This window comes from Hevea brasiliensis, chromosome 8, assembly GCF_030052815.1.
Source record: "Hevea brasiliensis isolate MT/VB/25A 57/8 chromosome 8, ASM3005281v1, whole genome shotgun sequence".
Lineage (NCBI taxonomy): Eukaryota > Viridiplantae > Streptophyta > Magnoliopsida > Malpighiales > Euphorbiaceae > Hevea > Hevea brasiliensis.
Window position 1 is genome coordinate 22469640 of NC_079500.1, and position 72089 is coordinate 22541728.

General features: G+C 33.0%; 2 protein-coding genes and 1 pseudogene across 2 annotated transcripts in view; 2 read left to right on the plus strand and 1 right to left on the minus strand.

Annotated features, from left to right (window-relative positions):
* The window catches only part of LOC110638702 (transcription factor bHLH113), a 3264-nt gene extending 1961 nt beyond the window's left edge, over positions 1-1303 (plus strand). The window contains exon 5 of the mRNA XM_021789323.2: positions 885-1303. Within this exon, the coding sequence (XP_021645015.2) occupies positions 885-1055 (171 nt within the window). The 3' untranslated portion in view covers positions 1056-1303. The remainder of the gene's footprint in view (positions 1-884) is intronic.
* Positions 1304-16427: 15124 nt separating this feature from the next.
* Positions 16428-16539, plus strand: LOC131182610 (U6 spliceosomal RNA; annotated as a pseudogene).
* Positions 16540-28857: 12318 nt separating this feature from the next.
* LOC110638686 (F-box protein At3g07870) lies at positions 28858-30546 on the minus strand. The gene is given in 2 exon segments (XM_021789306.2): positions 28858-29209; positions 29211-30546. Coding segments are annotated over 2 exon segments (1209 nt in total). The 5' UTR covers positions 30372-30546; the 3' UTR covers positions 28858-29161.
* Positions 30547-72089: the final 41543 nt, after the last annotated feature.

The following is a 72089-nucleotide window of genomic DNA, read 5'->3' on the forward strand; positions in this document are numbered from 1 at the left end:
TTAAAAAATTCTTCAATTTGATTTGGTTCTTTGATTTGATTTGTTTTGTTTTGATATTTTTAAGTCAAATTGAATTATTTTTATTAATAAAATAAAATATGTACAACTATTATTGCAGTAAAGGAAATTCACAATAGTGAAAAAGGTGAGTAAATTATATCAATTATCTTTAATTATTTATTTTAATTTATTAAAATAAAATTTCTCAACTTTAATTTTATTTAGAAAATATCTTTTTAACTTGCTATTCTAGGTTATTTTTTTAAATTAACACTAAATTAATATTTAATTAATATAAATCTATAAATTATTGTTTATTATTTATTTTTTATTTAAATATTAAAATATTGATAAAATATCATATATGAATAAGATATTATTTTAAAATTTAAATTTTTTTATTATTATTGGTATTTTTTTCATGGGGTTACAAATCAAATTTAATTAATTATAAATAAAATATATATAATTAATAATTTTATTATAATAAATTTAATTAAAAAAATAATTTGATGGTAATAATTATTAATTTTAATCTTAAAAGTAAGAAAAAGAAAAATAAGACAAAGAGAGCAAAAGGGTAAGTTATGAGATTTCTTTTTAAAATAAAATTAAAGTGAAGAGATTTAATTTTAATAAATTTAAGTTAATTGATTGAAATGAAATAACAAGAAAGATGGTTTGAATATTTTATCTAAAAAAAGGTGTTGATTAATTTTTTTATTAATTATTATAATTGGTATACCAATTCGAAACTTTTTAATAAAGACATAGTACTTGGCCATTGGTGGTGTTACTTTGATATATTGTGATCTCATGTGGAAATGAGATGGGTTTGGCCTGTTTTTTTTTAAATTTTTTTTACTGTGGTAAATAATGAACAGAAGAGCGAAGAAAATGGAGAAGAATCAAGAAAGGACATGAGTAGCAGGGGATTGTGTCTGGTACCAGTGGAATGGACCCTACAAGTAGCAAGCAGCAATGGTGCAGATTACTGGTCACCTGCAATGTGCAACAATTTTTCACCTCCATTAACAACCAAGCACTATCAGTGAATCCATCCACCTGTCCATCAACTCATAATTTTTTACAATTGAGGATCAACAAGTTAAAAATAGGGGAAGCTTTTGACTGCTATTTTTGGTGTAGATTAGGTGACAAAGTAGGAAAGGAAAGGAAGGATCTTTCCTTGGTAGTTTATGGTAAGAAAATACAAGTGGGTTTTAGGGTGGGAAGTGTGTTTTTGGCGAAAATATTCATTTTGCTCCTGTACTTATTATTAGGTGAGTTTAATTTAATTTATTTTAATTTTTTATTTAAATTAATTTAAAAGTTTTAATTTAAATTTAATTTATCTTAATAATAAAAAATTTATGATTAAATTTTTTATTTTTTAATCAAATTTGATTTATTTTTTTTGTTAATTTTTTTAATTTTTTTTATTTAAGTTAAAAATTAAGATGTTCATATTTTTTATTTTCTTAATATTTAGATAATTGAGATTAAATTGAAATGTTTAGACTAATTTAGATAAAAACTTGAAAATGGATAAAATTAAACTTTCAAATTGAACGGTCGAATATTTTCACCCAATTATTAATGCCATTTTGAGTAGAGGCGACCTAAAGAGGTTATAATGAGCTTTTTTATTTTTTTCTTGTTAAAAAAAAAAAAAAAGGAGGGTTCGTTTCCTATTGCAGTCATGTTATGCAATTCAATACTTTTCAAAGTATTCCAAGTCATGTTATGCAATTCAATGCTTTTCAAAGTACTCCAAGGTAGATGGACTTTTATAGTTTAATTTTTATTTTTAATTTTTTTTATAGTATTTTTGTAGAACTCTCCAAGAACTTTTAAAGATGCATATTTCTGGAATTTTTGGCTGTCAAATCTTTTCAATCTTTTCATTTTGTATTTGGGTGAATAGATGAATAATATTTTTTAATTTAGTGATTTTATTGTTTAAGGTGTAAATCAAGTTATTTGCTAACATGCACACACATAATTTTAGGGAAGAGATATGTAATTTAGTAAAATCATAATAATTTTGTCAAGGTACGCTTTACACTAATTTTTATAAGTTCACATATACTTATCTACAATCGATGTGGGATTCTGAATGACCAGTCTATTGATAGATGGGCTCGCTCTTAATTTTTCTTCACAAACACACACACACCGGTTCATCCCTCTGTATTTTACTTTCTTTTTTTTTTTGAAGATAAAAACGTGCACACAAATGTTTAGGAAAAGAATACACTCTTTAGTAAAATCGTGGCAAATTTACTAAGGCGCATTAACCTTTATAACCCATATATACGCCCATTCACAATTAATGTGAAATCTCGAAAAACCTATTTGATTGTTTATTAAAATATATAATTTTTGTTGTAATAGTTTAATATTATAAAGCGAGTTAAATTAATTCATCTTAAGTTTATTAACTAAAATTTCGTTAGCTTATTACATATAAGAAAACTATATGAGTGCGAGGGCACTGAAACTAAAGGGATAGGAGTTTTTTTTTCTCTAGGGTTTAGCCCTTCCTAAAGTCAAAACCTATAGTCAGTCTTTTCTTTCTGATTAAAAACATCGTCTTTCCACCCCTTTGAGCCATTTTGTTTGTGTTCTACCTTGGAGAAACGCAACCTTCTGATTGATGCACTCATTACCAAAGCCCAACAGTTGCAATGTGCAGATACCACTCTTCAGCTAACCACAGACAACCATAAAAATTAAACTCAACAAGTGGTTGTTGGAAAAATCTTTACCTAAAACAGGTTCAGTGCCAACACAGTGAAAACAATACTTACCAACCTTGCAACATCCACAGAATCTTTACAGTTCATGCCAAAAAACTAAACACCTTTTATTTTACTTGGACCACGAAATAGACAAGAAGAATGTCTTGGAGAATCACCCTTGGTCCATCTATAATCAACTCATTGCAATCCAAGACTGACCACCTGACCAAACCTTTGATGAAATCCCTTTCTCACATTCCCCTTTTTGGGTACAAGCACATGGTATCCCACCTAACCAGATGAACTTAAGCAATGCCAAATTTATTGGAGACATAATGGGAGAATTTATTGAAGATGGCCTGACTCAAGATGGTTTAATAGGGTTCTCTAACTACCTTCATATTAGAGTTAATATCCCACTGGGTTAACACCAGCAACAACCAATGCAGCCCATCCTCACCAAAAAACCTTTCCTCCTCCCAAAACCTCTTGGAATTGGTTCCAACCACTTGTCCTAAATCCACAATACCAGATGCCTTAGTAAACATTCCTATAGTAAATGCTTAAAATCCTTGCTCTTAACTTACCCTATTGTAACATAGGAAAATACTTTGTCCCCAACGAGTCATTCACTGGAACTAATAACACAAAAGCATCTCTGAAAGAAATTTCTTCAAACCTAAATTCTTTAACCTTGAACCCTCCATCATAAAAATGCAACAGCAAGTTTTCCACACCTTAGGCATTGATAATCCAGCACCGAAATTTCAATCGAAGATGTTTTTGCAATTAGAATCAATTTTTGCAAACAAAAAGGGGAAGTCAACGGTAGGATTAGAGATGGGAATACAACCTTTCCTTTTTGATGAATCCTTATTTCTTGTGCCTTCATTAGAATGCCCAAATCTGAGCAAAGTCAAACTCTATTCCCTAACATATTTCAATATTATCTTTCCACTTTTAACTTTCCCCAGGTTGATGTAGAGAACTTCTTCAAAAAGTTTCCTTATCTCATACCCCATTTCCAAACCACCACACTCAACCTTCCATGCTTCCAAAATCTTAACCAAGCAACGGATAAAGATTTTGCCTCAGATGTTGACTTTCCTAACCCTAACCTTGCTGAAACTTTTCTGAACACACATATACCACCATATAGCAAGCCTATGTCCAAGCCCAATCCATCTATCCTGCAGAAAAAGAACCCACTCTTTTTGGACGTAAAACCAAATGGACCCCTAAAAAGCAACAAATCATGATAAAATTGAATCCCATCTAAATTCCCTCTCAAGAAAATGGGCCGGAACACTTGCTACCTCTGGACCAACTAGTTCATATCATAGTGGAACTACTGTACCCAAAGGACTTTGACTAGAAATCCCAGCCCTCAAATCCAAAGGCTTCAAAACAAAATTCCTCTTCTTCAGCACTGTGATCCTCAACCCGGTGAATGATGATAAGGAAAATCTACCACAAGGGAAGGTCAAATGGAAACGTCTTGCCAGGGATAAACAATAAAAAAGTTTCGAGGATCATGATAGGAAAATTCACAATGAGGAAGAAATTGATCAACCTATGCAAAGAGAAAGGATGAAGAACAACATTTGGAGTAGCTTAGCAAGAAAATGTGCAATAAGGATTCCAATTTTATAGCAGTGGAGGCAGCCAACCGCAAATGGCCCCACCTAGATGAATGAGGATTCTAAGTTGAAATTATCAAGGTGTGGGGAACCCCTGACAATCCACCATTTAAAAGGGATTTCTAAGTCCCATTCCTCGAAAGTTGGTTTTCCTCATGGAAACAAAGAATAAAGCAAGAATGGTTAGGAAGAAAGTTAATTGATGTGGTTTCTTCAATATGATCTTGGTTGAACTAGTTGGTGTAGTAGAGGGCCTACATTTTGTAGGGAAGGACTTTTGTAATGTGACTGTCATTCATTTAGAATGTTTTTTCATCCATGTACGCATTTTTGATAGTAGTAATCAAATGGAATGGGAAGCCCTCTTTTTGTACTTGAGTTATGATGATGTTACTAAACAATTTCAATTCAATCAAATTCTCCATTACAAACAGTAGCTTGGCACAATTTTTGTTTTATAGGGGACTTCAACTCTTTATTATCACCATTGGAAAAAATTAAATGAAAATCTCCAACTTGGTAAAAAATTCAACCATTCCAGGATTTCATTCGTAAAATGGCTGTCATTGACTTAGGTTTCTTAGGTCCAAAAACAACATGGAATAATAAGCGCAATGGACTAGTTAACATCAGGGAGAGAATTGACCGCATCCTTGCAAGTACAAATTGGTTATCCTTATATCAGCATGCTTCTGTGCATCATCTCCAAGAGAAAGGTTTAGATTACCAGCCTTTACTATTGTCCCTAAACCATTAAATGTTGCTTCCAAAGAGATGCTTTCATTTTGATATGAGATGGAGCAAAAATCCAAAAGTTAAAAATATTATTTCTTTTACATGGCAATAAGATCAGGTAGGTGCCAACTTATTCTCTCTATACTTTAAACTGAAACTTTGCATGCATGCTCTAGTTAATTAGAACCGGCAAAACCAACTCAATTCCAATATCAATATCTAAAACCTGGAAGAATAATTAGAAGCTACCCAAAATAGTCAGGAACCTTGGGATGGAGACAGAATCAAAAATATTGAAAAATCTCTTTCATCTGAACTGTAGAAGGAAGAAAAATTCTGGCCCAAAAAGGCCCATCAAGCTTGGTTGCGCGAAGGAGATCAAAATACTCAATTTTTTCATGTCAAAGTAATGCAACGACGAAGAAGGAATCATATTTCAAGTCTTCAAAATGCCATAGGTGCTTGGAAACATTCTTTGGAAGACATTAAACAAATTACCATAGACTATTTTCAAGACATCTACCAGACTACAAATCCAAGAGAAATAACATCCTTCACGGATGGTATTCCAAAGAAGATCACAACTCATATGAATGAATACCTAACAGGCCCCATCACTAATGAGGAAATTAGAAAGCTGTATTCTCAATGCATCCAACGAAGGCGCCAGTAGATGATGGACTAACAACTCTTTTCTATCAAAATTATTGGACCATCATTGGTGATCAAGTTAGCTTAGCAGTTCAGAATTTCTTTAATGAAGGGCGCATGCTTCGAAATTTCAACCACACAATCCTTACACTTATTCAAAAAGTGAATCAGGTGCAATCCATGAAAGACTTTAAACCCATTGGCCTTTGCATTGTGTTTTAGAAAAATCATTGCCAAGATACTGATAAATCACCTGCAGTCTTTTTATGTCTAAAATTATCAGCCTAGAGCAACATGCTTTTACTAAAGGTAGGCTCATTAGTAATAACATCCTCATAGGGCATGAATTGATGCACATTTTGAAACTCTGAAAAACAGGCAAACATGTAGGTTTTGTATTAAAGCTTGATATAAGCAAGGCTTATGAATGTGTTGAGTGGTGTTATCTGCAGCATATGAAGGAGCAACTGGGCTTTAACAATAAATGGATTGGCTGGATCATGGCATGTATTTCTATAGTGACTTACTCCTTAAAATTGAATGGGAATAGGGTAGGCTTCATCCAACCCTCTAAAGGTCTTTTTCTACCATGTGCAGAAGCTCTTTCCCATAAGATATCCAACAAGCACCACCATGGCATTAAAATTGCTAAAAGAGCACCTCAAGTTACATATTTGCTCTTTGCAGATGATCATTTTTTCCAAGGCAACAACTGATGATGCTAAGATCATTCAAAGTATTCTTGAGGAGTATGCGATAGCTAGTGGTTAAACCATTAATTTTGCTAAATCTTCTCTCTTCTTCAGTAAAAACACGTCAGAAAGTACCAAAGTAGAAATCTCCAGAATTCTCCAAGTTCGAAACACTTAAGGGCAAGACAAATTTCTAGGACTTCATTCCATGATTTCCAATTCCAAAGCCCAAGCTTTTGGAGCAATCAAGGAGAAAATTAGAAATAAGCTGGCAGGTTGGAAAGAACACTTGTTATCACAAGGGGATGAGGAAACACTCATTAAAGTAATGGCAACATCCATCCCAGTTTATGCTATGGCCTACTTCAGACTGTCTGACACTCTTTGTAAGAGTATTAATTCCCTAATAGCTAATTTCTGGTGGGGAAAAAGGCAAGAGGAAAAGAAAATTCACTGGGTCTCTTGAAGTGATATGTGTCTAAACAATTCTTTTGGTGGGCTTCGATTCAAAGAACGAGCATGTAACACCCCTCACCCGTCTACAGTGTAGCCGAGCAAGGCGTGTCACACGGAGTGCCGGAGCACTTGATCTTATCTGATTTCATTATAGTTCTAGATTTTCTTATTCAAAAACTTTATCTGAGGTTTAGGCTATTTTTACTGTTTATCAAAATCTGACTAATTTGGAAAATTCAAAAATTTTAATAACTATCTAGCAGAGTGCCAGCAGTAATTTGGACTAATAGTTCTTTTGAACTTGTCAAAAATAATTTCAATATATACTCAAATTCATAACTTAGATTGTCTCAAAGAATTCTCAACAGTTTTTCAAACTCAGATTCAGTCTCAAAATTTCTCAAACTCAATCTCATTCAGAATCATTATGATTACATAATCAACTCAGATATCAGAATTTTTATATTTCATTAACGTATATAATTTGCCAATTAAGTACATAAATTTGTCAAGTACAGGATATACAAATGAAATTACAGTTACTAATTCACATTATAATATAAGCAATAATTATAATGTATAGATTAGAAAACATGTTTAAAATGAGCCCTATCTACATGCATTGCTGAGGAGGTGACAACCTTGTACTCTTTTGACACTTCTGCAGATCTGGACTCCAAAATCAAGTCAAAGTACCTGCGCGAGGAAAATAATTCCATCACACTAAGCATTTCTGCTTAGTGGTGCAATAGTATAACAAGAAATAATATATACAAATAAAGAAAGAAATAAATCATAATTCGGATACTCATAAGTCAATTTGATTTGGTATGGTATTTCTAGTATTAACGATCTTATATACTAGTTTGTTCCTCTTTGGAAGTGCTTAGTTTATAACTTTTTAGTAATACTACCCAGTATACAAATTATTGTAACTATATTGTATTTCAAGTCTCTACGGTTCTGCAATTTATATTTTTGTTATGTTTCTTTTGCTAATCTCTTTTACTCATTCATTCAATACTTAATTTAATTGTACTGAAATTTCATTGCACTTAACTTAACTTAATTACCTGAATTGAATAATGTTTTAATTGACTGCCCATATAGCCTATACACTGACTGGACTGGATTAACGGATATACTAGCACTGGGTACCTAGTACCTCTGGCCGTCACACCATCAGTCACAAAGTATCTCCCGGTGTGCAAACAGTGTGGCTAAAAAGCCATATAATCAATCAGGCATTAAGCCGAGTATAATAACACAATCTGTATAGCCATAGGCCATTAAAATCATAGTATAGCATAATAAGCCATAAAATACAATATGACGTAAAATCATTTACAGAACAGCTATCAGAATCCTATTGGCATGCCAACCTATCCAAACTAGTCAACTAGGCAAACTAGGGTATATTACAAGATTAAATATTTATTTTTAGGGTTTACTGGTCATTATACAATTCACTGGTCAATGAAAATATTGACCTTTTCATACATCATGCATGAGTTGATTCTAGTATCAACATGTCATAATTTATATTTCAATATGTTGTCAGTATAGTGTAATTTACCATTTTTACAAGTTGGCATTCATTTCCAAATTACTTCAAGCATCATTGTATGTAAATGTCAAATTCTCAATTTTAGTGTGCTAGATTTGTTTAGCTTAAAGTCCTATTTCTCTTAGTTTTTAGCTTCTGGTCAAAGAAGAAAAATTGTAGCTCTATGTCTTATTGCACTCTGGGAAAAATTTCAGGTCATTCTGAGTTGTATAAACCAAGATATGGTCAATTTACTAAAACTGGATAGATTGCACCTTTAGTGCAAAATTTAATCAATTTTAGGTCACTTTTAGTTCTAGCAGTTTTGGTACCCGAATTTATGCAAGTTATTTGACTTGTTTCTGGTCATTTATGGGCTTTGGTGTCTTCATAAGAATTGTAGCTCTATGTCTTATTGCACTCTGGGTAAAATTTCAGGTCATTCTGAGTTGTATAGACTAAGATATGGTTAATTTACTAAAGCTGGACAGATTGCACATTTAGTGCAAAATTTGATCAATTTTAGGTCACTTTTAGTTCTGGCAGTTTTGGTACCCAAACTTGTGCAAGCTATTTGACTTGGTTCTGGTCATTTCTGGGATTTGGTGTCTTCATAAGAATTGTAGCTCTATGTCTTATTGCACTCTGGGCAAAATTTCAGGTCAATTGGACCTGTTTTGAGTGAGTTATGGTCATCCTAATGACTACTGTTCATATGGTCAAAAATCTGGGTTGCAAGGTTGCCATTTCGGATTTAGTCATTTTTAAGATCAGTTTCTAGGCAGAATTTTGACAATATTTCTCCATGAAAGTTGGCCTATTTGGTGTCTAGTTTCACCCTCCATTGGCCTCATACCAATTGGGTTCACAGTTTTGCACTTATGACCTAATTTAGGTGCTACCAACATACACAACCTGCATTTGAACATCACACTTCCAATTTTGACAATCCTCCTCCTCCCAATACTTCAACATTTAATCATGGCACTTCTATATATATTGTACACAATTCTAGCAAGCATTTTGAGCATAACACTCAAGTGCTCAATGCATACAATACACTATTCAAGTTCAACATTCACTTCCACCAAAATTCAACATACCTCAATATCAATATTACACATACACTTCCATATACTCATACCTCAATATCAACTACACATGCTGCCCACAATTTAACACTATCATATTTCATTAATAAACTTTATATTAACACACACAAATTCATGATATTATGGGCTGCCAAATATGGTAGTTTGCCAAAACATCAAGGTCCCATTTCAAACCTTTAATTCAAGCACTAACATACACATACATGGGAATTAATTGGCTAGCACTTCAATTTAACTCCATCAACACTAATTCCCATCAATTTAATGTAAGAAAAATTCAAAGAACATGAGCTCCCATGGCTACCAAAAATTATACACATCAATAACTCATCAAAACCTTCAAATTTCTTCACCATTCAACTCATCTCCACCTTAATACAAACTTTAATGAAGCAAGGAATGAAAAACTAGCACTAACCTCAACTTGAGCTTGAAAAATCCTTGGAATTTCCTCTCCTTTTGGCTGGCTATATGTTGCCCATGGTGCAAGGATCATTTTTCATGAAGGGAGTTTGAAGAAATATGGCTTGAAAGTGGATGGGTGGAGCTTGAACATGGGACATCAATGGTGGAATTTGGGAGGTGGTTTCATTCGGCCAAGAAGAAGATTAAGGAAGAAGAAGATGTAATGGACATACACTTATCCACTTAACGAGTTTACATACTCCTCCATAGTGCTCCACTAACTTAGGTTTAAATATTATTATTATTATTAAACTTTTAATTATCCCATATTATATCCCTTTATTTTTTTAATTATACTACACATGAAATTTCATTTTTCATGGCATTTTCAAAATTTAATACTATTTATTTTTAAAGGACATTTAGGTCAAAAGTCAATTATAGGTGTCAAATGACCAAAATGCCCCTCTTTGGGTTGTATTTCGAATTTTTCGGTATTACAGATTTACTCCTTGTACTGCCGATTTCTTTAATTTTCGTTTTCCGTTTATATTGACTTACTAATTTTTCTTTGACATTTCCAATGCCAATTACACCTCAGTAGACCTTTAATTATGTTCCGAAAATATTTTTCACGGGTTCCCCTCAGTCCAGGGCTAGTCAATGGTTATCGCCGTAACTTCCCGGTGCGGTCACCCATCGCTACGGGTTTGGCTCATTTAATTTAGTCACATTTTATCTCTTTTACTTTTTCTTAATTTTTCTCATCACATATTTCATTATTTTATGCCTCCTTACTATTAATAAAGTTTAGTTCCAGACATTTCGACTTTTCGGGACAGACATTAGTCATCAGAACAGTGGGACATACAGACTACGTAAAGTGAGGATGTTACAGAGCATCTTTTAACAGAGCTCTAGCTAAGCAAGGATGGAGAATCCTGTCTAACCTAAGATCCTCATTTGCTAGAATCGTTAAAGGGAAGTATTTTCCTCATTCTTTTTTTCTCAAAGCAAAAACAGGTTCGACTCCTTCATAGGGGTAGCAAAGCTTAATGTGGGTCAAAGAAATTCTTAAGCATGGAACTAAATGGCAAGTCAACAATGGGGAGTCGATTTTATGTAAAGAAGATGCCTGGATCCCCAATTCCTTCCCTTGCAAACCGTTTATCAAAAAAATGCTGATTAGAACATTCATTAGGTGGCATAGCTGATGGATAAAGATCTTAAATGATGGAATATCCAGAGACTACACTCCATCTCTGAAGATTCTGATGTTGAAAACATTTTAACCATTCTAATTTCTTGGGAAGATAGAGAAGATCATCGAAATTGGCATTACACCAGAAGTGGCAGCTATAAGGTAAAATCTGGATATCATATCACCTACCTCCTGAAAGCTATAACTAGTATTAAAACTTTAGCAGGTCCAAGCCCGACATCCCAAAGAAATATCTAGGCCATATGGAATGATCCTTGCAAGTTACTAATCCCTCTGAAGCTTCGAATTTTCTTATGGAAACCATTCAAAGAATGTCTACCCACCAAATAAAAAATCCAGAAGCATATCCCTCACTTTCCAGATAACTATTCCTTTTATGGAGAAGTGGAAAAAAATTAATCATCTGTTCTTTAAATGCCCAAAGGCTATACAAGTATGGATACATTCTCCATTCAAACTCAAATCATCAATCCTACAAGGCACTTCATTTTTAGATTGCTGAGAGGAAATTAAAAGAGGGGTGAATCAAAGTGAAGAAGGGACTCAAATGTTGCCATTAGTTGTGTTCATTCTATGGCAGATATGGAAGAACCGAAATTTAGTCTCCTTTCAAAATTAAAGTTTATCTTTTCAACAAGTGTTAGCAGTTGCAGCCTATTATCAAGAAGACTTTTTGTCAGCCCAAGAAGAAAGACCCCTAATCCACAATATGAGATTGCAATAGCAACATTGGTCTCTTCCTCCTATAGGTATGATCAAGCTTAACTTTGATGCAGTGGTTTAGAATCAAAGTAAAACATGTACAAACCAGTGTGATTGCTAGAGACCACTTAAGGAATTTAAGGGGATGGCACAACACATCATTTCCGAGAATCTCCAACCCTCTGGTGGAGGAAAGTCTTACTTGCAGGAATGCAATTCAGTTGGCAGCTTCATATAATTTCAGAAAAATAATCATTGAAGGGGATTCTTAAATCGTCATCAACAGCTGTCTTCAGACTACTTGTCCTTGGGAAATTCTAGGTATTATTAAGAACATATTGAGCATTAAATCCACTTTGGAGGAAGTTAATTTTAATTTTATTCATAGAATTTGCAATGGGGTGGCTCATGTTGTAGCTAGAAAAGCTCTTTTAGACAAATCTTTTCTTTATAACCATATCCTGCAATCTCAATTTGTAATGTCCCTTTTGCCTTCTTGGGCTTTCAATGAATTTGATTATCTTTGTTAAATATATATATATATATATATATATATATATATATATATATATATATATATATATATATATATATATATAATACAATGAACAAAATTTTATAATGATGAAAATTATAAATTTAGGAATTTTAAAATTCTTAAAAGAAATAATAAAAAGAGTTTTAAATAATAATAATAATAACAATTTTTTTTTGCATGAAATAAGATTTTGTTAGTCGAAACTTGAAAATATTTATATAAAGAGTTTATATTTAATATAATAATTAATTTTTTATATTATTAAATATAAAAATAAAGATAAAAAAATAGGGTATGCCACATAATAACTTTTAAACACTTTCATTAAGTTAGTGTTAGAATTATGACTCAAAATCCTAATGGGATTTGGAGAGAGATCTTTTTCTAATTTGAGTGGGAGAAATATTTTTCAATAGGATGGAGGAATATTTCTTATAATGAGTAGAATTCTTGTTTTAGTGTTATTCCTAAATTGAGTAGGACTCCTAATTAGATAAGGATTGGGGGAATTAACACTATAAATAGGAGAATGATAGAAAATGTTATTTGGCTTTTACCTATTGAAGAGAGTGGCTTTCAGCCTATGAAGTGAAGCTATCACCCATTGTAGAGAGGGGTTTTGCCAATTGCTGAGGATTTGGCTCTACCCATTGATAAGAGGCATTTGCCCATTGTAGTGGAGAGAAGTTTCGGCCTAAGGTGGAGTAAGGACATAGAACTCAAGAGGAAGGATTCTTGTCTATTGGTGAGAGGGCTCTTGCCCATATAGTTAAAGGCACCCTTTTGGAGTGTAGTGTTGTAATAGTAAATATATTGGGTTATGTCTAGAGGAGACTAAGAGAGACTAACTAATATATTTACTATGAGCAGTTTAATATTGTATGAGTTCTCTTGGGTGTAATTGGTTTGATGGGTAGTGTAGCTTTGAGCTTGTAATGATGATTTATTACTATTGATAGTGGAAGATGGCATGCCCGTGGATGTAACCCTATATTGAGAGGGTGAACCATGTAAATATTGGTGTTTTGTATATTTACTTTATTTCTTTGCAGTTTAAACGCTTTCACAGTGCACAACAGTTAGGTGGCGTATCCTCATGAATTTATTTTTAAGACTTGATATATATATATATATATATATATATATATATATATATATATATATATTGAAATTGAAAATTCAGTTTCAAATCATTAAAAATCAGTTTCTAATTATAATTAGAACTGATTTGAAATCAAAATATTCGATTTATAATTCATGCATTCCAATTCAATTAAAAACGGAACATGACATTCATTTCAGATTTTGCAACTGTTTTGAAATGAAAACTTTGGTTTCAATATTTGAATCTAAACAAATTCGGTTTTTAAATCAGTTTCAAATTAGAAATCAATACTTTTCGGTTTTTACTAACCTGAAACCGATTTCGGTTTCTAATCGATTTCCAACTTGACAAAATAAATAAGATAAAAATTTAGTTTCTAAATAGAAACAGAATTTCCATTTTAAATCCATTTCTAAACATCATTCCTTTCTATTTTGAAATGGAATTTCTATTTCTAATCCATTTCAAATTATTGTAATAATTTTTATTTTTTATTAATTTAATACATTATTTCCTAAAGCATATAATATATTTTTAATTTTAAGTGTTCAATATATATCATAACATTTATGATATCAGGCTATCAAATATCAATCAATATTATATATACATATCACAGTAAAGGGTTAGGACAATAATGTATTCTATGGAACAATATAATATCATAAGAACAAAACAACAAACTAATCATCCTCAACAACATCATCACCACCATCGGTATCTCTAGTATCATCTTGATGAGTAGCATTCGGAGCTTAGGCTGTAGATTGTGTACCATGCATCATTTGTACCATTATGTTCTACATCATTTGTTGCATGCAGTCCTCCAGCATCTGCTCACGTTGTCGGTTTCTCTCTTCCACTGTAGCAAGACTCTCCTTTAGAGTCGCAATAGTCTGATGCAATTATCGAATCTCTTCCTCCATTGCCTTCGATTGAGCGCGATGGAATGTAGTAGAAGATGATCCATGCGATGAGTCAGGGTAGAAAATTGATGCTTGGGATCCAATGCTACTTCTTCCCACACCCCCCCCCCAAAAAAAAAAAAAAAAAAAACCCAAACAACTTGATAATATAATGTCACTTCATCCACTGTAGGAGGGTCGCTGCAACCCTCTTGTGGTTGAGACAAGAGCTCCTTAAGTGCTAAAAATGCATCCTGCATAAAGTCAATGCACATGTTTTAAATACATTTGTCATGACGATTGAATAAATAAATTCAATTATTTACTTTTTTCTACAATTGAAAGACAAATATTTATACTTGTTCCCGTATCTTAATTGATTGTGCTCATGCATCAACCATGTCAGAAGTGCCCTTTCTAGTGCAGGTCTTATGGAAAAGCTCATAGGGAAGAGGTCTTTGTCCAAGCTAGGCTTCCTGAAAAGATAAATTGATTTTAGTGATGTTTAAAATAATGTTCGATTAAATGCTACTAATATGCAAACAGACACTAACAAAACTATTAAACGTGAAATTATTACCATTCTATCAGCGTGAATAGCATGTGAAATTGAGCCCCTAGTATTTTGAGAAATGCCTGCCCTAGCTCCTCCTATCTCACTGAGGTGGTCAGCAGTAAACTAATGGCTCTTGGCTGTGAACTCTAGGCTACTCCATGCCTCATTCCATTTTTGCCTTGTACTATCAGGCACGACAACTTTGGCTTTTCCTTTCCTGACATTACACATTAGTGCCTTATAGTGCTCTACAGCCTTATGCCTCCAAGCTTCCTTTACAAATGCAGTCACCTCTTGCCAATCGAAGTATTTTTGTAGTAAAACAAATAAAAATAATACAATTGCATTATTATGTTAATATCTTTTTTGAACAAAAAATAGGACAACATTTCCCCTTAATTTTAGACAATTCAGCATATTTATTAGGCATTAATTACACCTGTTAAAAATACTTCATATATTCTCAATATAAACAACATCCACCCCAACTACATCAGCTCAAAATAATATATATATTTTCAACATTCTCAACACACAAGCTGTACATATAACTTTTAAGCATTAATATACTTTAATTGCATTCTTTTACATTAATCGCAAATTCTCACAACTTCAACATTATTTGTTCGCAACATTCTTTTTTGAGGTTTCATAACCTATGCAAATCAATTATCAGATAAGTAATTATTTTTAAATATTTATTTTATTACCTGAAATTCATCTCAGTAAAACTCCTTTGTCTCAGGCATGATAATCTTCCAACAGTGCCCCTCCTGGTCCATCCTCTCCATAAAGATATTCTTCATCTTCTTGGCACATTACTCAGATGGATGTAACCTATACACAAGTAGATAACAAACATATTGGTTTTATGCAAATGTATCCTTTAGTACTTAAATTGTAAATGCCAAGTAATAACAATCATAAACAAAGCTAATTAATATTTAATACATATATGCCATTAGCAATCTTTATTCGTTTCATCCTTCTAGAGGTAGTAAGTGATAGGGCATCCATCGATGATATTGGTATTACCCTAACTAATTGACCTCCATGATCAGAGGTTGATCCAACTGCAGGCTCAGTAGATGGGGTAGCAGGCAGTGGAGGTGGAGGTAGAGGTGGAGGTTGTGACGCCCCTTACCCGTCTATTATATAGCCAAGCAAGAAGTGCCACATTCGGTGCCGGAGCACCCTATCTTGTCTTGTCATGTTTATTGTAAATTTAATGTCATTTAAATAAGGTAATTTATGTGTAGAATTTTTTTTTTTTTATATCTTATTTCTGTGGAGACCCGGACAGATCCTCCTCTGTTTTATTAGCATCTGGCAGGTTTCACTATCACCTGTTAACATATTCATAGTCATCTCACATATTTCCATATGAATGCAATAGATGACACTTCCTTTTGAAATCTCATAAATAGTTGTGAATGATATGATAAAAGAGAATATGAACGATACAGAGAAGATTAGCATGGCCCCTGCGCAAGGATGACACGCACAAATCGAGAAATGGCCCAAATTTTTTCAAATGTAATGGCCCGGCCCACTAGTGATATTGTCCGCTCTGAGCCGAAGCCCTCACGGTTTTAAAACGCGTCACTAGGGATTACGAACCACCAACTTATAAACCCAGCATCTCTCCCGTGTTTTGCCGATGTGGGATTTGCCTAGGGTGTTACAATCCACCCCCCTTATCGGACTCAGCGTCCTCGCTAAGGTTTGCCCCACCATTGTTCAAGGTTGCACGCGGAGCGGCTCTGATACCACAAATGTAACGGCCCGACCCACTAGTGATATTGTCCGCTCTGAGCCGAAGCCCTCACGATTTTAAAAAGTGTCACTAGGGGTTACGAACCACCAACTTATAAACCCAGTATCTCTCCCGTGTTTTGCAGATGTAGGATTTGCCTAGGGTGTTATAGAGGTTGATGCTGTGTTGAAGCATTAAAACCCCTCTAGATCTGGCACTGACCTCCCAGTGGATGGTGAAGGAACCTGAGGTTGACCTTGTGCAGACTGGTCCTGCTGATCATCCAGCTCAACCTATGGAAGTAATTGCCTTGTTTGTGAATGGGCCAATGAACCTCCCCTGCGACTGTTGCCTCGCATCTACATAAAAAATTAGATTAATTAGTTATATTCGTTCAACTCATTGTATATAATATATATGAAGTTTTCCAACAATCAGAATTCATACTTCAAGTTTATGAATATAAATTCATTAAGAGAAATACCTAAATCTAATAAGTATCACTATCATATTCATTATTATCTTCCTCATCACTTTCTGAGTCTAATTCAAGCTTCTGTTCTTCATCAACGTCCTCTTCATCAATTTCAATTAGTATTTCACTTGGATCATTCAAATATTATTGTTGATCATCATCGTTGACAATTTGTATCAAAGGGACTTCCATTTCATCTTCTTGAAATGGTTCTTCCCATTTGAAGCTTGCTTTGATTTTGCATAAGGAACCTTTCACTTTGGCTTTATTTTTAACATTGTTTTTTAACTTCCTGAGGTACCTATACCACTAACTATTTAGTCATAACAAGGTTTTTAGTTCTTCATATATTAATAGTATACAACAATATATTAAACTGGCTACCTCTCAAATGGATACATCCACTGATAATGCATTGGACCTGCAATCCATGCTTCATAAGCCAAATGCACCAGGAGATCTTCTATGGAGTCAAAGAAGCTTGGAGGGAATATATGCTCTAGTTTACATAATATCAAAGGAATCACTTCATTAAGCCTAACATATCTTCTTCTTTGAGTGTTGTTGAAGTTAACTCTCTGAAGAAATTGCTCAATTCAATCAATAAATGCCACATATTTATGGAAGCAATTCTTTGAATGCTATTAGGAGTAATCTCTGCATAAAGACATGACAGTCATGGCTTTTCATCCCAAACAACTTCCATGTCTATGCACCTACCCATGTTTGACACATAACCATCTAGGAATCTACATTCGCATAACATCATTTTTTATTGTTTTTCCAATGTGTAACATGCTTTAGGATACTTTCCTATTGCCACATTCCTCTCCAACTCAAGTCAGTGACAAAACACTTTCAAACTTCCCTTGATTTTGCATTGTCCTTCATCTTCTCTTCAACATTCGTTGCATTGTTAAAAGTATTTTCAAAAACATTTTTATCTATATGCATCACATTTAGGTTGTGGCGGAGCATGTTAGTACTCCAATATGGCAACTCCCAAAAAATGCTTCATTTCTTCCAACCCTTATTTTTTGCTTTGCGGCTGTTATTCTCATCTGCACCTGTCTTTATGACTAACATTAATCCTAAATGTTCTATTTGTTCTAAAATCTTCACACCAGATAGAATAGGGGGAGCACTTTTTTTTACCATTTTGTTCTTTCTAAAAGTAGTTTTGTTTCTTCTGAAAGAATGGTTAGTTGGTAAGACTTTACGATGATTGTCAAACCACGACTGCTGAACACCCTTTGTCGATGTGAATGCATCTGAATCTTTCCTACAAGATGGATAAGCAGTTTTGCCGGCTATGCTCCAATCAGGCAACATTGAATATGCAGTGAAATCGCTTATTGTCCATAATAATGCAGCCCCCATATTAAAATTATTCTTCTTTGATGCATCATATGTCTCAACTCCAACTTTCCACAATTGTTTTAACTCTATAATAAGGGGCTGCTAGTAGACATCCAATTTGTCCTTCGGGTTTTTCGAACTAGGGACTATTATAGTTAGGAACATATACTTATCCTTCATACATAACCAAGGAGGAAAATTGTAAGGAGTGACAATGACTGGCCAAGATGAATATTGTTGTCCTGATAGACCGAATGGTTGAAACCCATCAGTGCATAATTCTAGTATTACATTTCAAACCTCTGTAGCAAATGAAGGATAAATCTCATTAAAATGCTTTGAAAAATTATTTTCATTAGTATTAATAATAATAATCAGTGTTGGCTATTGATAAAAAAATGATATTAAAATTCTAAAAAGTTGATTTTTACTTTCAAAATTAAAAATTGCAAAAGCCACCATTTAAATTCAAAACTCAAATATTTACAATATTTTTTTTTAATTTTTTGATAATAATAATAGCTTATTTTTTATTTTAATATATAACACATTTAGAAACCGACAAGTATTGGTTTCAAATATGACCTTCATATTTAATAACACTTCTTTAGTTTTTGAAACCGATAATAATCGGTTTCTAATTATTGCAATTAGAAACCCAAAAATATTTGTTTCTAATATGTTCTCAATATTTAATAACATTACCAAAATATTTAAAATCGATGACATTCAGTTTCTAATAATTGAAATTAGAAACCAAAAAACATCAGTTTCTAATGTCTTCTTCACACCTTATAACACTACCTTAAGTTTTGAAATCGAATGAAATCGATTTCTAATTAATGACATTAGAAACTGAAAAGCATAAGTTCTAATATATCCTACACAATTAACACTACCATAAGGTTTGAAACTAATTAAATTCAGTTTCTAATATGTCCACTACAAATACATTTAAAACCGACTACATTCATTTTCTAATTCATGGCATTTGAAATCGAATATATTGGTTTCTAATATGTCCTCAAATTAAAAAATACACCTTACATTTCGAAACCGATGATATTCGGTTTCTAATTATTGGAATTGGAAATCGAAAAAGCGTCGGTTTCTAATATTCCTACACTGCTACCTCACTTTTGAAACCAATTATAATCGGTTTCTAATTCTTGGTTTTTGAAAATGAACTTATTGGTTTCTAATATGTCCTCACAATTAACAATACTCTTTAGATGTTGAAACCAATGAAAATCGGTTTCTAATATGTCTTCACACTTTATAACACTACTTAGCTTTTGAAACCGATAGTAATCGGTTTCTAATATGTCCTCTACATTCAATAACACAACCTTAGCTTTTGAAACCGAATGAAATCGGTTTCTAATGAATGGAATTAGAAATCAAAACAAATCGATTTCTAATATATGCTCATTTTTATAACATTATCTTAGTTTTTTGAAACTGACTGTAATTAATTTCTAATGGTAGGAATTTGAAACCAATAGTAATTGGTTTCTAATATGTTCCTAACTTTTTTATTATACTACAGAATAGTTTGAAACCAACAAAAGTCGATTTCTAATTTCTTGAATATAAAACTGAATAAAATTCCATTTTAGAATTCGGTTTATGATTAGTTAGTAATTTGATACTAAAGTTGTTGCCAAATTTTGGCGCGTACTTTGGAAACGATGTATTTCTTATAGTGTGTGTGTATATATATATATTATAATGTTTTAGTCCTTAAGATTGTATTTTGAATAACATTTTAGTCATATTTTTAAAATATATTAGTTTTTAAACGTGTATACATATTTGAAATTTAATTTTTTTATGTAATTTTTTTATTAAATTTTATATATCACGTCATATTACCACTTAATTAATAAATAAAAGGTCCATTAGATATGAAAAATTTTAAAAATTATAGTATTTTAATAAATATTAAATTTTAAAAAAGTTTAAAATAAAAAATAATTTAAATTTCTAATCATTTGCTTTCAAGAAAAAAAAAAAAAAAAACAATAGCTAACATAATCTATTAGATAATCAGTGTAAATTAGTTTTCAAGTTTTCAGTTAATCTTTGACAAAAAAATGTAAATTTAGTTAGAAATAAAATACAATGCTCTCTACTTATTACTTTAGAATTTCTTTATTTTTTTAATTTTATAATATTTTCATTTTACTTTAAATATATTAAAATTTTCAATACTCAATTAAATTTTATTTTAAATATTTAAAAAATATTAATTTTTTCTATGACATGCATCGTATGTTATTGTACTTGTTGTATAGACTTGTGACTTAATTTTTTTATATATCATTCTTTATTAATTTTTTTATATATGTTATAATATTATTATTGTATTATAAATAATATATTTAATTATTTAAATTAAATATTAATTTTAATGTTATTTTTATAAATTATATAAATAAAAAATTTATTAATTTAAGAACTATTTTTTTATTTGATCACAATTTTGTGAAAGTTATGTGTTATTTTATTAAAATTCAATAACATACAATATTAACTTAATTATAAACTTAAATATAATATAATAAAAAATATAATAATAAGTTTTAAAAATATAAATAGGAGAAAATGTTTAAAAATTAATAATAAATTAATAAAAATTGCAAGTTAGCTTATTGATTGTATTCGTTCGAACTCTGAATTTTACATTTTTAAGAAACATGCATGTTTCATTTGCCTATATTTATTTTTTATAATTAAAAATAATAGCTAGATTAATATGAAAGAAAATTATTCATAAAATTAAAAAAATGATAATTTTTAAAAAATATTTTATAGTTTAGTGCATTAGTATTATAAAATTTTCATTTTCATTACATTAGTATCTTAAAATTTTATATTGTAATATTGTTTAATACAAATAATTTTAAAACTTATTTAATATATTATTTAATAATCATTTTTATTTTTTAAATTATAAAGTATATTATATATGTTATAAATATATTATAGATTAAAATATAAATATAAATATAAATATAAATTTAATTGTACATTTTTAATTATTTCATAATAATTATATAATTAATACTCTCAAGTAGTGAAATTGTTTTTCTTTCTCCTTTTCGTTAGTGAAAAAAGAAAACAAATCACATTATATGTCAATATTAATTAGGCTTGGGTCCTATTGCATAAAAATAAAGTGTTTAACTTTAAACCATTACTAATATTTAAAAAAAAAAATAACTACAAATTTATAATAAATAAAATATTTGTCATTAAATATGATTAGAATTTCATATCTATTGATATAAATAAAAATTTTATTTAATTAAATAATTAATTTGTGATAATAATTTTATAATTATGTTAATTAAATAGTTAATTTTTTAATAGTAATTTTATAATTTTATATTATACGTTTGTAAATATTTAGAAAAATTAAAGAAAATAAATTAGTAAAAGCGAGATTCGAGGTTATGGGTGTTTATTAATTTAATTAGAATAATAATTTTTAATGAATTAATGATATTTATAGAATTAAGAATATATAATTGTAATATAATTCTTGGTACAAGTAGGATTACTATTAACATAAATTTAAATTTTTAATTTATATGAATTATAGTAATTTTAGCAAATTGAAATTATTTATATAGAATTTGTATAAAATAACTTCTCGTTGCTGAAAGTATTAGCAGTAATATGTTGTTGCTAAAGATAATTAACCACGGATTGATTTGAATAGCGACACTGGCCGTAATGAACGATCATTGTTGTTCGAGAACAAAACAATCAGACTAGGGTTTTGATATTACTCTTCACCTAAAGTCGTAACTTCGTTGCGAAACCTTTGCTATCTCAAGAATAGCGACTGAACACGCTCAGCTATTTCGCGTATTATAAAAGAAATTTTGCATTGCTATTTATATTATTAGCGACAAATACATACATTTGTCGCTATAGATACATTTTTATTGATATTTTCATGATAAATCATAAAGAGTATTTTGGACAATTCTAATGCCTTTCTTTCTTACATTAACAAAATAATATAGATAGCTTTCTTATTAAGTATGGATAATTGTCTTTCTTTTTACATTAACAAAATAATATATTCAATCTTAAATTATCATTTAGCACATTTTATATTAAAAATTATTTATATATTAAATTAAAGTTTAGAGTTTTTTGTAATACAAATTAAAGTTGAGGGATATTTGTGGAACATCATAATAGGCATTTTGGGCAATGCCAATGCCTTTCTTTCTCACATTAACAAAATAATATAGTTAGCTTTCTAATTAAGTATGGATGATTGTCTTTCTTACAATACAAAAAATAATATATTCAATCTTAAGTTATTATTTAGCATATTTTGTATTAAAAATTATTTATATATTAAATTGAAGTTTAGGATTTTTTGTGATACAAATTAAAGTTGAAAGATGTTTGTGGTACATCTATTTAAGTTGAGAGATAAGTGAACCATAAGTTAACTTGCAGATCGGTAATAGTAGGTTATGGGGATTTTAGTGATATTCAAATTAAAGTTTATAAATTTTTATGATACAAATTAAAATTGAAAAATACCATTGATATAACTTCTTTAGTTGAGGAACACTGAATGAAACTAACCTAGCTTTTTACTCAATTACTATTTTAGATTGCTAAGCATGAGTTCTATTTATGGGTTTTGCCATTAAAAAATGATTCTCTTTGTTGACTCTTTTTAGGTCATGGGTTTTGTTTATGGGTTCCTTTATAAAATATTTATTCTCTTTGTTGACTCTTTTTAGGTCTTTGTTTCTGTTATACTCCTTGCTCTATTTAATTTGCTGACTCCAACGTGTAAGTGATGTTGGGTTGGTCTATAGAGGTAGAGCATTAGAGTTAAAATGGAAGATTATGAACATTTAGCGAAGTTGAGATTTCAAAACAACTTTTTCAATAATCCAATCTCTTGCTAAGAATAGGGTATGCAGTTTTTTATTAAACCAAAAAATCGAACCAAACCAATTTGGTTCAATTGATTTAGGTTTTGGGTTTAAACTCTTTGGTTCAGTTTTTAATTTTTGATAAATTTAATTTTCGAATTGGTTCAGTTATTTTTATCAAAAATCAAAGAAAAACCAAACTGAATTGAAAGTCCTAAACTATGTAGTTTTGAACACCTATATATACCGTATATCAATAATCTTTACCTTAATCACTCATAGTCCCTATCTTTGTTAGCTATCCTCCTTCTTCTTAATTACTTCTTTCTTCTTATTTGTTCTTTCTAATCTCTCTACATGAAGGCAAAGCTGCATATTTGAGGTCTCATATGAGTCATCTCTAGTTTGAGGTCTTAATGTTGACTATCAATGGATACTGGGTTGCTCAAGAGAGGAGTTTCAATTGACGGCTCTTGTGTTTCAATTGATGGTTCTTGGGTTGCTGCTAACTATGAATATCTCTAGATTTGTGGCTTATCGATTACTAAGGTGAAGGGTTCCATCAACGGATGATAACTACCAGGTGCCATTTGGGAGACTGGGACCTCCTCTACAATCACTCTCTGCCTCTTCTTTTTTCTTTTACCATTGCTAGCCTCTGTGCTTGTTTGATATTTGATATTGTTTTAGGATCTTTGATGTTTAATCTTTCATGTTTATTTTTGATATTGTTTTGGGATTATTTAAGCATATACAAATTGCAATTGATAAATCATTTTGTACTTTTTGTGCATTTTGTGATTCTGTGATTTTTCTGGACTCTTGTGAGAGAATCAAAATCGATGCAACTAAATCAAACTATCAAATCAGTTTGATTCAGTTTTTGTCTCTATTCAGTTCAATTTTGATTGATAAAATTTCTTATTTTGGTTTTGCTACTTCAGTACAATTCAAAACAGAATTGATTGTTTGCTCTCCCCTAGCTAAGAATGTTTATCATAAATTGAAGAGAGGGTTGTTGAAATAAGATTCCTACTATAATTTGGGCTTCTAGTTTTTCATTTTAAGGATTGAATTTGCATTACTGATAAAATTTTCTTCTCTTTTGTTCATTAGGAAAATCAACCCATATTTAATAAACCAATAAAAGATTTTTTTTTTTTGATATTTTATTTTTTTAATGTCTAATATGTGCATGTATTTCACTCCATTAAATTTGTTAGAAATTGTACCTAAATGGGCTTAAATGAAAAGTTATGAACTTATTGAGCCAAAAAGTTCGTTTGGGATGTATTTAGACATTGATAAAAAAGTACAATGACTCATTTGAGCTTTTTTTTTTCTTGTTACATTCTAAGAAAAGAATTCAGGAGCAAAGGAATTCAAAGAAGAACACGGGTTAGCCATGTTCTATCTAAACTTACATAATCAAACCGTGTCATAAAGAGTTGAAGGAATCTCGAGATCTTAGATGTTACACGGTGGTACCTGTGTTATGCTACACTGCCATGCTTTTGGCCATGTTAATCACACTCGGCCGTGTTTCATGGAAATTAAATTCAGTGTACAACATAGCCTGGCTGTGTTATATGGCCATATTAGACGCCTACTTCTTTTTGGAAAGCTTGTTTTCCTGTTTAGAATAGGATTGCTCTTTTTAATTGAACTCTTTACTTCCAAATTAATTTTTATTTGTAATTTTTCTTAGTGTAGGACTACAAAACTCTATAAATGCCTCTCCATAAACATTTTTTGTACACTTTTGAATTAGATTTCCTAATTTCTCCATAAAATATTCTTGCTTTATATTATTTTTTTGTGTTTAAGGTTGTATTATACCTTATTTCTTTTTGGAGGATTCATTCATGTGATAATATCTTTGACACTACATGCTACATCATAATGGATTTGGGATTCCTTCTTTTATGTTTCAAGTTGATTGGTAGCTTGCATCAAATAACTATGACATTAGAAGCATCAACGGGCTTTTTTTTTTTTCCAAAAAATTGCATCTTAGACAACCTTAGTTGTAATTTTACTTAGTTTAGGACCACAAAACTGTATAAATACCTCTCCATAAGTATTATTTGTAGACTTTTGAATCATATTTCCTAATTTCTCCATAAAGCATATATATATGTGTGTGTGTGTGTGTGTGTGTGTGTGTTAAACCTTATTTCTTTTTGAAAGATTCATTCACGTGACAATATCATTCACGCAACACTTTGTGTCATAATAGATGTGGGATTCTTTTTTTTTTTTTTCTCTTAAGTTTCAAGTTGATTTGTCGCTTGCATCAAATAGCTCTAATGTTAGTGGCATCTAAGAGCTATTTTTACAAAAATTGTATCTTCAAAAATCACCATTTAAGGGTGACTTTGAATAATATTTACTATAAAGGGGTGAACTTTGTTGAGTTAGAAGAGAGAGGAAGCTAACCACCGGTCATAAAAGCATCCAACTAATAAAAAATAATAATAAAAAAAAGTAGAATCATTGAAAGTGAAAAAAGAAAACATTAAAAAAGTAGCTGGATGCTACTAAGAATAGTGTCTAGTTGTTGGATGCTATCCTAAGTAGCATCCAATTACTTTGATAATTTTTCTTGTCACTTTCTTACTTGTACTCACACCCAGATAACACAATTCTCTCACTTTTATTCACACCTATACAGTAAAATTATTGAACAACTCACAACATGATATAAAAAAATAATTATAGAATATTAAAAAAATTTAAAAATACGAATATTATTTATAAGTAAAAGTTTATTAACATTAGCATAGAAAATTAAAAAATCACTATAGTGAGTGAATAATATTAAATATTTTATAAATATTTAAAAGTTGTTATTATTTTCTATTTATTAATTTAATAAAATATAAGACAATGATAATTGTTATTTGAATTTGCATAAATGAATAAAAAAATATTAATAAATAAATTTTGAAATAAAGTTATTAAAAATAAATGAGATGAGTTATAAAAATTAAATTAATATTTATGAAATATGAAATTAAATAATTAGTTGATAATAGTTAGCGTCTATTAAGTATTAATCAACGAATCATATTGGAGACAAAAACGTGATAATGAGATAATAAAATATAAATAAAATAAATAAATAAATAAATAATTCCATTAATTATTTTGATATATATTGAGATTTAATCAATTTATTTAGTACAAAGACAACAATCATCGAAAATTTTGAATAAAAATATGAAGAATTAGACAAATGTATTATACAAACAAAATACATGTAATTAGTAACAATACAAAAAAAAAAAAAAAGAATAATGTTAAAAAATATCAAGTGCCACAACCTTCTTTGTATTGCATGACGCAAAACATTAACCAACCTACTTTGTTTGTGATGTTCTGTGTGATGTTGCAAGCCAAGAGCATCATGCGTCGATATTAGCTGAAGTTCAGGTCTGTTTGTTTTATGCTTAATTACTAATGCCAAACATCTCAAATACAGTAGGTGGTACAATCCTTTGCGTCCTGGAATACAAAGGAGGCGATTAGGCCGTGTCACTCGATTATTATTTTTTATATTCAATTTATTTTTTGTTTATATCGTTATTAGTTACATGCGCGTATTTTGTCTGTATAATATATTTGTCTAATTCTTCATGTATTTATTTTAATTTTTTGATGGCTAAAAAAATTGTTTAAAACTTAATTAATTCAATTATTTATTTATTTTGTTTTTCCTCCATGTAATTCATTCATTATTATTTAATAAAAACTAGCTATTATAAAGTAATAATCAAAATCATATATTATTAAATATTGAGACTATATTTAACAATTTTTATGCATTACTTTATTATTTTATTTATTAAAATTACAGATTAATTTTATTTTCATTTATTTTTATTTAATTTATTTCAGCAATTATTTATTAATATCTTTTTATGTTCATTTTTATTAAATACAAATCTAAATAACGATTATCAAAATTTAATATTTTGTTAAATTAATAAATAATAAATTATAATAATTTTCAAATATTTATACAATATTTAATATAATTCATTTACTATACTGATTTTATTACTTTGCTACAATAAATATTAATCAATTTTTACATTTAAATAATATTTGTATTTTTATATTATATTTATATTTTGTAAGTATTAATTTTTTTTTATATCAGATAATCATTTGAATAATAATTGCTTGGTGTATATGAGTGTTTGAAAAAAAAAAATATAAAAGTAGGTAAACATTATTTTGAATAACGTTGCATCTATATGCGTCCTAAGGTAGCGTTCGGCAGCTATACGCTTTCTAAGGTTGCCTCCAACAATTAGAAGCTGTCCTGAGTAGTGTTTAATTACTTTTTAATTAATTTTTTTCACTTCATCAATTCTTTTTTTTTTTTTTCTAATTTTTCGTGTGTTGGACACTAACACGATTAGTCACTAGCTCCTTTCTCCTCCAACTCAGCGAACCTCACCCCTCCTCCTTAACCTACGCTTGGTTGTGCCTGGACTGGAGGTAATTAGGATTTTCCAATGCTTATCTTGAACTTTTGCAGGCAAGCTAGTTATGAGGAAACATCTGCATCACATCCATTAAGCATCAACGCAATAACAGATCAAAAGTAATTAAGCAGGAACATAACTAAAGAATGGGCTACTTCTTTTGTTGTAATCAGCATTTATAATTCTGCATAGGTAGGCTGGAAACCTACAAACCTTAGTAGGTGACAACCTTCCTGCAAATGGATTTTCGATTTCCAGTCCATCCGTAGCAAACCTAAGTTGACAAAGAGGCAGGAGAGAGTTATTTATCCTACATAATATTTCCTTTCTTTTTGTATCGGGTGCATGTATATCGGGTGCACTCAATAAGCTCTCTAGGTTGTCTTCACCAAAATAGCTTAAGCCAATTAAGTTTGGCTTCCCTTACTTTCTCTTTTAACTTTTTGTAGGACTCTTAACAGTTTTAATTCGGACTCAAACTCGTGACTGCAAAACTTTGAAGACCAGTAGAACATCCCAGTACCATTGAAGTTTTTTCAAGAGAGTGAGAGAGTGATAGACTGTTTTCAAAGGAGCACTTGGCCTCCAACTTAACCATTATAACTGATCAAGTAGGAGGAAAAATTACATTTCTTGATTTATCAGAAGTAAAACTATCAGGCAAATACTGTGCAACAGCATTAATTTCTTTGTTTCTTCTCATCATATACATCTATAATCTATACATGCTAGAATTTGAATTGGATGTGTAATCAACTTTTCTTTCTTTCCTTACTTTTTTTCCCTTCCGTTTTGAAGAATGAAATCTTAATAGCAAACCCGAATTGTCAAAATGCTCAATAAATATAACAACAAGCTAATTAACCTCAAATTATGATGTCAAAAGCAAATTAATCAAAGACCAGTCCCCTACACAAGCAGCTATGCCATTAATGTTTAAAGGGTAACAGGACAAACATCAACCCACCTTAATTCTTTTATATGATAAAATGAAGCTCTTGTTCCAACAATAATATAATAAACTAGCATAAAAAAAATTAAATAACAACCTGTAAACATAAGAAACCTGATTTTGAAAGGATTGTGGAAGGGTAATGTACCATATGCAGCCTTCATTTAACCTTCAAGAGGCTCTCTCAACTCTATACTTTCAAGGTTCAACTTCATGTGAATCACTGCAATTTGCAGGAACTTGTCTGTCCTAAGATCTCATTGATGCCATCAAGCAAAACCAGAGTCTCAGAATAAGCCTCCAAATGAAAAGAATTCGCAATGCCTTTGATCCCCAGATGGCTAATTTTCTGATTTTCGATGCCGTATGAAACCAGCTCTCCACTACTCGCCACCAGTAGCATTTCAGCATTATTTCCAAGGCCTAGTGCCTTCCCAATACCTCCTTGTAGATCAATGGTGAATTGTTTAGTCCAAGACTCAACCTTGCCATAATCTTTCATCACCCAGATGGAGCAGCTGCCATATTGTACCCACTGGCTGCGAGCATGGCGATTGTATTGTATCAAAGAAAGCAACTTACCAGAAGCAAAAATGGACAAATCTAGTACAGACAACCCAGTTAAACTATCTGGCAGCTTCATTTCTTTGAACACTTCGTTGCTCATATCGAACAACACTAAGCTCAAATTGCGAAAATCGCTATCTGCTTCACTTGGAATGTATCCAATCCAATGGACAGAACCATTGAGAAAAACCCGCATCGATAGTTCAGATATTACATACTGAGGAGCAGCACTGATTCTGATGCTTCTCCAAGCATCCAGGCTTAGCTCATACACTTCAACCTGAGGTCTAATATCTACTTTACACTTGTCATCCATTACACGATATACAATTCTCACGACTTTGTATTCATTGCTTTTATCATCACATCCAAATCCAAGAACAAACATATAGATTTGGTGAAAAGATATGCATGGCAGTGGCAAAGTAGTTGATTTTCTAATTGTGGGATTCCATAAAATGATAGTGTGAGAATTGACACGATAAGTATCAGAAAGACAAAGAATCCCATTACAAGAACCAACAATCTCAAAGTACTGACAGTAGCTCTTGAAGGGGAAAACAAGTTCTTGATACTGATCAAATGAGCTCATGCCGCTGCTCTGTATTGTGTATATCTCCTTCTTGTGAGTCCAAGAATAGTGCCTAAGCATCAATTTATCAGTACAAGTAGTGCTTCTTGTACTGTGCTCTAGGGTAAATTTAGAGTGTATGGAAATGAAAGAAGGATTGGTGATTAAGGAGTACCATGATTTGGATACACACCTTAGCTGCACAAGAAATTTTGCAGGTAATCTTTTGAGGATCTCTGTCAAGATTTCTTGATCAATATGGCTTGACATTATCGTTGCCTCCTTTCTTCTTTCTTGTTTCTTGTTTCTTCTTTCTTGCTAGCATTATTGATGAAGGAAATATTTGACAAAATTTTTGGTACTATATAGATATTCTAAGCATATACTTGGAGGATTCTGTGTTGCTGTTCTTGTATATTGTATTTATTGTACTGTTTTCTTCCTTGATTGAGCAAAGGTTAAAAAAGAGGGAATAGGTTAGGCAGTGCTAAAGTCATAGAAAATGTGCTGGATGATCTGTTCGCCAATCCAAAAATGAGAAAAGTATATTAAATTATTAGGTTTAGACTTATATTATGTCCCATTCACACTTTATTTCATTCGCAGAATATTCCATTATTCCTAAATGAGGTTCCATATAAATGTGAAGTGGGTTCGGTATACTTCTTCCGTCCAACCGGTTTGAATCAAGCATCTATATGTTATAATAAAAACAACTAAAATAAAAATTAAATTTGTTCAACTCTTTTTTCAAGAATTATATATATATATATATATATATATTTAATTAATATATATAATATAAAGCTTATTGTACAAGTACACATATCTAGCTAATTGCTGACTGAACGGTACCCTTGCAACACTTATACACACACTCAAAATAATCTCACCGATGAAGCCTTACATAATCAGTGTAAGAGCTTATTGTACTACTAAACACATATCAATTTTTTTTTAATATATATAGTATAAGACTTACTGTACAAACACACTGAATTATACTATATTTAAAAACTAATTAGAAATAACTTAATTATTTTTTTATTTTATCTTAAAAAATATATATAGAGTAGAGATATGTTGAATTTAAGTTTTTATTTATTTATTTTTAAATTTATTATTTTATAGTGAGAATTATTAAAAAGAGATAACTAAATGCGAGAGGTCTGAAGAGTTTGAGATTTATCATTTTATGGTGAGAGTTGTTAAAAGGAAATAACTAAATTAGTGTAATAATAAAAGTTGTTAAAAGGAAATAACTAAATTAGTGTAATAATAAAAATTGAGACCACGTGAGTGTCGCATCAAATATATAATTACATTTTCTTTTTCTTTAGAATGTAGGTTTTAAGTATAAAAAAAACTCTATCGAAATTTTAACATGTACACAACCTTATGACGTGTTTTTGATTCCATTAATTTGTTCACTATAATTACTTTATAATTATGGATAGGTAATCTAAACCGGCAATATTTTTGCTATGCAAGTAAGACCAATAGCACTTTGGATTGTTTAGTCAGTGAGTGGACATTGAATTCGCATTTAGCATCAATATTATTTATAATTTGCTATGCTCATGCATTATTTTATAATTATATAATATATACATATTTTAGGACACAATTTGTTATGCATTAGTTATGTTGTTATTATGCTATGGGTGAAATGCCTTGAAATTGTGACATCTGGAATATCTTAAGGCATGGTACTATTTTCACAATGGAATATAGGGGCAGATTTTTTGAGGTTTAGTGGTGGTTTTAATTTATGGAGAATCTAGAAAAAATATATTTGATGCATTAAAAAAATAGCACATTTAATACTCATATAAAAATAATAAAATCTTAAATTTAAAAATATAAAATTTATAATTTGCTTAATATATAGGAGTTTATTGATTTTCTGTTAGTAAAAATATATTTTCCATTAAAAAAGAGGGTTTCATACTTAAATTTACCAATGACCAATTTAAATAAATATAAAAATATATAGTAGTAATTTCAGAAAAACATGATATCAATTCCATACAAAAGCATAATATCAAATTATTCTAACTATCCAGCAACATAGATAACAGCTTCAAATGCTAATTCTTTAGTGTTTTCATACACTATTAATAAAGGGGAAAAGGCAATTATCAATGACTTAAGGAATTTAAGCAATTAATTTTAAATAAATAAATAATAATAAATTATGAGGATTAGAAAATTGGGTTTATAATTGTCCAGAGTACTTTGGTGCAATGAATCTATATAATGAATAGATAACCTTTTTTCAATCCATCATAATTACTTATAGCTATTTGTAATTTTACTTTCAACTCTTTTATTTTCCTTGATTCATTCACCCTTGTAGAAGCCTCCCATCTCAAATGTACATTTTGAGTTATTACATCAAAATAATTTCTAGGAATAAGCATAAAATTCATACATTGTACTTAATTATTGTGTTTTGGATCCCCAAATTATTGATAAATTTTCCTTATATAATTTAAAATTTTAAATTGAATCAATTCAATCATTTTTTTTTCTATTTCAATCAAATTTTGTTTACTCTTGCTAAAAAGCACACTACACAATCGCCTTGCCCCTTGAATGCACCAATTGTAAATCCTTCATAGTAGTAACGCCTGTTTCTCATTGAGTACTAAATATACCCATAATCAATAGGCATCCTGCCAGTAAATATATAAATAATAATAAAAATAAAAAGTCTATAAGAAAATTTCCGGTCATCCCTAATTTTTTTTAGGACATTCTTCGAAAAAACATATTTAAGTATATTTGTATGGTAAAGACTAAATAATGACTTTTTTCCATCTCGATTCCACTCTTTTTTGTCTAATGGTTTAGCTCGTTAGATTTCATTTCGAGTTAGATAATAAGTCCCTCCTTGTGGAGGTGGGGTTAAATTGAGAACATTAATTGATGACCCTGGACTTTGGGTCCAAGGGGGTTATGATAGTCGTACCGAAAAAGCTCTCATTTCTTTTAAAGAAAAAAATAAAAAAAAAAATTAACTTAAATTTTTTTTTTCATTTTCGGAAAGTAATTTAGCCGTCTCACAGCTTACAGTTGTGCGGGCGTGCCAAAAACTGAGTATATTATCTGAGATTGCACTCTGACTTCTCAGATCAAATGATTGTAGAAATTGACTATACTATACGCAGCTTTGCCAATTTCATGAGTGACAAGTAATTAAAATCAAGTGACCTAGAATTGAATACTTTGATTGTAGAAATTGACTCTACTACATGCAGCTTTGTCAATTTTGTGAGTGACAAGTAATTAAAATCAAGTGACCTGGAATTGAATACTTTGATTGTAGAAATCGACTCTACTATACGCAGCTTTGTCAATTTCGTGAGTGACAAGTAATTAAAATCAAGTGAACTGAAATTGAATGCTTTGATTGGTTAAAAAAAAAAACAAGACTTGAAATTAAATGCAAAAGTTTTGAAAAAAAAAAACAGATAAAATAAAGATAAAAGACTGCTAGAATCTGATTGAGTTATTATTGTCTGATATTGTTGGGGGTTTTCACATTACAGTTATCTGACTTTTATAATTCTGCCTGCAGGTATATGAAGACTCTGAACACACTTTGTCATATTTTACAGTTACTTGTAGTCACTTGCCCACTCCTTGAAACTGCTTGGATCTGCTTAAAACTGCTGTCAACTTCCTTCTTTCATATAACTATCCAATAAGTACCATTAATTTAATTAATAATTATCTTCAGCCACAGATTAATTAAATTAATAAAATTAAATTAATTAAATTAATTTCACAAATAATTAATTCTTAGGCCTAAAAACTAATTAATATATAAAATAATTATTTTTGTTGCAAACAATTGCCCCCCGACATTGGATTGGTCAACTAAGCCATTTTGGGTGGACAAGATTTGATTTTAGCTCACATTTTGGTTGTTCAAAATTCAAAAAATAATTCAATATCCTTTGTGATCTTCTTGGAAATTTGAAATTTAAGCTAACTCTTTTCAATAAGAGTTCAATTTCCTATAAAACTCTAATCACTGCAAATCATAATTTTTGTAGAATTTTAATTACTGCAAACCTCTTATTACTGCAGATTTACCTTTCCAACGGGTACTTAAAGCTAATTTACATTTTTTATTGTTTCAATTACCACCATCGAACCAAGAGAAACCTATAAATTCCTTTTCCTTATTTCTTTCTCTCTCTTTCTCTCTTTTTCTTTTTCTTTCTTCCTCTCTCTTTCTCTTTTTCCCATTCGATGCACAACTCTCCTCCTCATCGACAAGCTTTTATCATCCTCCTTTATCATTCCTCCCACCTTGTCGGTGCATCTCCATCGCCGTTCGATCTCCCTTCGTCGATTACACTGGTATTGCTCTTCATTGAGATTCATCTCATTCGATCATCGGCCATTCATCTCATTTGACCATTGGCCATTCTTCTTCCCCATTCATCTCATCGGCATGCCATTCTATGACCTCCAAGCTTACTTCATTCAACCACATCATCATTGTATTCTCCTTGCTATTCTTATTCTTTCTTTAATTGGCAATTTTAGATTCTTGATGTTAATGATGGTTGAGAGTGTGATTGGGTCATGTCAATGGCTTCTGGAATTAGGAATTTTGCAGGTACCTACCCAAGTACCTTCAATAAGTTGATCGGTATTTGCAGTATATTAGTCGGTACCTGCAATATGTTTGATCGGTACCTGTAAATCGTTTGTATCTGTTAAATATAAGTGTTGTATTTGAACTTGTATGTCAGTATCCACAGTTTTTTGTTGACTAATTGTTGCTTGGGAATGCTCATTATTTCCCTTATATTTGTAGATATGGCATCGAACCCGTCTTCTGGTTCACAGGTACTGGCTAGTACCTAGGTACTTACCAAGTAGCACCGTAGGTACCATTGACAATACCACATGTTTTTCCCATCAACAGCAGTGTTCTTGGGCTGAGTGCTACCTCTACTACCTTGTAAGTATATACTCCGTTGGCCTTCCCTATGCCCAGTGCCAACTTATTCTCTCACGCCACTAGAGGTAATTTCTAAACTTACTGCATATGTGAGCTTTCTATAGGTTGTCTCTGATCATTGTTTGTGACTATTTGTTCATATTTGAAGAACTGGCTATCCATTTTATTGGGAAAACTCTGTCCGATTTTTGTCTCACTAGGTACCAACTTTTGCTTTTATAGGTATTGATTCATCAAAACCTACAGGTACTGGTGCCTCGGGATTTATGGGTACTAGTTTTGGTAAGACTTGAACTATTCCATCATTTAGTCCTCTTTCAGTAATCTTGTGCTCTTCTACTATTTCACTTCATCTAATACAAAATCTTTATCTAGGTACTTGACATCACTTACCTTTTTTACAGGGTCTTGTAGTAAGGGCTGCCACTATTAGTCTTTTTGCTTTTCCTCATAACATTCCACTGCCTTCTTTTTCTCTGGGGAGTTACCAGGAGCTATTGCTCGATCGAGAACTACAATCCCTCCCCCATTTAGGTGACATCAAATCTTGACCGAAGCACTCTTCTAACTGGGAGGCATGGATAGACTGACTCTAGCCCCACTTTTCTTAAACTTGTAAGCTCCTGGGCATATATGACTTCATCAAGCTATCTTGATGTGGTCCACCTTTCTGTCTTAGGTTATTGGCTGGCTCCTTGAGGTTATAATCCAGATCCTACAACTCTTTCATCTTACTAATGGGGCCTATGTCCATCACATTGAAGGACATTAAAGTTTTGATAGGCCTACCTATCATTGGCAATGAGGTTCTTAGTTCCTTTACAGAGTTTGCCTTCTAATATAAGAAGCTAGATAAATTCACCTCTTATAGTGCCCTTATATTAAGGACAACATAGATATCAGCCAATTTGACCATATTTTATTCCTTTGGTACTTGATTTATAGATCGATCTTCTATCCCTCTTTTGGGCACCCTGAGTACTACCACTAGCTTGCTCTCTCACCTTAGGTCAGCCTTATGCACTTGGTACCATGCTGCTTGCTTTTATTTTTTGAGCCTTATTTACTATAGTGTCAGATGATGTGCTACTGAGCAAAGTGAATAGCGCTTTCTAGATTATGTAGATGTGGCTACTCTTCTACTTCCCTAAGATGGCAGACACTCCACTAGTCCCTGTCGATAGTGTCTTTGGTAGGAGGGTTGTTTCTCTGGCTTATTCTTAGAATGAGAGCTGGGTACTAAGGTTCCTAGTCCAGCTACCTCTTTTGGACTTCTTTAGCTTCACTCCTTTTAATGGTATTGAGGCCCTTGAGTCTGCTAGCCTTCTTATTGGCTCATCCATTCCAGAGCCACCTTTATAGAAAATGCTATTAGCCACTGGGCCTCTATCATTGTTGCCTGACATTTGCACACTGGTACCTCTTTTGGCACTCATCTAGGTATAATAAAACTTGGACTGGATTTATATATGCCTTTCCTTTGGTATAGACTCTTGGGGTTTGTTTAGGGCATTCCTTTTGGCATTCCTATACGAGCTAACCTAGTCACTGGCAATAGGATTAGTCCATCATCTCCAGCAGACGTGGGTCGATACAACTATAGACTAGAGTAGTTGCAGGATGTGTGTTAGATGATCCCCGTGGAGGCTGTTGACCCTTTTTGTTCCACTTTTCAAAATTGATGGTCTTCCACGTTCCACGATGCTATTGTCAGCCTTTGGCCCTAGGTGCCTATTGTTTTGCTATTTTTTCCTATTATACTTGTCATTTTACTAACTTCTATTATTTTCTCTAGGTTCTCTGTCACGCACTCCTTCTACTCCTTTTGCTGCCACAGCTCTGAGGGCAGCCTCTTCCTGATCCACTCCTCCTTCCAAGAAGCGGAAGAGTGTTTTTTCCCAGTCATAGCTTCCTCCACCCTATAAGACTAAGGCACCAACCAACAGATATAAGCCCAAAATCAGGAAGTCTCCTCCACCTCAGAAGAAGTAGTAGGAAAGTTCTTCTCTTCCTTCTATCAAGCATTCTTGTCGTCATGTACCTAAGGCCAAGAAGCCTCAGGCTCCCCTTGCAATTCCAGTAGAGGTTTTTGATATCAGTGATACTAACTCAAGGACTACTTCAAGTGCTGACTCTTCATTTATAGGTGATGCTTCTTCTAAGAGACATTTTGGGACTCATAAGGAGGCACAGAACCCAATTCCCTCTGAGAGGGACCATGCTACATAGGAGGTAGCAGATGTCAATGATGACGATGACACTCAAGGAGATATTCCTTCATCCACTTCTCCTGAGGTATGTATGTATTATTTACAAAATTAACTTTCTTCAACTTGAGCTAGCACTTACCTTTTTTTCTACAGGTATTTACTACCTCAGCTCCCATTCATTTGACTTCTTCTACTTTGAGCTCCTCTGCTATTTCAGGCTAGAGAGCCATCCCTTTGGCTAATATAGTTGATCCTCTTTAGGATCTCGACTTCTCATTTTTGGTTTAGTTCTTTAGCAGCTCTAATACTCATCTTATAACTAGGCCAACTGATACTACAGTCATGCAGGCTAAGAACTAGCTATGCTATCTGCTATCTATAGAGCTTAGTTCTCCTATAGAGGAGCAAAGGTCTCTATTGCTTTTTACTTTGTCCACCTTGATTACAATAGGCATACCGCTCCAGGACATGCAGACATAGGTTTCGAAGATTCTGCCTGCTTATGCTGAGAAGATTCTATAACGACCCAAATTAGAGGCCGTTACTGGTACTAGGGGTCAGGTCAGCTTAAGGCTACCGAAACACATAGCAAACTTAAAAACCTATTAAATATAAGCATATCTCTGTATCTCACAATCCAAGCATACTACAAACCATTACACATTAGTTTTCTCATTCATAAATTAACATAAAATTGGCTTAGAATTTGAACCTTTATATGCATAAAATCACTAAAGTGTAATTAGTTCATATATACATACTTACATAAGGAGTTAGCTTAGATTTCAGATATACATAATTACATCTCTTATACTTAAGATAAAACATTTATAAAAAAACTTGAATACCAGTACAGTAACTATTTCTTTACATATTATATGTCTACTAAACATACATACACCTACTCCTGCTGCTCAACTCTAAAGAACTCTTCTATTCCTACACTCCTGCACCTGGGGTTAAGGGAAAGGGGTGAGCTTACACAAGCTTAGTGAGTAAACTAACCAACATCAATTAATTATAACTTTCATTTCATATATATGCAATGCACCATCCAAATGACTTTTTCACATCATAAACATTTCACATAGGATGGACTTGTCATTAGTGATTCCCCAAATCCAATGTGCCTGGCTCATACAGGGCTCTTCAAAACTTTCGCTTAAAAGTAGTGCGCTAGGGACTTATTAGGCCTCACCTGGTCTTACCACCATAGATCATGCATGATCACATCATAAACATAACATTTACATAACATAGGGGAAACTAGTGAGTCATCCAAAATCCATCATGCATCAACAATAATTATGCAAAAATACAATATATTCATGCTCTAGATATATACACCCTAGTAAACAATGAAATGATGCATGTGGATGATCATGAATTACATTTAAAGAATTTACATTTATTAGGGTTAGAGTTATTCACCCCTTGTAGCCTATCAACCAATTAACATGAATAGTAGCTAGCCTCGGATCCTTAGCTTCCTGAATCCCTCAAGTTTGATCCTATAAACATTGCAACCTAAGGAGTTATTCGAAGCTCTAAAACTTTATATACATAACAAACATCTTATTCTAAGCTCTTATGAGCTATAAAATCATGTTTTTGGAACCTTGGAAGAGAATGGAGAATAGGCTTGGCAGAACACACTTTGGCTACCGAAGTCTCAGGCTTTGTATGGCTTTTTAGTCTAGTACTGACTGTAGTTGATAAAGTTTTAGATTCGGCTGTTGAATCTAGAAATTTTCTAGATTTTCCCAAGAAACTGCAAGCTTTAGCTGCTGAAACTATGGCTTTTGGCAGTCGAACCTAGGAATTTCTAGAATTTCCAAGCCAAAAACCTATAGAATCCTTCTCTCATTAACACTCAAACTCACTTCAAGGTTTTAAAACTCAAACCAAACATATAAACTTGCCTTTAGGGCCTAAAACAACTTGAAAGTACACTCAATTCCAACATACATCATCTAAGAACACAACTCAGGTTTTTCCCAAAACTAATATAACTGAACAAGGATTCCCTCAAATCCATTAAGGAAACTAGCCATTTAAGGGCCATAATACTTAGACATGACTAAACTAATAATAAAACTTGAAATTTCAACATAAAATCATAAAACCCTAACAACATGCATAAATTTCACAATCTCATCTTAAACATAACTTCACATGAAATTGAAGTTATAAAAACCAAATTCCTCATTAGCATGCTTGGATCTTCTTATTAGATTAAGAAGAAAAAGGAAGTTACCTCTTTTCTTAGAGCTTGGAAGCGAGAGAACCAAAGAACCAAAGCTTGAATCCACTCTCCCAAGCTTCTAAATGGAAGAATCTACCTTCAAAATTTGAAAATGTCAAAGAAATCTCCTCAAAAGCCTCCTTACATGCTCTAGCAGTTAAAAGAAAGAGAAGAGAGGAAGAAATAAGTTTCTTTTGATAGAAAACAAACCTTGGTCCCTTTTTATACCCTTACAGTAGAGGGACTTTCGACTGTTGAAAGTCTTGCATTATAAAAGAGAAACTTGAGTTCTCACTTCCTCTCGAACATGAACTTAGGTCCTCTTAAGACCTAAATGCACCTACATACAACCATATGCATAACCTTAAACACATATACATATACATATACTTAGATCATCACATCTTACCACCATTCCCTTGTCAGTGAAGTTTTAATTTTCATAAGAATATTCTGTCAAAGACAAATATTCCAACATCAGAAAATAGCAGGTATCACATTCTCCCCTCTTTAAAACATTCATCCTCGAATGTTAAAACAAACTCATAATAACGTGAACACTTAAAGCATAACATAAACAACATGGCAAAACATACCTAGAATAGGTCAGGATATTAGCATAACATGAAGTCACGGGTCTCCCACATGCATTCTTCCATGTTATGGTGATTCCAAAGGACTTTGACCATAGGTATCTCCTTGTTCTTGAGCTTCCTTATTTACATATCTATAATTTGGATGGGTTGTTCGACATAAAAATGATCTTCCAAAATTTCGAATCTGATACATACTTTTGCAACATAGAAACATGAAACACAGAATGGATCCTCTCCATTTTTGGTGGCAAAACTAGCTTATAAGATATATTTTCTGACCCTTTGCAGCACTTTATATGGTGTAATATACCTCGGAGCCAATTTGCCTCTCCTCCCAAACCAGATGACACCCTTTATTGGAGATACCTTTAGAAGCACCATGCCCCCCTCTTAGAAAACTACTTCTCTTCTATAGAGATTTGAATGACTTTTCTGTCTATTAACAATTATCTTTAACCTTGCCCTAATTAATGGTGTAGCCTGATTGGTGATTTCCACTATCTCCAATCCTGTTAAAGCTCTTTCACCTACTTTTTCCTAACAAATAAGAGACTCACACTTCCTCCCATACAGAGCTTTATATGGTGCCATTCTTATGCTAGAATGATAGCTATTATTGTATACGAACTCAACTAGAGAAAGGTACTTTCTCCACAAGCCTCTAAAGTCAAGTACATACATTCTTAGCATATCCTCCAGAGTCTGTGTGGTCTTTTCTGACTGTCCATCTGTCTAAGGATGGAAAGCTATGCCAAAGTCAAACTTAGTGCCCAACTCATTCTGAAGAAATCTCTAAAACCTTATGTGAACTGTGGCCCTCTGTCAGAGACTATTGTCACTAGAGCTCCATGTAACCTTACTATCTTTGCCACGTACAACTAAGCCAACTTATCCATAGAGTAGTTAGCTCTTATGAGAATGAAGTACGCAATCTTAGTCAACCAATCCACTATAATCCATATTGAGTCATATCTATTAGAGGTTATACTGGTAACCCCACAACAAAGTTTATTGCCACATTTTCCCATTTCCACTCTAGAATGGGTAGTGGGTTATGCATTCCTACTGGCTTCTAATGTTCCAGTTTCATTCTCTGATATACTTCATAAGCAGACACAAACTACACAATCTTTTTATTCATAGAAGGCTACCGATACACCTTCTTTAGATCTTAATACATTTTGGTGGCTCTAGGATGGATGCTATACCTAGCATTATGAGCTTCTCTCATAATGTCTTGCTTGAGCCTGATATCATGTGGTACGCATAACCTACTACCATATCTTAATACTCCTTTACCATCAAATCGGAACTCAGGGTTCTCACCCTCCTACACTACTTTAGCTATCTTTACCAACTTAGGGTCTCGTGCTGCCTCTCTACTACTTGTCTTAAGTACATTGGTGTCACTTTTATTTGAGCTATCCAGGTACCCTTAACTGATAACTCCAGCTGTAACCCTTTTCCAATCAGCTGGTGTAACTCCTTCAAGATAGGCCGCCTTTCTATGAATATATGAGCCAAACTACCAAAAGATTTCTAGCTGAGAACATCTGTAACAACATTTGCCTTCCTTAGATGGTACTAGATATTACAATCATAATCACTAAGCAGCTCTACCCATCTCTTTTGTCTGATATTCAACTCTTTCTGGTTGAAGATGTACTAGAGACTCTTGTGATCTGTGAAAATTTCACATTTAGTCCCATATAGATAGTGTCTCTATATCTTTAGTGCAAAGACAACAGCCACCATTTTTAAGTCATGAGTGAGATAATTAGCTTTATGCTTCTTCAATTGCCTCAAAGCATAAGCTATTACTTTGCCATTCTGCATAAGAACACATCCTACACCCATTCTAAAGGCATTATAGTGAATGGTGAAATCTTCATTGCCTAAAGGCAAAGCCAGTTCTGGTGCTAAAATCAGACATTTCTTAAGCTTCTAAAGGCTTTCCTTGCACGGATCCCTCCGTTCAAACTTCTTATTCTTCTGAGTTAACTTAGTCTTTAGAGTAGCTATCTTAGGGAAATCGAGTACAAATCTCTTATAATAGCTAGTCAAACCTAGGAAACTTTTAAGCTTAGTCATTATAGTTGGGTTGACCAATCTGCCACCGCTTCAACCTTCTTGGGATCCATTTTAATTCCCTTCTTTGACACTACATGTCCTAAGAAAGATATGCTCTTCAGCTAGAACTCACACTTTGAGAACTTGGCATACAACTAATGCTCCCTTAATGTCTGAAAAACCATTCTTAGATGTTGTGCATGCTCTTTGTGACTTATGGAATATACCAATATGTCATTAATAAAGATGATCACAAAGTGATCCAGATAAGGTCTAAATACTCTATGCATGAGATCCATAAATGTAGCTGGGGCATTGGTTAACCCGAACTACATCACAAGAAACTCATAATGCTCGTACCTGATCTAAAAAGCAGTCTTCGGAATATCCATTTCCTTGATCCTCAACCGGTGATATCCATGTTAGTAGTATGCCCTAGAGTATATCATTTAGTATGTATCTTGTATATGTTTTTATTGATAAAAGCATTTTCACTTTTCCGTTTACATAATATATTTATGTGTAATAGAAAAGGTCCATTGATATTTTGTTAGAAATTCTATTCTTAAGTTGTTAAGAATATGAGTGACAGTATTTCTAGCACAAAGTATCATAAATAGGTTCTCAATCGAGGATACTTCACAATAAGGACATGACTCATCCAGAAATATTGTAATCATGTTTGTTCCCAAGATATTTATATGAGATGTAAATAAGATGAAATGGTGAGTCTCATGCCATATAACAAACATGATAGGCACTTATACATGATAAGTAGGCCGAACCAGTGACACTTATAACAAGCACATGGAGTTTACTCTTGTTAATGCATTGTCATAAATCATATTAGTGCATATAATCTTTAGACCTGAGATAGCACAGTTATCTTGTATACAGGTGGTTTGAGTTTGATACTGCTTTCATACTTGTACTGTGTATGGGTATATGGGCATGTGTTGGCTCCTACCAGTTATATATGGAGGTAGTTGTTGATCAAGATGGAATCTGTTTCTCTAAGTAAATAGGGATAAAATCCTATGTTCATTTAATTGTTCTTGATATTTCAAGTCCTGGCTAGGACAGATAGATTTATTCATAAAAGAGTTTCTGATGAGAAAATCTTTTTAATCAAGAACTAGAATTAAAAGAGAACATAATATTCATAGCAAATGGGGTTTGACATAAACCATGACTCCAGCTTGAATTGGGATTTTGTAACAGAGAGAATATAGTGCATGGTAACATATGATTATAGGTTCATTTAAGGTAAACCTTATTACTGATTGGGTGGCTATGGCATGCTATGCTAGGTATTAACCATAATCTATGAGCTGTATAAAATGATTTAAAGAAATCATTTATGTTAAGAAAGAGTTCTGATGATATTAAGAGTTGATATCATGTCTCATTGCCAATTAGTGATGAACTTAGTAAGTCACACACATACACAAGTAATCACCAAATTAAATATGATTTAATTAATTAATTAATTAAAGAGTTTAATTAATTAATTAAATAGGTTTGGTTTGTAATTAGATTGCAAAGTCCCTAGCATGGCTTGAAACCAAATCTAGGTTATTGGATATATAGTATAAGTTAAATTTATATTTAAAGTGTTTAAATATAAATTTAATTAATGAGAAATTAATTAATAAAGATTAATTAATTAATTTATATTTGATATAAATTGATTAGAAGAAGAGAAATAATTATTTTGGGTTGAAAACTCAAAATTAAGACACAGGGGTATTTTGGTCATTTCATAGGGTGACATGTGGCACCATGAGATGGTGACACATGGCACTACACATAAGCTTGCCATATATCTTTGAATCATGTAAGATGATCAAAGTCAAGATTAAATATAGGTTTAACATTTGGCACAATGTGATTGGGTCAATTAAACTTAGAGCCAATCAGAAGGTGACATGTGATAAGGGTTTTAAGTGGTGACCTAGATATATAAGTGTAAGGATGAAAGAACAAAAATATAAGCTGCTGTTCTCTCTTTGGTGCTGCCACCCTTGGCTGCCTCTTCTTCTTTTCTTCTTCATCTCTCATCAATTCAAAGAGATTAGACAACAATCTCTTGAATTAAAAATACTAGAAATCGTTTCTAGTGTCTTGTTTACATCTGTATTCTTTTAAAAGGAAAAACTTGATTTTCTAATTGATTGGAAAAGCTTCAGAAGCTGTTCAAGGGCTTCCATTGGTGATCTTAGTGTGGACAAGCTAGAGGGACAATATCTGGTGTCCTCGGCACATCCCAAAGGTGCCAAACACACTGCAGTGTATCAAAAAGGTTAGTGCACTTGTTCTTGATCTAATCTAGGGTTCTAATGAATTAATCTGTTAATTCTAAAATCTTAAATGGCAAATGTAGATCCAAAAATATATTAAAAGAGTTTTAATATGCTGTTTATCATTGAAATCAAATAGATAAAAATGAATCTTGCATGATGCATGTGACCCTAGTGAAAAGTTTTTGAATTCAATGATATAAACTTATGTTTTTCATGCTTCCGCTCCTTCAATTAGTATCAGAACCACTATATTTGCCATTTAGATTGTTGATTATATGATTTAATTGTGTGGTTTGATCATGAGATGATAGATCCATTGCTAGTTGCAAAGGAAAAGTGGCGGCATGGTGATGAACACTAATGGTGCGCACACTTTGTGGTCTCCAATGGTGTGCGCAAGGTTTGGTTTTTTGAATCTACAATTGTTGTATGATCTAAGGTTTATCCTATGACTAATTAAAATGTTTAATAAGGTGTTTTAATCACACAATTAAATTGTGATTTAGATCTGAATTTTAAAAATTGTTTGAATATGATTCAAATCTGAATTTTTAAAGTTATTTGAATGTGATTCAAATATGAATTTTAAAGTTGTTTGAATGTGATTCAAATCTGAATTTTAAAAGTTGTTTGAATGTGATTCAAATCTGAATTTTTAAATTTGTTTGAATGTGATTCAAATCTGAATTTTTAAATTTATTTGAATCATATTCAAATCTGGATTTTTAAGTTGAATATGAGATATTCAATTTATTTTAAGTATGTATATTTTATTTAATTGTTAAATAGTGATATGCATGATGGATGATCATGGACTATAAAAGACCAATGTGATTGGATTTATTTCTTTTATATTTCTTTGGGTTGTAAATTAATTAATTTATTTTAATTTATTTTGGGCGTGTATTATAAAGGTTGTAATATTTTTGGGTTGTAATTTCATTTATTTGTTTCTTGTAAATTTGCCTTGGTATGCCAAGGATTACTATGTAATTGAATTGCAAGAAGATCAAGGGGATCAAGAGCATTGGTGGGACCAGTGGGAGGAATTCAAGATCAAGTGTTGATTATGTACTCCTTCAGCAACTCTTGTAATATGAATGAATGAAATGCACCTAGGAATGCCCTGATTCAATTCTTGGTGACTCAGAATTGAATCCCTTAGAAAAGTCCATGATCATACCATATTTATTTATTATCCATGAATGCATGAGATATATGGGAATGTATGCAAGTATATGATATATGCATGCTAATTGGATAATGTGCAAAGTAAGATCTTATTAGTAATTAGGATGACAACTGACCCATCCTATCCTCTAAACTCCATTATCTTATTTCTACAATCCAGGGTAGCATAATTGGCTGAGAGCTAATCCATTCCTAGAATGACATCAAAATCTGTTAATTCTAGAACTACTAGGTCTGTTGGAAAACACTGTCCCCAATCATTACTAGACAAGGGTAACTGATCATTTTTGTTACCAAAGGATCACATTTTGGCTTACTAACAAGCAACAGACATTCTAAAGTGAGACTTCCTATCCTAGATAAATCAAAGCATGCATATTAAAACTTCCTATGCAAAGGTTACCTGACACCACAGTGTTGGAGGTATTTACTTCCTGTTGTGTCATGGTAAAGATCTGAGCCGATACTGTTGAACCCCTCCCTTGTGAACCTGCTGTTAGGGGTGTACAAAGAAAATGCTAAACCAATCTATCCGGCCAATCTGAATAATTCCAAAACAAAATTAGCGGTTTTATATATTTAAATATTAGTTATGGTTTGAAACTAATTATAAACTGAATTTTTGGTTTGGGTTTCGGGTTGACATAATAAAAACTGAACCTCACCGAACCCAAACTGAATATATATATATATATATATATATATATATATATATATATATATGAGAAATATATGAATAACTTTATTTATTTTTTACTGAATAATACATCTTAAATTAATATTTTATTTTGCAATTAATGTATGATAATATTTATATGAAAAAGATTTAATAAGAGTTAAATTATAAAAGCCTAGAAAGTATTAAAACAAGTAAAAACCACCCAAATCAAACCCAACCCAACTAATGTGAAAACTGAACATATGTGGTTTTGTAATTTAATTTATTGGTTTTGGTTTGAATACTATCAAAATTGACTTTTTTTTAGTTTGGTTTGGCAAAATACATTGAACCCACCCAAACCGATCCATGTATACCTCTACCTACTGTGGAGGATAAAGAAGCTCATCCTCTACCTATCCCTTTCCTGATGAGGGACCTATAGAAGTTTGTCTCACTGCCGATGGGGCCACATTACCTGACCCTACTTATTGAGAAGCCACTCTTTCCACATTGGGAAACTCTCACAACATGTGTCCCTCTTGTCCACATTTGTAACAGTCAAAGGTTTAGAACCTTCAAGGTCCTCGATGAGGTTTCCCACATCTAACACAACCAGAAGTATCTAAACTCGAACTAGATCCTCTTCCCATCCCAAAGCTTGACTTGATTCTGTTCAATAATTATTCTTCTTTTATTTCTTTCCAAACTTTCCTCCTTTTTCCTTCTGAATCCCATATGTAAAAACAGCCTTGGTCATGTGAATAAACCTTCCAACATCTGTAGCATTTGGAATGGTAAACTATTTAGCTTTGGAACTTTTCAGATCTAGACTCCTTTAATGATAGCCCCAGTTTCCATCTTCCTTACTGCATCTATTATCGAATGGAAGCTGTGGGTTTCAGCAATAAAAATCAAGGAAAAGTATCTAGAGTGTAGCCTCTAGGTGTACCTCTTAGCCTTCTTTCTGTCGGTATCATACTCCTGCCCTACATACTGCAAAAGATCTACAAACTTGTCTGTATACTCATCCACACTCATACTAGCTGTTTATCTCAACTGCTCAAACTTTATCTCTTTCAACTCCCTAGAGCTTTCTAGGAAGGTCCAGTTGGCAAATTCTACCACAAACTAAGATCAAGTCATGCTATCAACCTTATCAACAACATAAGCTTATACCATTCTTTTGCCTTCTTACATTTCAAGGTAAAGCCAGTCATTTGAATGGCCTTACTGTAACTAGCACCCAACTCATCTGTTATCATTTGGACCGCCTTAACATACTCGAAAGGATCATCTCCCTCCTTGTATTTAGGTGTATCCAGCTTTAAGTAGTCCATCAACTTTACCTTACCTTCACTACTTATCCCAGTCTCTTATGTCAGAACTGTTAGGGCTGCAGGAGGTGTTGGTGGTGCTTGCTCTCTTGTAACTCCCTCAATGGAGTTCTAAGTTCCCATGGTGGTTGAAGAGCTATAGGGATATTGTTTGGGAGGACACATGGGATATGGTTTGAACTGTGGAAAATAAGGTGGGTAGGGCATGAATGAGGGATACTGGAGGTAGCCCGCAAACCCAAGGTTTCCAAAACTTTCCTGTTATGGATAACCATATCCAAACCCATAATACAGCCCTTGCTGAGGTAGGGATACAAATTTTGACTCGTTTCCTTCCTCAATAAAATTGTCTTCTCCCACTCTTCCCATACCTAAAGACTTAGGATTCTCATACTGTTGTGGAAGACTATGAGAACCCTTTTCATGTATCTACTGACATTCTAGGTGCACTAGTAGTCTCCCTACTGATTTTAAAAGACCTTCTAGGGCCTCTTGAAGATTCTCTACTTCCACTTCTGCTTCCTCTCTCCTTAGTAATAGGGTTAGCAGGTAGTGCTCCAATGCCCTCTTCTTAGGTGGGGCACTAGTCAACCTAGTGGACTACCTTGAACCTCACATTTTCTATAAACAAATAAGAAGTGTTGAGCACATAGAGTTCATGTGGAGCCACATGAACATACATCATATAATCAAATATAGCATACATATGACATATAGCATGTAACAAACAAGCACTCAACCTTACTGGATATGTATCTTCCTAACTATGCTGGTGAACATACTTCCTTTTCATAGTTATCCTATCTCTTGACTAGCATTTAGGTCCACTCATTTAGCCTAAAGCTCTTATACCAACTTTGTAATAATTTAAACAAGGGTTTGTTATCAGCGCTTAGGTTCTAATAAGCTTAAGGCTACCAGAACCTATAGCAATCCTAAAAATCTATTAAACATAAATATATCCCTACATCTCACAATCCAAGCATACTCCAAACTATTACACTTTAGTTTTCTTATTCATAAATTAACATAAAATTAGCTTAGAATTTAAACCTTTACATTAGAATTTAAACCTTTACGTACATAAAATCACTAAAGTGTAATTAGTTCATACATATATACTCATATGAGGAGTTAACTTGGATTTTAGATAAACATAATTACATCTCTTGTACTTAAGATGAAACATCTATCAAAAACCTGAATACCACAAGTAATTATTCCTTTACATATTATATGTCTGTTAAACAAACAACATACATATAAAAACTCTACAGCAACTCCTGCTACTCTACTCAAAAGAACTCTTCTATTCCTGCACTCCTGCACTTAGAGTTAAGGGAAAGGGGTGAGCTTATGTAACACCCCCGTTTGCATAGCCTGGTAGATTTCACTGTTCCGGTGACCGGTGTCGGTCCAGACAATTAAGGAGATTAGAACCACACTTAAGACAACTAGAGAAGCCATAAACACAAATAATTAGTAATGTTCAATTAGTTAAGTATAAATAAGAAAAACAGAACATAAGAAGTTAAACGAGCCGAGAGTTACAGCGACGGGTGACTTCCTCGGGAACGACTGCGAAGTCGTTTTAAACTCAAATTTTGAACCGTAAAATGTGACGCCGCGGTCCTTAGGACCCTTATGAACACAGTGGAAAAGAGAAAATCACGAAAAAGAACTGTTAAGCCAGTTAAATAATTAGGTCAGGGAGCCGGAAGAAATATGAAATTATTTGCAAACCGGGATGAACCGGCGAGGGGCAATTTGGTCAATTGACCCCGAGAGCTGACTCCTGATCTAACTGTCAAATAAAATCGGAGAAAAGAAAATTTCAGGATCGAGAATTAAATTAAAGAACTAATAGAAAAATAGAAAAAAAAAGAAAAAAGAGGAAAATGAAAAAGTAAAAAGGTGATGACATCATGCATGACCTCATGCATGATGTCATAAAAGAATCAATTAAATTATTTATTAAATTAGATTTTTATGGTCTTCCATAGCAAAATAAATAAAAGAAAATAAAAGAAAAAAAAATTAGAAAAATCACTTTTCTTCTCCCTTGGTTGCCGCCTCACCATCTCCACACTTCCCCCATGAAAATTCTCCATTAAAGCTTACACTTAAGCTTTAATTCCTCCACTCAACCTTAATAAATCCCCTAAAAACTTCACTAGGCCTTGCAATCTCAACTTAAGAACAAGAAAGAAAGAAGAAAGGAGGAGAAAAATTGAAGAATTGGCATTATAGTTGAGGTTAGTATGTTAACCTGTTATTTTTCCATATTAAATGCATATGTAATGGTTGAAATGAGCTTAGAATTAATGAAATGAAATAAAAATATGGGGGAAGGACCATTGCTGAATTTCGGCCAACTTGAAGAAGGAACATAAATTGTATGGTTTGATGCATTAGAATGAGTTTAAAAGTCTATGGTTTGATGCATTAGAATGAGTTTAAAAGTCTTAATTAGTTGAATGATTATAGATTGGAACTTTGAAATTGCTAATGGTAATTAAGTAGTGAGATTAGGGTTTGGAGGCCTAGGGTTTTGAGGCAAATTTTGGAGAAATGCATAAATGATGACTTTGACCTATTGTGAAGAGAAAAATGGTCAATAATGACCAAAGGAGATGTGTGGGAATTGTTGGAATGGAAGTCAAATTCGTAGGGTAAATGGTCATGCTGCTGGCAGCATGACCAAACCAACTTTGAAGGACCAAAACGGAAATTTTACAAGTCCAATTGATATGCCATCAATTGGAGATGAAAATAGACATAAAATGACACAATTTTCATTTAGGAACCATGCCCAAAAAGTGACCAAAACTTAGTGAACCAATTGACCAAAGTTGAATAAGAGCAGGCTGCCACTGCACAAATTGACCAAATGAACAGTATTTGTTCATTTGGTCATAACTCAAGCTAGACATGTCAAATTGACCTGAAATTTTACCAGTGGTTAGATGAGATATAGAACTAAAACTTTTATGAAGAATACAAAACCAAATTATGCCATTAACCCATTCAAATTATTGAGCAAAGTTGAGTTACTGAACCTGCAAAACTGCGGAATTGCCATTTGAGCAGTAATGTTTGAATGAATATAACTCTCTCTAGAAAACTCCGATTTAGGTGATTTTTGAACCCATGGAAACCTAAGACATAGTAGAACATTTCATATGAAGAAAGTTAGACCAAATTATGGACTTAACTAGATCAAATTACTGAACAAAATTGGATCAAAAATCTACCAGAACCAAAATTGCAGCATGAACAGTGCACGTGAACAGTAATTGTATTTTGGCTATAACTTGAGCTAAAAAACTCCAATTGGGGTGATCCAAAAATGAGAATAAACTTAAAACAATAAGGAACATTTTCTATGAAGGAAGTTTTGTCAAATTCCAACTGTAGGTTGACCAATGGAACAGTGCAACTAGGAGCACCAAAACTGAAAATTTGACAATTTGGCCAAAAGGACTTAAGCTTTGAGAAAAAGACCAAAACCAACAAAGTTAATGACCAAAATGTGGTATGTGAGTGAAGTTGGAGTTCCCATACCTATTAAGCCTTAAAAAGTCAACAATTTGACTTGAATAGTATAGTGAATAGTAACCCGAAACACAAAAACTTCGAGAATGTCGAAATTAGCACATTTAAGCTAGGTAAAAATGAAGTTAAATTTATTTTTGGACTTATGTTAAGTTATGGTACTGAAACACTATGAAATTGTGTGTTTCAGCTGAAAAAGACTTGGAAGCTTTGAGAGACTGAGTCAAGGCCTAGAGGCAACTCACGTCAGGTCTGTGCACAGAACTTTTATTTGAATATATGATTCTTGAAAATTTGATTTTTTTTAGCTAATTACGAATTGTGTTGCCATTTATGATTGTGAATATGACTTTGAAAGTTTACCAGATTTTCAATAAATTATTTGAATAAATTGTTTTGAATTGATTTTGTGTTCACACTTAGCATGACAGTATCACACTATTCCTCCTCCATTTATAGGGTTGAGATCGTTTATTTTCCTCCCTCTCTGGCTTGCCAGTTGAGGTTGAGATCGGATGAGTACTCAATAGCTAGCTAGCCACCTCCCTCATTGATTTCGATTAGTGAGGTTGTAGATTGCTTTGTCGTGGTGTACAACACGGCATTGATTGGAAATTTTGTGTCATGGCTTAAGTTGTGTATGATTTTGGCAACACTGTGTTTAATAAATTATTTGACTAAATGGAATTGTTATGAGCTTTGATATTTGTGAAATGTGATTGAGAAGTATTCAATTTGTGTTTCATCAATGAATGATTTATGTATTGCATTTTAAATTTTTATTGTGCACCACTGAGTATGTTTATACTCAACGATAGCTTATTTTGCTGTCGCAGATAAGAGCAAGGAGAAAGCAGCAGAGTGAGCTGCTATTAAATCGAGGACTACTCTAGTCTGTTTGTACGGGTATTATTTTATACCCTTGTAGTTAGTTTTGATGTAAATATAATAATGTTGTATGTACCAATGAAAGTTGAGCAGTTGTAAATAAATTGTAACAATATTATTTTTGGATTTTCTTCTGTAAATTAATATTTGTACATGTGAATTTCATATTTTATGCTTTGTGAATGGAGATATTAAATATTTTGAGATGATGAATTTTGACTAGATTTGTGGAATTACTTTGAATTGAGTGATTTGAGAATTATTGGAGGATGGGAGTTGTGGAAAACTTTTGGAAGTGTTTTTTTTAGGTATTTGAAGAACTGTTCTTTCTAATTACAAACGAAACTCTGTCAAAATTTTTATAAAATTTGCGGCAAAATTAAAATGGACAAAAATTTTTACTAGTATTTAAGCTTTGAATAAATGGTTTCTAATTCTTACCAAAATGCTCACCACTTCCAAAATGTAAGAAAATTGTTTTAAAATCCCTTGTAGTGTACTTAGTGAATTATCGGTAGATGAAGTTCAGTAGTTCATTAAGTATTCTACGGGAACATGTTATGCCATACAGAGGGGTAAGGTGTGACAGCTTACACAAGCTCAGTGAGTAAACTAACCAATATCATTTAATTATAACATTTATTTCATGCATATGCAATGCACCATCCAAATGAGTTTTTCACATCATAAATATTTCACATAGAATGGACTTGTCACCAGTGATTCCCAAGATCCAATGCGCTCGGCTCATATATAGGCTCCTTAAGACTTTTGCTTAATATATCCAATATGCTTGGCTCATACAGAGGCTCCTCAGGACTTTTGTGTAAAAGTAGTGCACTAGGGACTTATTAGGCCTCATTTGGTCTTACCACCATAGATCATGCATAATCAAATCATAAACATAACATATACATAACATAGGGGGAACCAGTGGGTTATCTAAATTCCATCATGCATTAATAACAATTTTGCAAAAATGCAACATATTGGTGCTCTAGATACATACACTCTAGTAAACAATGAAATAATGCATGTGGAAGATTATTCTCACTTCATGCTTTCAAAACTCAAACCAAAAAATTCCTTCTCCCATAAATACCCAAACTCACTTCAAGGTTCCAAAACTCAAACCAAACATATAAACATCTCTTTAGGGCCTAAAACAATTTGAATTTACACTCAATTCCAACAGACATCATCCAAGAACACAACCTAGGTCTTCCCCAAAATTAACATAACATAAACAAGGATTCCCTTAAATCCATTAAGGGAAACTAACCATTTAAGACCCATAACACTTAAACATGACTCAACTAACAGTAAAACATGAAATTTCAATATAAAATCACAAAACCCTAACCTTAACATGTATAAACTTCCTAAATCTCATCTTAAACACAACTTCACATGAAATTGAAATTATAACCAAATTCCTTGTCAACATGCTTGAATCTTCCTATTAGATTAAGAAGAAAAGGAAGCTACCTCTTTTCTTGGAGTTTGGAAATGAGAGAATCAAAGACCCAAAGTTTAAATCCGCTCTCCCAAGCTTCTAAATGGAAGAATCCACCTTTAAAATTTGAAAATGTCAAGGAAATTTCCTCAAAAACCTCCTTGGATGCTCTAGCAGTTGAGAGAAAAAGAAGAGAGGAAAAAACAAGTTTCTTTTGATAGAAAACAAACCTTGGTCCTTTTTATACCCTCACTGTCGAGGGATTTTTGGCTACCAAAAGCCATGCTTCCGGTTGTCGAAAATCTTATTGTACAAAAGAGACTTGAGTTCTCACTTCCACTCAAACATGAACTTGGGTCCTCCCAAGACCTAAATGCACCTACACATAACCATATGCACAATCTCAAACACATATACATATATATATATATACATATACATACACATAGATCATCACATTCTACCACCATTCCCTCATCAGTGAAGTTTAATTTTCATAAGAATATTTCATTAATGACAGATATTCTGACATCAAAAAATAGCGGGTATTACAAATTTAGTCTTCTGTAACACTTTCTGCTTTTATTTTAGACTTCTCTACTAGGCACCATGAGCTCAGGGAGCTTATTTAGAAGGCTTAGTCTTATGTGGTCCAAGCCAAGGAGGGGGAGGAGCCATTAGGGGCAAGGTGGCTGACCTAGAGGAGTAGGTACTTGCTTGAAGGTAAAGATCATAGCACTAAAGGCAGAAGAGGCCTCCCTAATGCAGCTAGAGGATGATCAGCTATTTGATCACATGATAAATAGGGGTGTGATCTTATCTGAGGGGGATGCTTTGAGGGAGCTAGCTGCACCTACGAAGGCTAAGATTCGGGAGCACCAATTCTTTTAAGACTTCCTAGCTTCTTGCCAAAGCCGTTGGGCTATTCTCTATGATTCTATTCTTTCTTATTTGTAGATTCTTATTTTTTGATTCCTAGTCTTATGAACCAGTGTTCTAACTATAGTTATAGTACATTTATTTTATTTTATAATATGATTGATTTTGACAACTATACTATAACACCCCGAACCTCCGAGTTATGAATAGTATCATTTTTGGTCTGTGACTAGTACTATTCAAAGACACCTTGAGGATCAAAAATAAATAGAAAATTTATTGAGATAGACACAATAAAAATTCAAGTGACCCAAAAATATAAGGACTCACCAGGTATATTGTAAAAGAGGGATTATGACCCGATAAGGGGCATTTTGGTCAATTCACTTTAAGAGTTGATTTTTGATCAAAATGTCAATTTAAGTAAATGAACATAATAAATTGAATTATGAATAAATGTTTGAGGAAAAATTCAAGTAAAAATGTGTAAGGGGAAATTTAAGAAATGAAAACTTAAATTTTCATTTTCATTAAGACAAAATTTAAAATTATAACTTATGGGCTTTTGATAATTAAATTCAATTGTTAATTAAAAGAAATAAAATAGGTATAAAAGAAGAAAAAACCCTCCCTTTCTTTCCCATTGTTGCCGCCCCACCTCCCCTCTCCCTCTTTCTTTATTTCTTTCTTCTTCTTTCTTCCTCCTCCATAGACACCCATCCTCCAAGCTCAATCCCTTACTTATCTTTCATGAGTTTTCCATCTAACTTATAGTAAACATCAAAGAGATCTTTGATTGAGAGATTAAAAGTAAGGGGAAACGAGATTAGAAGAAAATTAAATATTTGGGGAGTTGGAAGGAAGTCATCAAGAGGTAAGTTCTTTAATGCTCATTTAGTTATACAAACCTTAAATTAAGTTAGATTATGATGAAATTTCATAAGAAAATGAAAGAAAACATGTATGGAATCTAAACTAGGGTTTTGGCCAAATTGGAGAAAAGTTAGGGTTTGATGTCTTTGAATAAAATTGATGATAAGATTAAGCTTAGTTGAAGTAGTATACATGATTGGAGCAAAGAAATTGCATGAAATATGTATAAATTTAATTATGGGAGATTAGGGTTCATGGGAAAATTGGAGCTTTGATACTAGAGAGTGAAATTGGTGTGTGTAGTGCTAAATTATGGTCATTTGAGGTTTATTTAGTTTGAATTGACATTGGGTTGATGAATAGAAGTAATGAAATGGTAGGATTAGGGAAAATTGCAAACTTTGGTGTTTGAAAATTATGGGTTTTGTGCTAGGAAGTGCCATTGACGTGTCAATGCTAAATTATAGTCATTTTGGATGAATTAAATATGAATTGAGGTTGGTTAGTGGGAATAATTGAAGAAATGAAAATTTGAACCTAGGGCAAAATTTGCACACTGAGTTCAGTGTGTTTGACAGCCCATAAATTGAGCTACACAACTCCAATTAGTGTGAAACCAATTGAAAATGAAAATTAAGACATAGGGCTAGAATTTTCATGAGGGGACCCAACCTAGAAACTGCCCAGAAATTGCCTAAAACTTGGCTTGAACTTGGAGACAAAATTCTGAAACCTGCAAAATTAGGCAGGTGAACAGTAAACTTTGCATGGCCATAACTCTCTCTAGAAAACTCTGATTTAGGTGATTCTTGAACCGATAGAAACTTAAAACATAGTAAAACATTTCACATGAAGAACTTAAGGCCAAATTATGGACTTAACCCAATCAAATTGCTAAGCAAATTTGAATCACTAAATCTGCAAAAAATCTGAAAATCTGTAGATTGACTATATGAATAGTAAATTTTGCATGGCCATAACTCTCTCTAGAAAACTTCAATTTAGGTGATTCTTGAACCGATAAAAACCTAAGACATAGTAGAACATTTCGTATGAAGAACATTAGATCAAATTATGGACTTAACTTGATGAAATTGCTGAACGAAGTTAGATCGTTAAATTTGCCAAAACTGAAACTGCAAGTGAACAGTAACATAAACAGTAACCGTGTTTTGGTCATAACTTGAGCTACACAGCTCCAAATTAGGCGATTCAAAAAGGAAAATAAAGTTAACACCCAGATGAACAATTTTCATGAAGAACACCTTATCAAATTATGATCTAAACTAGGTAAAAATTGGGTTCAAAAATTAGGGCACCAAGTTGTCCAAAACCAAAACTTTCTAAAATTTGCAAAGCTAATTTGGGATGCATTAGACATTCATGTAATGAGTTCTTGGCAGCAATTGAGATGCGTATTGAGCCATTCTATTTGTGTATTTTTAGTAGAGAAAGAGGTTGGGACAGACAAGAAATAGTGAGTAAAGAGAAAGGAGAGCATTGAAGGTTTGTGCACAACTAACCTTTCTCTTTGTTTTTAAACTTGTAAATTATTTGGGATGTGTTATTTGAATGAGTTTTCTTTTAAGAAGTTTACTTTGAATGAAATATGGTTTTTCTCTTGCATTTGACAAATTTGGGTGTTGCCACCTCTATATGGATATTATGATGATTTGAATGTGTTTATGGATTTATAAATGTGATTGTTGAGTGGAAAACTTTTGAAAACTGTTTTGAAACCACTGTTAGCATGACAGTCCCTTTCGAAAATCCCCAGTAGTAACGGCTACTTGGGGTTGATAATGGATATTGATTATGTCTCCCATTAATAACGGTTAGTGGGGTAAGACTACATGAGTACTCATTAGCTAGCTAGCCCTTCCCTCATTAATAACGGTTAGTGAGGTTGAGATTGCTTTATCGTGGTGTACAACACGGCACTGATCGTGAAATTTTGTATCATGGCTTGAACTGTGTGTTAATGTTGGTAACACTAATGCTTTGTGAATTGTGATTTATGAAGTGTGATATCTCATTTGAAATGTTATTCCAATAAATGGCTCTTATGAACTTAGAACTATTGTGATGTTTTCATGCTTAAGAAAGATGTGATTTATTATGCCTTGACAAGTTTTACTTTATTTTAAATTTTAAAGTTATTAGTTGTGCACCACTGAGTGATATACTCAGCGATAGCTTATTTATGCTATCGCAAGAAAAGAAAAGGAGAAGGCTGCCGAGTGAGAGACTTGGAAGCAGCATTTTGGTTTTGATTGTGTTAGTAGTATGCCCTAGAGCATATCATTTAGTATGTATCTTGTACATATTTTTATTAATAAAGGCATTTCCACTTTTCCGTTTACATAATATATTTATGTGTAATAGAAAAGGTCCATTGATATTTTGTTAGAAATATTATTCTTAAGTTGTTAAGAATATGAGTGACAATATTTCTAGCACAAAGTATCATAAATAGGTTCACAATCGAGGATACTTCATAATAAGGACATGACTTATCCAGAAAGATTATATTCATGTTTGTTTCCAAGTTATTTATATGAGATATAAATAAGATGGAATGGTGAGTCTCATGCCATATAACAAACATGATAGGCACTTATAAATGATAAGTAGGCCGAACCAGTGACACTTATGACAAGCACATGGAGTTTACTCTTGTCAATGTTTTATCATAAATCATATCAGTGCATATAATCTTTAGACCTGAGATAGCACAGTTATCTTGTATATAGATAGTTTGAGTTTGATACTGCTTTCATACTTGTACTGTGTATGGGTATATGGGCATCTGTTGGTTCCTGCTAGTTATATATGGAGGTAGGTGTTGATCAAGATGGAATCTGTTCCTCTAAGTAAATAGAGTTAAAATCCTATGTTTATTTAATTGTTCTTGATGTTTCAAGTTCCTGGCCAGGACAGATAGATTTATTCAGAAAAGAGTTTCTGATGAGAAAAATCTTTTAATCAAGAACTGGAATTAAAAGAGAACATAATATTCATAGCAAATGGAGTTTGACATAAACCATGACTCGGCTTGAGTTGGGATTTTATGAGAGAGATTCTAGTGCATGGTAACATATGATTATAGGTTCATTTAAGGTAAATCTTATTACTAATTGGGTGGCCATGGCATGCTATGCTAGGTGTTAACCATGGTCTATGAGGTTCATAAAATGATTTAGAGAAATCATTTATGGTAAGAAAGAGTTCTGATGATATTAAGAGTTGATATCATGTCTCATTGCCAATTAGTGATGAGCCTAGTAAGTCACACACATACACAAGTTATCACCTATTTAAATATGATTTAATTAATTAATTAAAGAGTTTAATTGATTAATTAAATAGATTTGGTTTGCAATTAAATTGCAAAGTCCCTAGCATGACTTGAAACCAAATCTAGATTATTGGATGTGTAGTATAAATTAAATTTATATTTAAAGTGTTTAAATATGAATTTAATTGATGAGAAATTAATTAATAGAGATTAATTAATTAATTTCTATTTGATATAAATTAATTAGAAGAAGAAAATAATTATTTTGGGTTAAGAACTCAAAATTAAGACACAGGGGCATTTTGGTCATTTCACAGTGTGACACGTGGCACCATGAGATGGTGACACATGGGATTACATAAGCTTGCCAAATATTTTTAATCATGTAAGATGATTAAAATCAAGATTAAATATAGGTTTGACACTTGGCACAATGTGATTGGGTCACTTAAACCTAGAGCTAATCAAAAGGTGACATGTGGCTAGGGTTTAATGTGTTAACCTAGCTATTTAAGTGTGGTTATGAAAAGAAAACATAACCAGCAGCCTCTCATCTCAATTGTCACGCCACTTTAAGCCTCTCCAGCTATTTCTCTTCATCTCTCATCAATTCAAAGAGATTTACCATCAATCTCTTGAATTAAGAACACTAGAAATTGTTTCTAGTGTCCTGTTTACATCTCTAATCTCTTAAAAGGCAGAACTTGAATTTCTAATTAATAGAAAAGGCTTTAGAAGCTGTTCAAGGGCTGCCATAGGTGTTCTTGGTGTGGACAAGCTAGAGGGACAACATCCGTGTCTCAAGACGAATCTCAAAGCGCAGACACGCCTGCACACATCAAGAGGTTAGTGTAATCGTTCTTGATTTAATCTAGGGTTCTAAAATTAATCTGATTAATTTTAAAATCTTAAATGGCAAATACAGATCCAAAAACATATTAAAAGAGTTTTAATATGTTGTTTATCATTGAAATCAAATAGATAAAAAAAATCTTGCATGGTGCATGTGACCCTAGGTGAAATTTTTGAATTCAATGGTATAATCTTGTGTTTTTCACGCTTCCGTTCCTTCAATTGGTATCAGAGCCACTATATTTGCCATTTAGATTGTTGATTATATAATTTAATTGTGTGTTTGATCATGAGATCAAGAGATTCATTGCTGGTTGGATCATGAGATGTGACGTCACACATGGTGAAGCCACCATTGGTGGCGGCAACAATGGTTCCATGGGTGGTTCAAGGTTTGGCTTTTAATTCTGCAATTGTTGTATGATCTAAGGCCTATTCTTTGACTAATTAAAGTGTTTAATTAGTTATTTTAATCACACAATTAAATTATGATTCAAATCAGAATTTTAAAAATTGTTTGAATGTGATTCAAATCTGAATTTTAAAAGTTGTTTGAATGTGATTCAAATCTGAATTTTTAAAGTTTTTTGAATCATATTTAAATTTGATTTTTTAAAATTGATTCAATAAAATTCAGATCTGATTTTTTAAAAAATATTTGAATGTGATTCAAATCTGATTTTTTAAAAAATGTTTGAATGAGATTCAAATCTGAATTTTTGAAGTTGTTTGAATGTGATTCAAATCTGAATTTTTAAATTTGTTTGAATGAGATTCAAATCTGAATTTTTAAATTTATTTGAATCATATTCAAATCTGGATTTTTAAGTTGAATATGAGATATTCAATTTAATTTAAGTATCTATGTTTTATTTAATTGTTAAATAGTGATATGCATGATGGATGATCATGGACTATAAAAGACCAATGTGATTGGATTTATTTCTTTTATGTTTCTTTGGGATTGTAAATTAATTAATTTATTTTAATTTATTTTGGGCATGTATTATTAAGTTTGTAATAATTTTTGGGTTGTAATTTCATTTATTTAAGTTCTTGTAAATTCGCCTTGGTATGCCAAGGATTACTTTGTAATATTGGATTGCAAGAAGTTCAAGGAGGTCAAGAGCATTGGTGGGACCAGTGGGAGGAATTCAAGATCAAGTGTTGATTATGTACTCCTTCAGCAACTCTTGTAAAATGAATGAATGAAATGCACCTAGGAATGCCCTGATTCAATTCTTGGTGGCTCAGAATTGAATCACTTAGAAAGTCCATGATCATACCATATTTACTGCTTATCCATGAATGCATGAGATGTATGGGAATGTATGCAATTATATGATATATGCATGCTAAATGGATAATGTACAAAGTGAGACATTAATAGTAATTAGGATGACCATAAAATCTTCCAAACAAATGATTAAGTTGGAAATGCTATAATTAAAGTAATTATAACATAAGCCCTCCATTGGGGCAATTATTTTAAGAAATTTTAAATAGTTGCATGAGATGCAATTAAGAGATTTTCTTAAGAATAATTGTTAAGTATGAGATGTTGTAAATATGTAAATGGTTTGGTGGCCAATATTGGATGTACCTGAGGACATTAAAATTATTTGCATAATTACTGGCTCAATGGGATCAACTTAACTAATGCAAGATAAGTCAATAATGGATGTACCTGAGATTTTGAGCATTAGGGGCTAGGTAAAGGATTGAACCTCACATGAGATGTGATGGGCAAAGAGTTGCTCACTTATAGTTTATTGTAATTCCAATAATGGATGTACCTGAGGATGACCAATAGAATTATAAGAATTCAATCACCCACTAGAAATCCATCCAACTAGGATTTCCGTTTTCTACTTTGGAAGTATAGGATTCGCTAAGTTAGTGGGAGGACCAATTTGATTAAAAGACCATAATCATTTTGGTTAATTACATGATACATTTACTAATTAATCTGGTTATTTTCTGCGATTAATTTTACGATAAAAATGAGCACAAAACAACCATCACCATCCAATATCCTTGCAAGCATACTTGATCACAATAGGTTGACAGGACCTAATCTGTCTGATTGGCTAAGAAATTTGAAACTTGTCCTGAACCTTGAACATATAGGATATGTTCTAGATTCAAATGTTCCTGGTCCCTTACCTCCAGAGGCCACACAAGAGGAACATGAAACTTTGGACAAGTGGAAGGAGCATGATATGAGAGCTAAGTGTTACATGTTTGCTTCCATGAGTAATGAGTTCTGACGGGATGAAAACATGCAGAGTGCAAGTGAGATCCTCCTTCACCTACAAGAGTTGTATGGTGAGCACAGCAGGAATGCTAGGTATGAGATATCTAGACAGCTATTCCGTATGAGGATGTCTGAGGGACAGAATGTTGGAGATCATGTCCACAAGATGATTCGGCTGATTGAGCAGTTGGAACATCTTGACTTCAACATGGATTTCCAACTACAAACGGATTTGATCCTTCAGTCCCTTCCTGAGTCTTTTGGGAATTTTGTGACAAATTTCCATATGACTAAACAGGAATGCACCTTAGCTGAATTACTCAACATGCTGGTTATTGCCCAAAAGAATATGCCAGGCAATAAAGGAAAAGAGGTAGCTTTGGTTGCATCTTCTTCTGCTGGAAAGTCCAACAAGAAGAAAGGCAATAAGAAAAAGAAACCTCAGATTCCTTGTCCTTCCAAGAAAATAGCTAAACAGAAAAGGAAGATCAAAGCTGAAAAAGGCAAAGGAAAGTGTTTCCACTGCCAACAGGAAAGTGTTTCCATTGCCAGTAAGAAAGTGTTTCCACTGGCCAGAGTATAGCAATCTAAATGAATGCAATGCCATGGTAAAAACCAACTCAAGTTCAAAATATATTTGGCACTTAAGGTTATGTCATGTTGCAGAAGATAGGATTGCAAAACTGGAGAAAATGGGGATTCTATCCTCATTGGGCTTTGAGCCTACTCCAACTTGTGAATCTTGCCTTCAAGGTAAAATGACTAGATCACCCTTTGTTGGACAAGGGCTAAGAGCTGAAAATATTTTGAAACTAATACATAGTGATGTATGTGGTCCATTTAAAGAAATGGCTAGAGGGGGTTTTCATTATTTTATTACCTTTACTGATGATAAATCAAGGTTTGGGTATTTGTATTTGATGAAATACAAACATGAATCCTTTGAAAAGTTTAAGGAATTTAAATCTGAAGTAGAAAATCAAACAGGAAAAAGTATTAAAGCTCTTCGATCAGATCGTGGAGGTGAATATTTGAGTACTGAATTTGATGAATACTTAAGAGAGCATGGCATTATTTCTCAGCTGACTCCTCCAAGAACGCCACAGCTGAATGGTGTATCTGAAAGGAGAAATCGTACCCTATTGGATATGGTACGTAGTATGATGAGCTATACTGATATGCCAATCTCCTTTTGGGGATTTGCATTAGAATCAGCTTTATATATTCTGAATAGGATTCCATCAAAATCAGTTTCTTCCACACCTTATGAGATATGGCATGGAAGAAAACCAAGTCTTAAGCATGTTAAGATTTGGGGTTGTCCGGCTTATATCAAAAGTGAACACCGATAAATTGGAGACAGATCGAGAAGAGGTCGATTTGTTGGATATCCAAAAGATAGTTTTGGATATTATTTTTATTGCCTACTTCACAAAGGTTGTGATAAGTAGAGATGCCACATTTCTTGAACAACGGTTTGTTCAAGAAGGAGGCAAAGGAAGGCAAATAGAGTTAGAATTGGAGAATTACGACCAACCAATGATCGGATGGATATAGATCCATCTAGTCAACCTATACCCATTGATGAAACATCTACAATGTTCTTCATAGAACAACTGGTATCTCACCAACCAGTGATATATGGTTTTCTTCATGAAGAAGATCATGAGTTGTCTACTCATGAAGAAGTAGATCTTGGAGATGATCCACTTACCTATGAAGAAGCTATATCAGATAGAGACTCTTCAAAATGGATTGATGCTATGAAATCGAGATTGATTCCATGTAAAAGAATCAAGTTTGGGATTTTGTTGACCCACTGAAGGTATTGTACCTATAGGGAACAAATGGGTTTTCAAGAAGAAAATTGGTTCGATGGAAAGGTAGAGACCTATAAGGCAAGGCTAGTAGCGAAAGGGTTTCGCCAAAGGCAAGGAATAGACTATGAGGAGACTTTCTACTTTGTTGCCATGCTTAAATCAATTAGGATTTTATTAGCAATAGTGCATACTATGATTATGAGATTTGGCGGATGGATGTCAAAGCGACTTTTCTCAATGGATACATTGAAGAAAACATTTTCATGGAACAACCTAGGGATTTGAATCCCAAGATGGTTCCAAGGTATGCAAGCTAAAGCGATCCATTTATGGGTTGAAACAAGCTTGAGGAGTTGGAACATCCGCTTTGATGAAGCCATTAAATCTTTTGGTTTTATCAAAAATGAGGATGAGCCATGTGTATATAAGAAGGTTAGTGACAGTGCTATCACTTTCCTTGTCTTATATGTGGATGACATCTTGTTGATGGGTAATGATACGGTATGTTGTGACTATAAAGGTATGGTTGTCAAATACATTCTCCATGAAAGACTTAGGGGAGGCAACCTATATTCTTGGGATTCACATCTATAGAGATAGAGCGAAAAGAATAATTGGTTTATCCCAAAGTCTATACTTGGAAAAGGTGTTAAAGAGGTTTAACATGCTTGATTCCAAGAGAGGATTGTTACAAGTGAGACATGGTATTCATCTTTCAAAAGAGATGTCTCCAAAGACACCTGAAGAAAGAGATAAGATGGCCAGGATTCCATATGCTTCGGCTATTGGAAGTTTAATGTATGCAATGTTGTGTACTAGGCCGGATATCGCATATGCTATTAGTTTGACTAGCAGGTATCAATCCAATCCAGGTTTGGAACACTGGATAGCTGTCAAGAATATCCTTAAGTACTTGAGAAGAACTAAGGATTTATTCTTGATATATGGAGGTGGAGACTTGCAATTGGATGGTTATACTGATTCTGATTTCCAATCAGATATCGATGATAGAAAGTCTACCACTAGAAAAGTTTTCATTAGTAATGGAGTGCGATCGGTTGGAAGAGTTCCAAGCGAGCACATTGCAGATTCCACTACAGAGGTGAGTATATTCTTTGCATCGAATCTTTGAAAGGAAGTCGCTTGGATAAAGAAGTTCGTATGAGAACTTACAGTAGTTCCTCCCATTGAGTCGCCAGTTCCACTACCTGCGTGACAACAATGGACCGATCATCTGAGCTAAGGAACTAAGGTCTCACCCAAAATCCAAACACATAGAAAGGCACTACCACATTATCAGAGATATAGTTGGGCAAGGCAATATAGCCATGCAGAAAATAGCATCAGCTGAAAATCCAGCTGATCCATTCACTAAGCCTATGTCACAGACTCAGTTAGACCGACATCTTGAGAAGATAGGTCTAAGATATTGTAATGAATGGCTCTAGTGCTAGTGGGAGATTGTTAGTAGTATGCCCTAGAGCATATCATTTAGTATGTATCTTGTACATATTTTTATTAATAAAGGCATTTCCACTTTTCCGTTTACATAATATATTTATGTGTAATAGAAAAGGTCCATTGATATTTTGTTAGAAATATTATTCTTAAGTTGTTAAGAATATGAGTGACAATATTTCTAGCACAAAGTATCATAAATAGGTTCACAATCGAGGATACTTCATAATAAGGACATGACTTATCCAGAAAGATTATATTCATGTTTGTTTCCAAGTTATTTATATGAGATATAAATAAGATGGAATGGTGAGTCTCATGCCATATAACAAACATGATAGGCACTTATAAATGATAATTAGTCTGAACAGGTGACTCTTATGACAAGCACATGGAGTTTACTCTTGTCAATGTTTTGTCATAAATCATATCGATGCATATAATCTTTAGACTGAGATAGCACGATTATCTTGTATATAGATAGTTTGAGTTTGATCTTGCTTTCATACTTGTACGTGTATGGGTATATGGGCATCTGTTGGCTCTGCTAGTTATATATGGAGGTAGGTGTTGATCAAGATGGAATCTGTTCCTCTAAGTAAATAGAGTTAAAATCCTATGTTTATTTAATTGTTCTTGATGTTTCAAGTTCTGGCAGACAGATAGATTTATTCAAAAGAGTTTCGATGAGAAAAATCTTTTAATCAAGAACTGGAATTAAAAGAGAACATAATATTCATAGCAAATGGAGTTTGACATAAACCATGACTCGGCTTGAGTTGGGATTTTGTAAGAGAGATTCTAGTGCATGGTAACATATGATTATAGGTTCATTTAAGGTAAATCTTATTACTAATTGGGTGGCCATGGCATGCTATGCTAGGTGTTAACCATGGTCTATGAGGTTCATAAAATGATTTAGAGAAATCATTTATGGTAAGAAAGAGTTCGATGATATTAAGAGTTGATATCATGTCTCATTGCCAATTAGTGATGAGCCTAGTAAGTCACACACATACACAAGTTATCACCTATTTAAATATGATTTAATTAATTAATTAAAGAGTTTAATTGATTAATTAAATAGATTTGGTTTGCAATTAAATTGCAAAGTCCCTAGCATGACTTGAAACCAAATCTAGATTATTGGATGTGTAGTATAAATTAAATTTATATTTAAAGTGTTTAAATATGAATTTAATTGATGAGAAATTAATTAATAGAGATTAATTAATTAATTTCTATTTGATATAAATTAATTAGAAGAAGAAAATAATTATTTTGGGTTAAGAACTCTAAATGAAGACACGAGGCATTTTGGTCATTTCACAGTGTGACACGTGGCACCATGAGATGGTGACACATGGGATTACACATAAGCTTGCCAAATGTTTTTTAATCATGTAAGATGATTAAAATCAAGATTAAATATAGGTTTGACACTTGGCACAATGTGATTGGGTCACTTAAACCTAGAGCTAATCAAAAGGTGACATGTGGCTAGGGTTTAATGTGTTAACCTAGCTATTTAAGTGTGGTTATGAAAAGAAAACATAACCAGCAGCCTCTCATCTCAATTGTCACGCCACTTTGAGCCTCTCCAGCTATTTCTCTTCATCTCTCATCAATTCAAAGAGATTTGCCATCAATCTCTTGAATTAAGAACACTAGAAATTGTTTCTAGTGTCCTGTTTACATCTCTAATCTCTTAAAAGGCAGAACTTGAATTTCTAATTAATAGAAAAGGCTTTAGAAGCTGTTCAAGGGCTGCCATAGGTGTTCTTGGTGTGGACAAGCTAGAGGGACAACATCTGGTGTCACGAAGACGAATCTCAAAGCGCGAGACATTGCGGCACATCAAGAGGTTAGTGTAATCGTTCTTGATTTAATCTAGGGTTCTAAAATTAATCTGATTAATTTTAAAATCTTAAATGGCAAATACAGATCCAAAAACATATTAAAAGAGTTTTAATATGTTGTTTATCATTGAAATCAAATAGATAAAAAAAATCTTGCATGGTGCATGTGACCCTAGGTGAAATTTTTGAATTCAATGGTATAATCTTGTGTTTTTCACGCTTCCGTTCCTTCAGATTGTGGGTATATATCATAGGTATACCCCTGTAATTTTCTTTTGATGTATTTTGTACCTATATGCATGGATGTACAGACCTTGAGCAGTTTATATTAAAAAGCACTGCATTACTAAAGTATTTTGAGTTTGTAACTATTTGTATTGTATTTTGAAGCTTATGAAAATGTAACTTTTGTAATATTTAGTCTATCATTATTTCCAATGAATGTTTACATTGAATTTTAACTATTCCCATGCAGTTTTCCGCAAAAGAATTGATAAGATCAAAAGATATAATTTGTTTAAAATCTCTTGTAGCATAATTAATGGATTATCGGTAGGTGTAGTTCGGTAATTCATTAGGTATGCTACAGGAACATGTCATGCCTTACAAGGGATTAGGTGTGACATATACTGTGAATGATAAGCCATGTGTTGGCTTTTTTTTATTTATATATGCTACAAGTGGCCTAGTAGCCAACCTTGATTACAAAGCCTATCTTATCTAATTACATTGAATGTGTAGTCGTTATGTTGACTTCAATTACATAATTCATATAGGAATCCTATGCCAATCGTGAGGTCGGCTTTTAATGAGGCCATGGGTTAGCCCTAACCATTTTCTTCTGTTTGTTTGTCTTGCATTTTCCACATAGTGGGAAAGTATTTCTTCAGGTACCTGTTATTGATTAACTTTTTGTGTGACTCTCCTGCACGGCTTGCCAATCAATAAACATTACCTCTAAGTACCCAATGCACTTAGAAAGGATGTTCTTAGTTTAGAGACCATTTTCCAAACTGTTTGTCTTTAGCACCAACAGGTAACATAGTTTTCCAAACTAATTCCCGTTATTGAAAATTCTGCCTCTTTATTCTCTTGTTGTGAATTCATAACACTTTCTTATTCTATGCAGCCATGTGATTGAATGCATGCATCAAAACTTTGCACAAGTCTTCTAACTCCATGGCCATAGCCTGAGTGTATTCATCTAAAATAAAGCCATTTTGCAGAGAGACTCTAAGAGAAGGAACTAGTACTTCCAATAGGAGTATTGCATCAAGCTTATAAGTCAAGGTAAAATGGCTTATCTGTATTGCACCCTACTTGGATATCTTATATGCCCACAAGGTCTCTGACAAGATCAGGTGCCACTCTTTTGGGTTTCAGTCTATCATCTTCTCTAGGATACCAATCAAGACCTTGTTGGATGCTTTTGCTTGCCCATTGGCTTGGGCGTAGTATGGAGTTGAGGTGAGCAGTTTTTATGCCATAATCCTTTGTAAAGTCCTTCATATCTTAACCAATGAACATCATTCCCTGTTTAGTTGTGATGGTCTGAGAGATTCCAAATCTATGGATAATGTGTTCTTTGATGAACTGAATTATGTTGCTTTGTTCCACTTTCTTTGCAGGTTCTGCTTCCACCCATTTAGTTAAGTAGTCTATAGCAACAATAATGAAGGTATAACCCATTGAAGATGCTAGATAAATTTTACCTATGAGGTAGATAGCCCAATTTCTAAATGCCCATGGCTTCAGATAGGGTGCATCTCTTCAGTTGGTCTCCTCTTTATTGCACCATATCTTTGACATTGTTGGAAATCCATTGCCTATGTTATGCAGTCTTTGAGGATCTTTGACTAGTAATAGCCGTGTCTCCTAATGAGCCATCTTATCTTGATACCTGCCTGGTGCTCACCACATATCCCTTCATGCACCTGCTGCATCACTCTCATAGCTTCGGGAGAATGAAGGCACCTGAGTAATAAGCCATCAAAGCCCTTCCAGAAGAGTTCACCTTTAAGCAACAAATATTTCATGGCTTAAACTTTGATATGGTGGGGTATTTTGACTGATGGAGACTCCAAGTACTGCTTCAACAAGGTCATTTGTAACAACCAGGTCAGTATTAAATAAACTAATAGGTATACCTCTTTTTTTTTTATGGAAAGATGTTTCCTCTTTCTTTCAAGAATCATCATGTGTGTCAGCTCTTGGGACATTCTTAAGCCAGAAGCTAGCCGAGCCAACTCATCAACTTCCTAGTTGGCTTCCCTTGGCACATGTGTGAAAGAAAATTCCTTGAAGCAGTCCAAAATCTATACAGCAGTAGTAAAATAAGGGACAAGGGAGAAGCTGCCAACTTGTATTCTCCAGTAAGCTACTTAATAACTAGCTACGAGTCTCCCAAAATGTGTACCTCTTCTACTCCTAATTCTTTAAGGATCCTAAATGATTAATGCCTTATACTCAGCTTGGTTATTGGTACATTGGAATTCCAGACTGAAGGATAGAGTTATCCTGGTACTAGTAGGTGACACAATGATGATCCCTGCACCTACTGAAGCCTTTATACTAGAGCCGTCAAACCATAAGGACCAGGGTACCTTTTTTGTATTATAGACATTCAATCCTTGCTCTATTGAGTCTATTGTCTTCAGACATGGGTGGTTAGCCAGAAAGTCTACAAGTACCTATCCCTTCACAGCTTTTTGGAGATAATAAATCAAGATAAATTCTAATAAAGCTAATAACCACTTTCTAATTCTTTTAGTAATTAGTGGTCTGGACAACATTTATTTCATTAAATATGTTTGTGAAACTACATATACCTTGGAACTTATTAAATAATGTCTTAATTTTATACAGGAAAAATACAAGGCCAAGCAAAACTCTCAATTGGGGAATACCTAGTCTCTATATCTGTCAGGTTTTGGCTTAGGTAGTACACTATCTGCTCATGTCCCATTTAGCTATCTTGTGCCAGTAGACACCTAACAAAATCAAAAGTGGCAGAAAGGTACAGCTTCAATGGATCATAATACCTTGGAGGAATATGTACCGGCAGCCTGGTGAGATATTCCTTGATTTTATTGAAGGCCTATTGGTGCTTATCTTCCCATCTGAACTCACTCTCCTGTTTAAGCCTCAACGGGTTAGAGAATTCTTTTACTTTACTTGCAAGATTAGATATGAATCTTCTTAAGTAATTTATCTGCCCTAGAAATCTCTGCAACTGTTTCTTAGTCTGGGGTAATTTTGCTTCTTGGATGGTTTTGGTTTTGTTATGATATACTTCTATTCCCCTTTGATGTACCAGGAAAACTAAGAAGTTTTTTATTTTGACACCAAAGGTGCACTTGAGGGGATTTATCTTCAATTAATGTTGTCTCATCCTCTGGAAGCCTTTTCTCAAATGATCCACGTGTTCATCAAACGTCTTGGACTTCACCACTATGATGTTAATATAAACTTCCCTAAAGTTTCCTAGCATGTTATGGAATATTGCTTTCATGGGCCTCTAGTATGTTGCACCTACGTTCTTAAGACTAAAAGGCATGACCAACCACTCAAATGTCCCAATGGAACTTGGACACCTGAAGGTAGTTTTTGACACATCTTTTGGAGTAATGAAGATTTGATTGTAGCCTCAGAAGCCATCAAAAAAGACAACAGTTCATTCTTGGCTATAGCATCAATAAGGACATCTGCAATTGGCATCACATACATGTCCTTCGGCATTGCAACATTCATGTCCCTGAAATTAATATAGACCCACAATTTTTCATTCCTTTTAATTACAAGTACAATGTTTGAGAACCATTGACTGTACCTGGTTGGTCTGATGAATCTCGCTTTTAAGAGTTTTTCTATCTCTTCTTTCACCTTCAAGATTACCTCCCTTGATATTCTCACCTCTGCTCCACTAAGCTTCTTTGGAGACCTGGCATCTCATGGTAATCTTAAGCAAAACAATCTTTGTATTCATGAGGCAAAGAAATTATTTTTTTTTTGAGTCTTTCCTTAACAAAGAGTTGATATAGTTACCCGTGATTCTTCAGGTGAGCTGAGGCTTACCTCCTTTAGAAGATCTTATACACCAGTTAATATGTCATCTAGCTTTGCAGGTGCTGGATCCAAGTCATAAAGTTACAATTCTCCAGGTTCCTCCTCCATTGGCTCTTCTTCATATATGACCTTGGCTCCTTTAACCTCCAAAGTCTCTTCCATCTCCATTCTGTCAAGGAGCTGCTGCATCTGAACTTTGGAAATGGTAGCTACAACTACTGCCAACTCCTCTGAGTGTGTTTGCTATTTATCCTAGAGCTCTTCAATTGAGGGCTCCTTTATTGGCCAATGGTAAGGCATGATCGCAAGTGTTTTTCCATCCTTCTTTGTTAGCTCTTTTGATTCCTCCCCCTGCTTCTTTTCCACAGGTGAGGATGTTGCGGTGGTTTTAGCATACATTACATGACTTTCTCTTGGGGCATTGTGAGCTGATACCCCCTGAGCTTTCTTCTTGAGGAATTAAATGGGGCTGATATTTGCATTGTAGTGTTGGGCCTCAATTACTTCTGAGTTCACCCCAAAAGGCTTAGTATCTGCCCATACCGCTTCTATATCATTCCCTTTCCAAAATAGTAAAAACTAGTGAAGGGAGGAAGGAATGCTCTAATTTGCATGTATCCAATCCCTCCCTAATAGAGCTTGATAAGTTGCAGTATAATGAATAGTAAAAAATGCAATATTAGAAGACTTACTTCCCACCGTTACCTCCACTACTAGGGCACTGAGAGTCTTAGATATAGCTCCAGTGAAAGTTGATACAGAGACATTAGTGGTGATTAGGTCCTCTTCTATCTTTTCCAAGGTTAACAGCATCCTGAGCAGTATAATGTTAATTGCCGACCCATCATCAATTAACACCCTGAAAGTGGGACAACTGTTGAGATGAGCTATTTATGTACAAAGGACACAGGTGCCTAGTTATCCTTTCAGATGGTTTGTTGATTATGACTTTTTTTGGTTCCCTTGGGTTAGTGCATTGTATGATAACTCCATTGCACACTTCAACTTCCAAAGGATCTACGGGTTTCTCAAGAAGCTCCTCAGGCTCTTCCACCCTCACCTTCTGGAAAGTAGTGGGTAATAGTAAGAAAGTAACATCATAATCAATAGATGGTTTCTTACCTCCCTTTCCTT